The 72,089-nt window shown below is 39.1% G+C and overlaps 1 protein-coding gene across 1 annotated transcript; it reads right to left on the bottom strand.

The window, feature by feature from the left end:
* Positions 1–37,687: 37,687 nt before the first annotated feature.
* Positions 37,688–67,872, bottom strand: LOC104460501 (ELAV-like protein 2; the record flags this gene model as incomplete). The annotated part of the gene is made up of 5 exons (XM_010084523.1): positions 37,688–40,391; positions 40,863–40,901; positions 44,448–44,673; positions 47,070–47,223; positions 67,726–67,872. Coding segments are annotated over 5 exons (894 nt in total), but the record flags the coding sequence as incomplete, so codon positions are not given.
* Positions 67,873–72,089: the final 4,217 nt, after the last annotated feature.

Genomic DNA, 72,089 nt, shown 5'->3' with positions numbered 1-72,089 from the left:
TTTGTTTTGGGTGGGTTTTTTTGTGAGAGTCTATTCTCATTAGTGTAAGGAATAGAAAAATTCAGTACTGCTCATTCACCAGTCTGAAGGCAAAACCAAGGCTTTTTGCACATCCATTTGATAAATACTCAGTTGGCCAACTTCCAATTTACTACTAAAGCACAGTTTTGCTCCTGTTCCAAACAAATCTTTTTTAAGGAGAGATAGAAAATAGTACAGGTCAGGTTTACAGACAAGAAAAATCTACAGAACAATTAATTAGTATAACAATTTATTTTTAGTGTTGGGGTTTTTTTTAATACTCTGAACTTCAGAAAGCAGCTCAGAACCACTGGACTGAAACATGCAGATAAACCCCACAGAATCAGATATATCTAAATTTTCATATTTTAATTGCCTGATCAAGGAAATTTGGGTGCTAATGTGAGGGCTTCTTTGTAGTATGTTGGTGTTTTGTATATTAGCTTATAAAGACTACACACCTGGACACTAAAGCCAAATATTAAAATTTTAAAACCATGCAGAAGAGTTTACTTAAAATCAGGAAAAAACATTTATCTAACACTCTTTATGATCCCATGTGCCTGTGAGTACTGTGGGACTGTGTACTTATCAGGTTAAGCATAAAGTGACAATGGAACTAAAGGGCATGTAAAGGATCTAGCAAAGCTACAAGGGTGTGTTTCCCCATCATTATGACCTAAATTTTGCAACCTTAAATTTATTTTTCAAATATGTGCTGTACCCTCCACGCTTTTCATGGAAAGGAAAAATAATTTATTGTAGCACTACATACTGAACCTGGCAATAAAACAGTTGCAGCTCCAGACTTACACAATGGAGCATGTAAGGAAACAAACAGAGAGATCACTACCAGTTGCCTCTGTGTTTATTCCTGTCTCAGTGTACTCACTACTGGAATGCAGCAACCTACATAACATTACTCAATAAAAGTAAATCTTCACACTGAGAAAGTGTGAAGATTGCAAACTGAAGCACCTGAATGACAGCTTCCTCTTTATTCTGTAATCACACACAGTTGCCTCCAATGCCCTATTTTGATGTTGTTGTTATTAACAATATGGCTCAATCTGCCTTTCCCTCACAAAAAATTGAGGGGTGCCAGGCTGATAGCAACCTTGAAAATTTAATACCAGTTTTGAAATGCAGATTGGCTGAACTGATAAGATCTTTTTGCAGTTTGAGGAGCTGTGAAAACCTTATGAACCTATACTCAAGCTAAGAATCTTAACTTGACTTGAGAAATTGCATATCCCTATGTCTTACAACTACTTTTTTCTGCCCTCTGCCTCATATGCCTGTCAAGGGCATAAGAAGCAGATGTCTTTATCCATGACTACACTGTAATTTGAAAGCTAACCAAGCCACAGAGAGTGAAATAACTGGAAGCTGAAGAGGTGTCCCCTCTGTTTCTGCAGAGCTGTGAAGGGATGGGATTACTTCCTCCAAGCTCAGGACAGAAGTTACTGAAGAACTGAGAAGCACTCACAGAACAAGCAGGTCCTGGTGAAAAGAGAAACAAATGAGCTTATTGTCCTAGCAAAAATTACCTTAATTTGGCTACAGCATCAGTCAAGATAAAAGAAATCCAACAGACTAAAACACACACAAATGTGTTATGATTCAGTAACAGCCCACAAAGAGGACACAGACACTCCTAAAGTCTCATCCCAAAGATCCTGCAGAAGTGTGAGGAAATCAGCCATGGAAAGTCAGTTTCATCTGTCTCTCACTTCCAGTCACCAATTTTACGCAACTGTAATCAGAAAAAATTTGTATGAAGCCATTATAAACCTGATATATGTTGCCTTATTTCAACTTGCATGTGTTCCTGAACATCAAAATGTCCTCAAGGCTAATGTTGTAAGAAATGTGGAATTGAAGCAATGGGTTTATCTTCAACATTAACCCAGGAGGCTTAATGGAGCCAGGTAGGAGACAGTAACAGACAGACATCTGCCAAAGGGGCTAAAATCTAGTCACAGTTGACTCAATCTCAGTCCATGGAACATTTAGGGTATAGATATGTACTTCAGGTATCAACTGGAGAGTACTCCACAGGGTTGTTACCAGAGTTACTCAGAATAAAATGCTAGGCTATTTGCAATCACAGTCATGGCCTGTGTTTCATACGTAAGGGCAGAGCATATTTTTTCCAAAGAGATGGGAAAGGAAAACTAATTAAAAAATCTAGGATAATTTACTGGAGATGAAATGGTAACATCTGAATTTGGCATGGATGTGGGAATTAAATTCCTGCTCTTAAACAAACAACTTTACAATCACAAATGCAATATGCAACCCTTAAAGAAACCCCGCAGACATTCTGAGAGCCACCAGCCACTCCTGAGAGTGCACTCCCACGTTGTTCTCCTCTTCGCTCACAGGTTTTACCCCAAGGAAATCCTTAGTACCAGTTAGCTGCTGAAATTACTACCTGAGACTACACAGCTGCTGAGCTCCCCTGATCGTCACACCCTTCTACTTTTTTGTTCTTTCAGCTCCTTCACATTACACATCAGCAACAGGAAGACAAAAAGGTAGCTGTGCAGTTGAAAGTTGGCAGTGTCTAATGCATACAAAACCAGAAAAGTTTAACTCTTAATACCTAGGCTGCTGTCAAATGCATACTTCAACTAAATGAAATGAAGATATACATACTCAAGTGTTAATAAAATGCTGCTTCTCTCACACAGTCATCTAATAAAGGTCGTTTGATCTGTTTACAAAACAAATCATATTATTTTACACCCGTGGGTAGCATTTTATTTGTAGGAGGCAATTTCATTCTAATTTAAAGGTAAAGAGGCATGCCTAACTTAAATACCCATTATACCCACTCTTTGGCTTCAAGGAAATTACATATTGTGCAGTTAGGTGGACACGTGCTTGTTAAACTGTCAAAATTAATGTGTTTAAATTTTATTTAGTGTACACAATTTTATCCACTCTCCCAGAACCCCTTAACTTATGCTAGATTTTAATGAACATTTTTAATATCTGTTGCAGAGGAAGTGGAACATGTAGCAGCCTTGATCAAAAACACAAATCCAGCCATTCCCATGGAAGTAATTCCCAACTCCCATTTATCACTAAAGAATCCTACACCAACTCATAGTGTTTCTACCTTTAAATTCAGCTACTGTACTCCATTATTAATTATCTATTCAAGCCTACATTTGATAATAGATTTCCTTGTAACTCTAACTGGCATTTCATTCTTAATTGCTTGTTTCAAAGCAGAAGGTACAGAGACATACTGAGATAATGGCCTGCTTATACTAAATGCTATATATACACTACTAAAGATATATGAACCTAAAGAATTTATAGACCCGATCACAGGCTTCTCAAAGGAGACAGTCAAGGCAGCGTATAGAAGCTACTGTGACAGACAGTGTGACACTAGAGAACAGCATGCCCTTGTATTTGTGAATACATTTCATTATCTATATACTCTTAATATTTTCAGATAAGTAGCATCTTTCATTGCTCTACTATTACATACTAAGCAGAACATCCAAAAGCAGTCTGTAAATGTCCTGATTCCCCTGTAAATAGTCTGATGCATAAAACTGCCAAAAGCTACATAACAACAGAGTCCATCAAAACCAGTCAAACTTGCATCAATAAAGCTCTCCATCTCCACAGTCAAATACCACTGTCTCAAACTAGAAAATACCTCATGGAGAATATACTGCATTTGTACTAAGTGAAGTGTGGAACAACCCAACATTGCGCTGTAAAGTTTTTGCAATCCTCTTATCTCTATCCTTTAATTTATCATGTATGCTCTTATAGTATAGCTTGAATATTTGTTATTCACTTCAGAATGCCATATGCAGATTGGTTTTGTTTGAAAGAAGACTCACTTCCTGCTTTTTAACAACAAAATTTGCTCTTGCATGTTAGTAGGTCCTCTTTCAAGCCCTCTCACTAGTGTGTAATTAACATCTCAGTGTTAGTAAATAAACATCACAATATTATTAAGTAAATGTGCTTTTTAAACCTACAAAATTAACCCCTGGGAAGTGACAGAACTCCAACTAATTGTCCAAAAAAAAAAAAAAGTGATTAAGATTCAGCTTCCTTTTTGCTGAGGTTGGTAGAATGAGTTCTCATTTAGAAAGAAAACGTTATCTTTCCAGTTAAGGCAGTTTATGTCAGTCTTCTGTCAGAGTCTTTATCCCTCCCAACTTATTTTAGATCATTAGATATCAGATTTTGGTTCCTTTTTTTTTTTTTTTTCCCAGTGGGGACCTAGAAGACTATCTTTAGGGACTTGAGTAATTTTTTCTTATACTTCTAATGACTGTCTTCACGTTGCTAGGCTACATTCATAAAATTCTGTAAAGTTTACAACCATTTAGCAAGAAGAAAATGATTTCTTGCTGGCTTGATCAAGTGGGACCATCACAGCCTCCAGAGAGATCAAAAGCAACAGCTTGATGCTGCAGATCAAATACAAGTTATGCTTTTCATATTCTTCCCGATTTGTAAATTCCCACTGCACTTTTCACTCAACTTGAAACCTATGTAAACAAAAAGGTCTTCAGACTTCCCAGGCACAGGTGGGGGACCGTGCACAGGAGGTTAACCCCACCTGCCACCTCCCAGCTCTGCAGCCCTTTCCAGAGAGCTTTGGCCCCAAATTCCCTCTTCACATGCAGCTGGAAGGTCACTCATGTAAGAGGTTAGGAACCACTGCTACATACCAATATGACTCCTAATATTATTCACTGAGCATCTGTTGAAAGCGGCATTGATTTCACTCCAGCAAGTCTTCCAAAAAATTATGGTAGGAAGGCACCCAAATAGCATCAGGTGCTTTCTCACTACTCAGGGAGAAGAAAAGACGTCAGTTTTCCTGGTGTTTCAAATGGCACGTGGAGTCCATGAAAACCAGTACTTGAACCGCGATTCCTGTCTCCTTTCAAAGCATTTCATCTGGGAGGAAAGGTGGTCTCAGGAGAGCCAAAGCCACGCTCCTGCTTAGCGCAGAGCCTGTGCTGTGGCCAGTTGAGGCTGGCTCACACTGCTGAGCACATGCAAGCGTGCAATCCCACTGACTTTCAGACAATTTCATAAAAGAATGGAAAATGGCATTAGTCACTTGCTTCAAACCTTCATTTGTGCTTATTCTCCTGTGCCACACATCTTTTATGAAAACACAAATTGGAACAACATTAAGCACTTCTCTCTAAAGAAGGTCCTGTGTTGATTAAAAAACACTTCTAAAGAAAATTCAGAATCCATCAGATCTGTGACTTATTTTTGCTGTTCACAGTGCATTGGAAACTTCCTGAGTTTTTTTGGTATTCAACAGTCTAAGAATTTCTTCTCAGGTTGTTTTTCTGGGAGCCCATAAAGGGCCACGATGACTACTGTATTAGCAAGTTGCTATTCTTTTATATTTAGAAAAAAATAATGCCAGCAGAAGAACCGCTATATTCTGTGTTGCATGCAAATTTTACCAGCACACTGAGAAAGATCAAGAGGGAACTTTTAGTTTTTAATCTTAAATTTAATTCACATTATACAGGCAAAATAAAGTAACAACAGATCCCCTAGTTTTTTAAAAAAATGCCCTACTTATGATGTATAATTGAAACTACGCTTACAACTGTAGTCCTACGAATAAATTTTCCAAGTTTGGCTGCCTGGTAATCCCCCTACTCCACAAATTGAGATTATAGCAAATGCTTAAAAAGCATTTCTCCATTGTGGATTGGAAAAGTAATTAAAAGTTGGGAAGTTCTGTGCTGGATGCTGAAAGTCCAAAAAGTACAGAGGGTTAAAGCTATCAACTTTGATTACTAAAAGCAAAATAATTATAAAAAGTGTAATTACCTGCTATATTTCCTCATTTAAGTGAAACAATAGAGTCCGTCTGGTCCCGGCATTTCATACTTATTCTCTGGGAATGACAGATATTGCAGATTATTTTAAATCATCCCTTCTCTTTGAAATTTAGAAAAAATGGATCTCCATCACTATTTGGCTTCCTAAACTCTTTGCTTCTGTTAAAGGAAGTCTAGATAGAGTTAAATTAATTTTCTTGCTCCTGTATGCTCTGTCTATTCTCTAACTTGAAAACGGTTCATATAAAACTTCTCACCCTGTGCAAGGCCAGAAATGCCAGTCTCCAGGTGTGGTAGAGGAAGAAGACAATCATCTCCAAAAGACACTGCCCTGACAACTGCAACACCACTTGACAAAATGCAGGATGGTTCATAATGTAGCCAGATGGCTGTGCTGAATACCTGTTGACAAATAGCAAAAATATCTATGCCCTCTAGAATCGGTTAGTGATAAAGTCTTTGAAACTTCAGAAAAGAAAAAAATTATTAATCCAAATATTTGACTAATATGATCGTGGTTTTAGTTTGTGGTCTTCAGAGTCTGGGAGATTCCATAATACAGTTTTAAGGGTGTCAAATGAGAGATGATTTAGAAAAATGAGTTTGAGTATGTTATGCAGCAATCCACAAGGATGCACTTTCTGAAATATTCACACCTTCCTTTGTAAATTATCAAAAAGTAGAAACGCACTGGCTAGATAAATCCACTGCTTTGCGTATTTCATATTACAATATATTTAGCTAGCAACATTTCTGTCACAGAGCAACTATGGAAAACCTCCAATAAATTCTGACAATTTCATATCAATTAAAATGCATCATTGACCCTGCAAGGATGAAGAATTACCAGGTCATGGAGCTAACATATTGTTAAATTTTATAGTTAATCATATTATTGCAGACAATAAATATTCTTGGTAAAAGTGAGCCAGTTTTCATGCACAGTCACAGGTACAAAGTGACTAAATTTGTGAATCTGTATGGACATTGTTAGCATCAACACTGTTGGCAGTTCTTTGAAAAGTAGGATTTGTAAAATCATCTTTACAAATTTGGTCAAAAAAGTTATATAAGGTCTCTTTATTGAAACCATTCCTGCCTTTACCATAACCTTCAGCCTCTATATACCCCTACACACAAGTATTCTAAAAACATATCATTTGCAAAACAAGAAATTTGTTAAGCTATACTATTACCCTCCTCTGAGGTCTCCCAGAATTACAAAAACAACTTCTACTGTGAGTCTAAAAGACTAAGTTACAGGCTAGCTACTTCAGAATTAACAGAATATTCTGTTATCTCCCTTTGCAAGACGGAAGAGCTATGGATGTCACCTATCTGGACCTCTGTAAGGTCTTTCACATGGTCCCCCACAACAACCTTCTCTCTAAATTTGAGAGGTATGGATTTGATGGATGGACTATTTGGTGGATGAGGAATTGGTTGGATGGTCACATCCAGAGAATAGCAGTCAATGGCTCAATCTCTAGATGGAAACTGGTGACCACTGGTGTTCCTCAGGGATCTATACTTGGACTAGTACTGTTTAATATCTTCATCAGTGACACAGACAGTGGGATTCAGTGCACCCTCAGCAAGTTTGCAGATGACACCAAGCTGTGTGGTGTGGTTGACATGCCTGAGGGACGGGATGCCATTCTGAGGGACCTGGACAAGCTCAAGAAGTGGGCCCATGTGAACCTCATGAAGTTCAACAAGGCCAAGTGCAAGGTCCTTCACTTGGCAGGTTGTGGCAACCCCCAGTATCAACACAGGCTGGGGGGTGAAGGGATTGAGAGCAGCCCTGAAGAGAGAGAAGTGGGGGTACTGGTGGATGAAAAGCTGTACATGATTTGGTAATGTGCACTTGCAGCTAAGAAAGCCAGCAGTGTCCTCAGCTTCATTAAAAGAAGTGTGACCAGCAGGTCGAGGGAGGTGATTCTCCCCCTCCACTCTGCTCTCGTGAGACCTCACCTACAGTACTGCATCCAGCTCTGGGGCTTCCAACATAAGAAGGACATGGTCCTGTTGGATTTGGTCCAGAGCCACAGAGATGGTCAGAGGCCTGGAGCACCTCTCCTACGAAAACAGGCTGAGAGAGTTGGGGTTGTTCAGCCTGCCTTTCAGTACTTAAAGGGGACTTCGAAGAAAGATGAAGACTGACTTTTTAGTAAGGCTTGTAGCAATAGGAAAAGTGATAATAGTTTCAAACTAAAAGGGTAGAGTCAGATTAGATATAAGAAAGAATATTTTTATGATAAGGGTGACGAAGCACTGGCACAGGTTGCCCAGAGAGGCAGTAGATGCCCCACCCCTGGAGATGTTCAAGGTCAGGTTGAACAGGGCTTTGAGCAACCTGGTCTTATTGAAGAAGTCCCTGCCCATGACAGGGGGTTTGGACTACATGACCTTTAAAGGTCCTTTCCAACCTAAACCATTATATGATTTCGTGATTCCATGACAGTTACAGCTTTGAGGACGAATCTGACTTGAACATCTTTGTTAAACAAGGCAGCTTCAGAAGAGGAACAAAAAACTAGTGGCAGACAAGAACAGGAAAATCCCAGCCTAGATGTGGTTTAAAGTTTAAAGGTTTAATCTCCTGTAAAAGCTTCAGTATTAACTATCATTCTCAGATGTGTTTTACACACCACATACAAGCAAGCCTCCCCTTTACAAACTGCTTGGTAATCTGCATGAGGCAGAAAATTTTTCACCATTAACATGCAGCTACATCAGATCAGTTAAAAAAAAAATCACAGTATAAACACTGTAAACCATAAACACTTATGAATAATTCTGAAGGTTGAAAAGTTTATATGCAAGTAAGAGTAAATGCTAATTGCTCCCTTTTTAAAAGAAGTTATTTCCTACTGATACTGATCTCCAGGTTTTAATGCTTCCTTTAATTCTACTCTTCCTATTTTACAGGCTGCAGAAACAGCACCTAATTTAATCTGAGGTACACATAACTCAGATTGAGGCCAGACTATATCTGATGTGGGAACACGGGAACTTTAAAGGGTAGAAATGTCAATCCATGGAGAAATAACACAGGAAGACTGCAGCACACAATGTTTTACTTCACATTCCAGACAGGTTCTTCTTCCTCAAATTTTGAAAACGTTGTCGCTGAAAAAGTACACTATTAAAAGATGCCCCCAACACCAAACACATAATTTACCCACAATGTAATTTAATCAGAGATAGGTCTAGGGATCTAACATCAAGAACCATAGCTTTTGAGCATCACACCCCTCTGCTAGTTTGGGAGGCTGTCTTATGCCTATATTTAACATGTGTCATAAATAGTTGCATTATGTAATTCTGCTTTCAGGTGGCTGTGGGAAGCTCACTGCTTTTCTTTTTTAGGATACAAATCCATAGCAGGTCACAGAGCCCTTATCTGTCTTAGAGAGAGAAGTTTTAAGTTTGTAAATCCAGCCAACCCTTTGAACCAAGCCTAGATCTTCCAGGTTGCTCCCGTTAGATTGGGACACGAATCGGGGCAATGCCTTTTGACAGAGCTCTGTTTTGCCACAAAGACGACACTACATCCTATTTTTCTGGAACAAAGCAGGAGGAAGAATTTAGCTAAAGATCCCTGCTTAAGTAAGACTTTGTAGCAAATAAACCTAGCTCTTTTTCAGGGCTAAGGTGTCTTTTGTGTCTGCTGGTAACTTTTTTTCAGTTGAGCTAATCCTTTCTACCCTCTATTCATAAATGAAGCATTTGAAAAATAGTAAAGGCTAGCCAAGCTTCTTTTCCAACTATACCTTGGGTATTTCTGGAGGATGGCAGTGAAATGTTGGAGCTGATAGCTTCCATAACCAGAACTGACCTAATTTCTACAACTATTTTAGGATAAAAAGTAGCTGTCACAGTCTCCTAACAATACCCTACCAATCTGACAACAGTGCAAGCATCCTCTATTCTACGGCAGAAGCAGACCTAAGGAAATCAGACTGGTTACAGAATATTGAACTCACTCAGTATAAGAACAAGCCACCTGAACTATGAAGAAATCTAGTAATTCAGTGGCACCTGATTTTATTTTTTTTTTTAATATCCAGCTCCATAGACAATGCAGAACTTAAATGTAATGTTTTCTGTCGCTTTTAAAACAGGAATGTCTATCTCATACAGCTCTTTTCAGTTGCTTGAAATATTCTACCCTCTGCAAACAGAGTGCTTTGGCACTAGGGAAGCTTCACAACTTGAGCTAGAGGAAATAAAGTTTTCTTAATGAAACAAAACCCAGTTTTCAATTAGCAAAGATACAGTGCTGTAAAGTACTTGGTGTTTTCAAAAGGAACTACGGGCACTTGGTTTCCTAGCAAAACACAGATGCAACACTCAAAGGAACTGAACATTTTTTATGAATTTTAAGGTGGCTATTAACCTGTATGTTCAAGAAGAGGTTGAATATTTTATCTCCTTTAACATGAATTTAAACAAAGATATCAAGCAAGCAGCTGAAACAAGGAAAACTATAACTCTTTAAAGAAATACAATTCAAAGTGATTGCCACCTGTTTAAGCCAACAAAGAGGGGGCAGAATTCCCTGTATTACTTGGCAGTCCATCATCTGCCAGACTAACTCAGTCCCCCTCTCTTCTGTTGCACACATACAAAATGTCCTCTTGTCACTCAAACTTACAGTACAACTAGTTTCCTCAGATTCTAGTCATTAAACAAATTACCTGAAAACAGATAAACTCAGCACATTAGGTGTCACATATGGAACAGTTATAAAAGCCTCCTACTAAGAGAAGCGAGTTGTCCGGCATCTCTGCCATTTTCTCTTCAAAGGGTTAGTAACAGAGTAAAGAAAAAACACACATACACATAAGAAATTGTTCAACCTGTCAGGAAAACAGAGAACAAGCCATTTCACCTACTGTTGTAACCGATTCAAATCTGAGACGAGTAAAGGCACCCACAGTGGAAAACACCAGCAGCTGAAAAAGAATTGTTGTCCATGTAAATAAAATTAATTCCATCCAAAAGCTCCATTGCCTACTGGTTCTACAAAACTCAGAAATAAAGGTTATTTCTTTTAACAGTTTCCTCTGAATCCAGACCTTTCAAGAGCCTGTGCAACGGTTTATAACACAGGTGGAATCCAAAAACCAGTAAGTTCCCACACCCTTTCCTAATAAAATACCTGTTCTTCCTTCTCCATCTCCCTTCACCCCAGCCCTGAAGAAGCAAGAAACATGCTACTACTTTCCCTTAGAGTAAGATATCTGCTGCAACCCTAGCGTAAGATGATTCTTCCACTGTAGAACGTGCACCAATCCTTCCTATAAGAGCTTAATGGAGGTATGTGAGACTGATGACAACAGGGAAAGGATTAGCTGTGCGGAGATCTGTAGGCGTGCCACAAGGGCTGCAGAGGGGAGTTCTGGAACACAGGTGTTTTCCATGGCAAAACCTTCTCTGGGGCTCGTTCCTAACACAAGCACACTGATATGGACAGTGTGTTGAAACCTAGATTAGCATTAGCAAAATAACTAGGGTAAAATGGATTTAAATAATTAAATTAAATTGTTGAAAGAGGCTTTTTAGTTACTTGTGGAAGAAGAATTAAGTTATTTAAATTACAATTCTGTAATTGACACACGCATATTTTTTAAAAAGGTATAATCATCTTAATGTCAGACATGCAGAATTGTGCCAAAAAATAAGAATAGCTTACAATTGGCACTTTCCACACAATATTTTAATAGCAAGATTAGATATCTATGTTAAATTATCAGCAGTTTTCTGCAAGACAAAAGCCATTTCCACACAATTATCACACTTTCTTCTGTGACACATGGTGTAGAGCAACACAGTCCCCTTTCTGGCAATTAAAATAACTTTCCTGTACCAGAATTAGCAGTTCAGCACACCACAGACCCTTTCTGAGCACCAAAGAGATGAGATGGCACACACACTAGGCTCACAGCTAACTGATTCATTGCAGATATGCTGCCTTTGAGCACAATACACATGCAAATCAGATGCTTGTAAGCAATATCAATATTATTACAACAATGCAAAGACAGTATGCATGCAGTAACGTACAAGCACACACCTGAAAAAGGTACAGCAGGGTAAGAGGAAAAGCTGCTGGAAGCAGACTACAAGGGCAGTTTTGTTGGCCAAATATAGTCCCTGTTAAAAAGTATGCAAAAGCAAATGACGCAGTGGTCTGCAAAAGCAAATGACGCAGTGTTCTGCAAAAGCCTTTCAAGCAGTACTACTGCTCTGATTTTTCCAGCTACAATTCATTTCTGTGGAAGCTACCATGAATCTAGAAGCGGTAGCTTCTGGCATCAGAAACTACAATGACATACTATCCGTGGCTGTGTGTATATGGCGGCTGTGAAGTGCTCAGCTTATCTTGGCAGATAAAAATGAGTCTTGGATGGTTACAAATGCCTCTGACTTTGAGGGAAAGGTAAAAAAGAGACAATTCTACTGGTACTTCATGGAATCATAGGAACATACATGTTAGAAGGCACCTCTGGAAATCATCTGGTCAAACCAGGTTCATCTGGATCAGGTTCCTCAGGAGCTCATCCAGTTGACTTTTGAATATCTCCAAGTAGAGACATCCCAGAAAAATTTCACTCATTGCCTCTCTCTAAGCCCATCAGTCCCACCCAGCTTTCCACCTACATTCACATTCACTTATCTCACCAATTGGGTGAGAAGAAAACTATGGAAGACTGTGACATGGGCCTTGCTAAAGCAAAACTATACAGCACCCACTGCTTCCACAGTGCTGGTCACCTCATCACAGAAGCTGGGTAGACTGCGCAGGATTTGCTGTTGGTAAACCTGTGCTGGCAGCTCCCCATCACTTTCTCCTCCGTCCTGTGGCTGGAAGCGGTTTACAGGAGGACTTGCTCCATGGCCTTCCCAGGGGTGCAGAGGGAACATGTTACCACACAGGATCCTCTCCTTGGTCTTCTTGAAGATGGGTGCAACATTTGCCTTTCTCCCTTTCATCAGGAACCTGGCCCAGGTAACATGGCCTTTCAAAGATGGTACAGAGCCATCCCCAGTGACATGAGTCAGCTCCCACAGCACCCCTGGGTGAACCCCAGGTACCACATTCTTGTCTGTGTCCCAGTGGGTGACATGCTCCTTAACTCCATCCTCCTTTCCTGTGGGCAGTGTCATTCCCCCAGACTCTGCTAGGAGGCTCAGGGACCCAAAGGCAGGCCTTATCAGTGAAAACAAACAAAAAACACCACCACAACCACAGTGGAGCACTTTGACCTTTTCCACCTTCTTTGTAATGAGGTCTCTTGCCCCCACTGAGCAGAAGGGACACATTTTACTTAGTCTTTCCTTTTACTGTTGATGTACAACGTGAAAGCTCTGTGCCCTTCGTTGCTTCACCAGTTTCAGCTGCAGCTGAGTGTTGACTTTCCTCACCCAGGCAACAGGTAGCCTCCTGGTGGCTCTTCCTTGTTTCCAGTTTGTCTTCCATTTCCTTTACGCATTTGCCACTCCCCAGAGTCTTGCCTTCCTCTGGACACCTCTGTTCTGCCCATGGAGCCTACACTTTCCTCAGGTTATGGGAAACCTCCCCTAGTTTGAAGGTCTCCTCAAAAAATTAGCAAGCCTCTTTCTGAAGAGGGTCTTGCCCCACATTGTCAGATACATCACAACTCTGTCAAGCAGACTTCATCCTTTGAGGAGGGTCCCCAAGAAACTGTGCTGATTGACACAGTTATGCATGACCATATTTCAATCACCACAAGAACTTCAAGGTAAAAGCACAGGATCTCTATTTCAAACTGATGTGCAATCATCTGGATTCTTAAAAACCTCCCATCAGGCTTACTACTCAGACAGGAAGAAACTCCAATTCCATTCAAGCTCAAAATTAAGAGTGAAAGATATAGAAAGATACAAATATAGCACATATGAACACATACAGCCACTCAACTTGCATATTATCTTCCTGACTGATTATAAACTGACACTGCAACTAATTTTAGCACCAGAAGTATAAACCATGCAAGCTGATTCAGCACATTTCTACAATTATAGGAAAACTGAGTAATTGCATAAGAAGCTATTGAGTTTTGAACAGCTAGAAGGCATATATAAGGGAAATCTCTTGTAGACTTCAGATTTGAGACTGGGCTGCCATTACCTATTTCTTGCACACTCCTCTCTAGTGCTTCACAAAGTTGCATGCAGTCCACCCAAACACAACATCCAGAATATTTTATAAAGTCCTTGCAATGAGAGAGATTTTAGGACACTGGCAATACTCTTGATGTCTCCTGTTATTTTCTTGTGTTGTGTTTTACACAACACTGTTTGCCCACCCTTCCACCCCCCCCCCTCACCGTGGGGATGAGGGAGAGAATTAAAGGGTAAAGGGATAAGAGACTCGTGGGTTGAGATAAGAGCAATTCAATAACTAATTACAATAATATTTGAAATAATAATAATTATGATAATAATAGTAACATAAGCAAATGAGTGACACAGTGATACTGCTCATCACACGATGACCAAGGCTCAGCCCATTCCCAGCTAATGATCCCAGAGCAGGGAGAGTGGAGAACAGAGATAAGAGCCTGACTGTGTGAGAGACTGAGATGACCCTGAAAGAGGGGTGACCCAGAAGGAGACAACCCAGAGCAAAAGAGAAGAACTTCCAAACAGAGCCTCATCATCCATATCATGTACTGGGCATGACATACATGATATGGAATAGACCATTGGCTAATCTGGGTCTCAATCCTAAACCTAAAATCAAATCCTAGGCTAGGAATTGGGGCTGTGCTCTCTCCCAGCTTCTCCTGTACCTGCAGATGCTGCCACAGAAGAGGCACTGAAAAGTCTCTGACTGCCCTGGCAGTGACTATAAACATCAGTACGTTATCAGCTGCCTTCTCAGCACAAATCCAAAACATAGCCTCACATTAGCTACTGTGAAGAAATTTAACTCTGTCTCAGCTGAAACCAGGACATCTTGTGACAGGTTTTGTAGTATTTCACAATTGGGATGCAACAAGAAGCACTTTTTGTCTCTGCTGCACAAACAGAAATTTTGTAAATCTTTCTGGTTTACAGATGGTTTTTGATTGCAGAGGACAAGATGCAATGACCAAAATGTTACTGTTTTTTTCAAACTGCTGCTAGACAGATTTTACTATTTACAGCTTTATACCACATCTGCTGCCTCTTCCATATCCTACTGTACCAACGTAAGTTGGAAAAAGATGATTCAAACATCTCACACAATGCAAAATGCCATCTCATATTTTCCTCAAGAACATGGTTCAAATAATCTCAAGAGCACTGAGAGGACAAGACTGATTGAACGAACATCGGCAATGGGAAATGACACAATGACTAAATGTTAAACTACTAAAAGACCTGCAATGTCCCTCCTGTTAATCAAGAGAAAATCCACATCACCTACACTTGAATCCTCATGGTCTTTTAAGCAACACTGAGCTGAAGTCTCCTCTTAGTATATGCATTCCGAATAAAGAATACGTATGTCTTAGGTGCAGAAACTAAGTCTGTCTTCAACATCCAGGTATTCCTTCCAAGCGGGATAAAAACAACCACAAAGAATTTTACACAGTTCAAGAAACTGGAATGTTATTTACCTCCTGTGGAGTAAAGTGCATCCATATAAATTCCCTCTTTTTACGATTTATGAATAAAAACCCATAAAAGTTTCAAGTCCTTTTGGAAAAAAAAACAGGAATGAAGCCTTAAAGATTTCTTGCATCTGATCTTACACTACTGTAAATGAAAATCATTACTCATTCCCTGATCTGTATTTCTGGTATGGCCTCTTCATCAGCCTATGAATGCAGTCCATCATCTGTACATAAGTGTTGTGCAACAGCTTCTTTCACCCAAAAAAACCCAACAAACAAACCTCAAAGCAGCAGCTGCAACTTCGTAAGCATTTAAGGAAACACCTTGCAGCAAAAGCACGAACATGACCACTTTCCTGGAAATTAAAAGCAAAACCACCACGCACTGCTAATTTATCAGTTTACCTCACATATTTTCAGGGAACATTTACTGATTAAATTATAAGGATCAACAGCTTTACAACAACAAGGCAATTGAAATGTTTCTATGAAGAAATTTTCATCTGCAAACTTCCTCCCAGTTTACATTCTTACAGTAAAGAAATTGGTCTGTAAATCAGAGCAATGGAGTAGACAGAAATGGTTTTAAATTGCCACTGTAAGCATAATTTGTCTTCTTGGAGGGTTTTCAGCCCTTCCAATGGCTCAAGTACTGGAAGACAAATATTTTCAGATGGGTTGTTTTGCCTCATGTCCTTGAACAACTGTTTTCACCTCATCTGTTGCCCTCCCTACCACACAGATAAGACAGGATGAACAAAAAGTTAAACAAGCTGAGCTGAGACACTGAACAGAAAGTACTTCTTGAACACAAGTGACAGCAGTCATATATTCTAGTCTATGCCTTTTCTTAGTGTAGTCCCTGCCAACTGTAATGCTTAACAAAATAAGTGGCCTACTTGGCTGATTTTGTTAATAAAATGAGGTGCCTTGCAAACACTGTTAGGCAAATACACTTTGTATCTGCATTCTAAGCCTGTTGCACTAGTAATGCTGACATCCTCCTCGGAAAGCCCAAGCTTAAAGTCAGATCTAAGAGCAAAAGAGAGCATACAAGTTAGTTCCTTCCTACAGCTCCGATACCACCTTTTGCTGGTGATTTACTGCCAATTAACAACTGCATATGCAGTCTTTTCTGAAAAAGCTTCTCCAGTCACCCAAATATATACTATTCAGAGAATCATAGAATGGTTTGGGTTGGAAGGGGCCTTAAAGATCATCTAGTTCCAACCCCCCTGCCATGGTCAGGGACACCTTCCATTAGACCAGCCTGGCCTTAAACACCTTCAGGGATGGGGCATCCACAACTTCTCTGGGCAACCTCTTCCAATGCTTCACCATCCTCATAGTAAAAAAATTTATTCCTTATATTGAATCTAAATCTACCCTCTTTCAGTTTAAAGCCATTACTCCTTGTCCTGTCACTACATGCACTTGTAAAAAGTCCCTCTCCAGTTTTCTTGTTGGCCCTCTTCAGGTACTGGAAAGTTGCTAGAAGATCGCCCCAGAGCCTCATTTTCTCCAGGCTGAAGAATCCCAACTCTCTCAGTAACTCCTCTTGTTTCTTCCCCATGCTCTGTGCATTTGCATAGAGACACTTAAGTTGACATACTGGCTGGACTTCTTATGTGGTGCTCCTCAGGTGCTCTCCTACTAGCCTGTGATCCTTCTCCAGGCTCTGGGTATCTGTTACTGGCTCTGGCATCAAACTGGTAGCTAGCATGAGGTTGGTTTTGGATTTCTGCTGAGAACAATGTTGACAACACACTGATGCTTTAGTTGTTGCCAAGCAATGATTACACTGAGCCAAGGACTTCTTCAGCTTCTCATACTGCCTCCGCCCTCCCAGCTTCTCTGCAAGAAGCTGGAAGGAGACACGTCCAGGACAGCTGACCCTAACTTACCAAAAGGATATTCCATACCATAAAATGTCATGTTCAGTATATAAGCTACGGGAGTTGGCCAGGGGAGTGATCACAGCTCAGGGACTGTCTGGACATCAGTCAGCAGGTGGTGAGCATTGTATCACTTGTTTTTTCTTGGGTTTTGTGTTGTTTTCCTTTTCATGAAAATTCATTATGATCATTATTGTTAGTATCAACAGTATTATTATTATTTGGTTTCAATCTTATGTTCTTATCTCAGCTCACAAGTTTTTTTTACCTTTTTCCTCTGATTCTCTCCAGCATTCCCCTGGGGGCAGGGGGGGAAAGTGAGCAAGTGGCTGTGTGGTGCTCAGGTGCCAGCTGGGATAAACCATGACAGCTATATTGTTTTTTTTGTTCTTAAAAAAGAGGCTTCAAGTCAATGCAAAATAAGCACTCACACGACTTATTACACCATACATGACTGACTACAATGCTTTAAAACATTAACTTGGGCTAGTAAGTTAGAAGTTTGCCCTCTTGGCCCTCAAGGGTAGCTTCCACAAATAGGGGGAAGGGGGGAAAAAATAAAAATAAAATCAGCAAAAGCTGATCACACAGGTTGTTTTGATTGTGTACTTAGGCTGAACTGACACTTTTAATTTCTAAATACCATTAAGGGTCCCAACACTGCTCAAGCTTTGCTTTATATATATACACCACATACACATCATTTCAGTGAATTTTAATACAAATTTTAGTTTCAAGAACTTTAAACTCTATAAACAATTTCAGCTCATCTTTAACTACTTTCTACTATATATAAAGACACCAAAATTTTCTAACACAGTTTGCATATATACTATTTAAGGAACCTTAGGTGTTTGTCCATAAAATTAGACCCTATTGACAACAGGAAAAAACCCACACATTATAACCTAATTGTTTCATTTTCTGTAAAGGCTGCATTTCTTGTAACACAGGAGCACACATCCAAACAAATCAGTAAGTTACATTTCAGATAAAACCAAAGCATTTCTGTAGTCCTGTGCCCTAAATTCAGTGCCTTGGCTAGTCAAGAGGGCCAAAACCTTGAAAAAAGAGCTGATGCCAATTCCTGTTCTCTTCCCTTTCCTATCTAAACATAAATACAATTTATCTTTGGTCCGCACATACTCTTCACCATACGCAGCAAACTGGCTTCCATTGCAATTCATACTTGAGAGTCACCAGAAAAGCAAGGGTTCAGAGACATCGGTAAATTACATCTCAAACTGTACAGAGACCAACATGGGATGCAGGAAGACAAAATGGCTCAAGTTTCTCGACTCTGTTGCAAATTATTTATAACATTTCAAAAGGCTTCTTTCACTAATATGTGAAATAAATTGCAGTTGTGGTTTAATTTAGCAAAGTCAGCAACAGTTACCAGTCAAAAGCACTTTTCTTCTTTTTTTTTTTTCCTCCCCTATGGGAATATATTGGAGACTGAAGTAAATGCTAAGAATAGGTGTGTGAAGCTGCTGTGCTGCCAGTAGCTCTCCATGGATGAATCTGCTCCCCACAAGGCCCTCATGGGTCCTACCATGGCCATCCCAGACCCTCAAAACATGTCTTCAGATGCCAATTATGAAATAACATGAAAACTCAACTTTTCTAGTGAACAGCTGAGAAGACAATTGTTCCAGTAACACTGGCATGTTTTCTTGGTTCCCAAAATGCCCGTCCAGGAAATATCACAATTTCTAGAGCAGAGCAATTCCTGAAACAAGCCAATGATTCCCACCCTCAACATTACAAGTATTATTTGTACAGAACAACCAGAGGAACAGCAGAAAGCCACTGCAGATGGATGTTTTAAGAGCCACAGATCATAAACAGGGTTACAAGCCTCTAAATTGGTCATAGGCTGTGTATCTGGGGTTCCAGCACCCAAGGTGCAAAGTATAACACCTAAAAGAGTCAGATTCAGGATTTGGTGGGGTTTTCTTTCCTCGTTATCTTTTAAAGTCACTGTTTTCCAGAGATATTCCTGCAGTAAAATGGACTTTCTCCAAAGAAAGACAGTAGGAGTATGACCCTTGCCAAGACATTCATTTATACTTCCCTATGTTACTTTTTGTAGGTGAACATTTAACAAATGCTAGCAAGGTTTCTTGTTTTGACTGCATAAGGGAAAAGAAAGCCCCCAGCAACAGAATTGCAATTGCTTCCTAAATGTTGTGGTAAGAAAACCAGAAAGTAGCCCATATCTCATGTCTTTCTAAAAACTTGCATCTGGAGGGCACTGATCTTCAAGAAGTAGTTCACTGAAATAGATTAATGTATTTCCTGCATGAAAACATCAATGTATATTCTATTTCAAGCCACTTAATGTCTGAAACAAACCAAAGCTTCAAAAGAAGGTAGCATATACTACAGTACGACATTCACCAAAACATCTTTTTTCTTTGCAAGTGCAACAACTGTTTTGCTGCTAGATAAACGTCATATTTTTAGCTGAATTATTTTAGATACTAAATTGCTCTTTTAAGTAAAGATTTTTTTTTATTTTGAGACAAAAGGATCAGATTTGCTCTTTTACTAAAATACCCACAGTTGTTTATTGAACAAAAATAAGCTTTTATTTCTTCATCATTTTAAGTATATTTTCTTCAAATATTGAAATAAAACAAAATTTCATGTTGGAAAATGTATTTCAATAAATCTAAGTTTTTAGAAGCTGGCCTAGACACTCTAATCTGCACAGACAACCATGGAAAATACAGGAAGTGCTCAAATAATGACTGTTTTCTGACTTAAACATATGTAAACCAGAGGATGCACAATATTACAGTCCTCTGATTTATGAAAAGATGGCTAAGTTTTCTCAAACTGGTCAGGGTATGAAATTCTAGGGCTGGGCAACATGTACCAGTCCACTGAGTAATTTTGCCTGAAAACTAAACTTTTGCTTAAAGGCTGTTATTTGTGGGAATCCTGCTTGGTCCCTTGGACGAGGCTTTGAGCAACCTGGTCTATTGGGAGGTGTCTCTGCCCGTGTCAGGGGGGTTGGAACTCGATGTTCTTTAAGGTCCTTTCCAACCCAAACCATTCTATGATTCTATGATTTTTACTGTTAAGATTTTATAATTAACAGAAAAGCCAAATCAGAAGTTTTCTCTACTAAACACTGAAACCCATCAGGACCTGCTTTTGGACAGCTGGATTCTCTTGACAAAAGGACTGACAGGCCAAGAGTAGTACTGCCCTCTTCTATTAGCACAACATCAGGCATAGGATAACGCTTACTAAAGTCAAGCCTTTTGTCTCCAGAAATACCAACACTGGCTACACTTAATATTGCTAATAAAAATTGTAAAAAAAAAAAAAAAAAAAGTGGTGGCTTTTTTGGTCATTCTTATTCTTGAAGCAGCTTCACTGAGATTATCTGAACTGTGTCAATAGATTCAAATGATACTTTACCCACCAAATACACAAAACTTCCATATTATTCCAATAGAAAGCAATACAATGTAAGAACTTACAACAGGATACGTAAGTACATAATACACAGGTACACAGGATTCCCTTCAGCCTTAGTTCTATATAACAAAACCTCTTCTCCGTAAATTTATGGACTTCAGTTTACGGGAGTGTTTCAGGCTTGATTTATTGGTCTCCCATACATACTCTTACTCCCATACAACTATATGAGTATTCCTTCTCCCATTTCTCCACCCTCAACCAAACACAGACATTAACCAATTATGTGAGAAACGGAGGCCCCAGGTTTAAAGAATCTTCTTAGGTACCAGCATGCAAAAGGAAGCATTGGCATTTCAGAACAGAAGAAAACTGTATTGGTAGATGATACCATCCTCTTGCATTACAGCAGTCAGATATGATCCCAAGGCAATCAAATTTCTCATCATGTGCCGCTAAAGCTTTGCACAATAAATTATTCAGTTGTTTCTAAATAAAACCTTTGGTGTCACGGATTTAAAGATGCATTCACTACAATTACAAAAATTGCCTTCAAATGATTGTGCAAAGGCAAACTTCCACAGGATATACAATCAGCATAGACATGTTGAAGGAGAACATACAGGACTGAGTTTGATTGCTGTTTAGAATAATGTATGCTTCTGAAATGCCAGAAGTGCTCCCAGTTTTCAGGTATCAGTTGGTTACTTAGCTTTAACACAACAAGGTCAAAACATGTGGTGACACTAAACTTCACGTGCAGACACGTTCATACACCAGCTGTAAAAAATATTTTGGCTAGCATGATTTCTGCAACAGCATGTGTGTGATATATTGGCTGTATTATGAAACAGGCTTCCTTTTCCTTCTCCAGGAGGGAGTTTGAATAATTTATGTACTTTGCTCAGCTGGGCAAGTGTGTGAAAAACAGCACTTTCTACAGCCTACATGCACGCCGATCAGCACACAGTCTGCTAGGGAGACAAGTGGTTACATCCTCTGGGATAGCTGTTAAACAGAGAACAACACTTTACCAGATTACCTCCTTCCATCAGGACTTCTTCCACTATACAGTACCAGCTGGAAAAATCTTAACCATCCACACCAGAATAACTTTGAATTATATAGAAGTTCAGAGATTCCTTTTAAGAAACAAAATGAAAACCTGCTTCCTCAAACTGAGTCACTGATGAAGCAGGTCTGTTCTGCTTCAACTCACAGCCTGACCAGGGACACCCAGATGCCATAAAAGAACCACCTCCCTGCCCCGGTCAGTCACCCACATGGTAGCCACAAAAACCAGGGGAACTGCCCCAGCTTGAGTCCAGCTGGAAAGCCAGGTACAATGTCTGGTTTGGATGTTTGTAAAGTATTTAAGTGCTGAAGCACCCAGACTGTTAGGCACTCTTATAATGCCTACCACTAAAGAGCACTGTCAGACAGAACAACCCTCTCTGCATCTGCTCCATAGTAGCAGAATAAAGCAATCTGGGGCCACAGATTTATCCCTCAATATAGCCACAGCTTGTTTTCCTTGCTTAAACCGTGATTGTCTTATGTGAGCGAAATTGACAGTTATGATGATGAATAATGATAATGCCATTAATAGGCTCCTGCTTCAATCTCTCTACTAAACACAGGTCCTCATAGAGGCAGAGGCTATGGTGTCAGTTTAACAAAAGCTGATTGATGTATTAATGAGAGAGACTCGTTAGCAAAATTGGATCTTCTGTTCAGCAAGGGCTGACGGTATCACCATATTTGTGTCAGAAGTGAGCATGTTGGCACCCAGGATTTCTGGCAGAAGACTGTCGAGGATAAATGCTAACCCCTCCCTCCATCACACAGCAGCTCTGATTTACAAGTGCTACAGCAAACAAAACAACTCAGCGTTTGGCTGACAATTAGCAATTCTGCTTATAGTGGGCCCCCTGCAATGCATATGCTTAAGAGGACAGCTTTAAGCACGAATGATAGATTTGGTGTCTGTGTGTCACTGCTACATCTGTTAACCGTGCTTTTGGTTAGTGTCCCCTTGTCACTTTCCTGAAATACCAACAAAGAAAACACAGATTCTTTGGGCAAATGAAGCAGAGGTGCAAATGCAGTCATACCTCTCTGTCTTGTTGCAGCATCACTTCTTATCTCCGTAAACAACACAGACTTGCTTGCCTGCTCATGCTTGCAGGAAGGATCAGTCACAACACATTACCACCAAGTTTCATGCTGTGCTGCAAGAGATAAACTTCTGCGTAGGAGGAAAAAAGGAAGCTTGTTATGGGTCTGGATTTGGTGCTATTCTCTGAAAAGGTCGCTTCCCTCACCCATGTCATGACCAACAGTGGTCCGTGTGCATGGAGGGAGAAGAGACTGCAGTGCTTCAAGTGGTGGTCAGGTATCTCTGGCAGCTTATTGTAGGTTTTGCTAGAAAACAAGGAAAGAAGCTACCTTTTACAGAAGGGGTAGATGCAGCTTCTGATAAATTAAACCTCCTGAGGGGAGAAAAAAAAAGAAAACCACAGGAAAAAGAGCACTTGGACAAGTCAAGGTGATTTTGAAGTGCACACTGAAGGGTTCACAAAACATCCACAATCTCCCTTCCTACTTTTCCCCAAGCCCCTAAAATCCCTGCAATGACAATTTTGGCTGGCACAAGACCCATTTTTACAAACTACGAAAGTTAATGATGCAGGGCTACATAGATGCAAGGAATCTTTGGGCCTGAACACTTGACTTCAACACTTAACTGAGATTGTATTGCAGTTGTAAAAGCCTGAAAATGTAAAATTATGTGTGTAGGTCACATTTGAGTTTGGTTCTGAAATAAGCATATTTACCCCAGTGTTAAAGACAGTATTTACTTTTAAAGGGGACAACACTCTACTACTGATTATATTTCATTTACATCTAGATTATAATGAGTGCTTAGCAACTAAAAACCTTCAATTGTGCTTTGATGAATAGATTTTCAAACATACTATGTACAATCCTGATACTGACAAAATTTATATTTTTTATTTATTTCTCACACAGTGAGAAAAATGTTTCACATCACTAACTGTCTCTAGTCTAGAAATGTCTAATACAGAATATATGAAGACAGATTAGCACGATGCTGAGTGAATACGGCTTATTCTTCAGGAAAATATCAGATGTAGGGAACTTCAATTAACCACACAATACTGGTGGACATGAAATTACTTTGGCCTCAGAATCCTCAAAAAGGAAAATTGAGATAAATTAAATTCTCTTTTTTCATTCTTCATAAAATTAACAACACCTCCTCATGGATTTTCATTAGAAGATTTAACATTAGAAATAAAAATCAGAAGCATTTAAGAGTTACATTTAAGGAGACAAAGTGCAGAACAGAGATGCAAAATAATGAAAAAATATCAGTCCCCCAACAGAAGTCCATATGGAATTCTGCATGAGCAAAACAGAGGAACAGGCATCCTGGAAGTCCAGGGACAATTCCTGGAAAGCACCAGTGGGATCCAAGATATGCACCTTTAAGTGGTAATTCACTTGCCAGCAGCAAAGACAACTACTAAACCAAATATTTAGCTTGGACCAGTGTCTTGTCCAAAGTATGCTTAGTGAACAAAAGGAAAAAGAAATTTCTTGTATTTTGATTCTCAAAAGCAGATCTTTCTGCAATCTTCGACAAGTCAGATGCTTACTTGCTAGTAACTAGTGAATGTGCCCATAGAGGAGATGTCCTGAGTAAGTAGCTGTACATGAAATGGGAAGTACAGGACATACCTGTGGCTCTTTAGGAGAGGACTGTACTCATTAGTACCTACACACTCTCTGGTTAAATGATTGGGAATGCAAACTGCTGTAATCAGAAGGGAAACGCAAGCTCTAGAATCATGATCCCTTTCAGTGTTACCAATCATCAGTTTGTCTGATCAGTATGTATCCTGAAAGAAAAGGTCATAGCAGTCAAAGTGAAAATGCAATAAATTTTGAAGTAATTAGCTGTAATATCTTTTTCTTGGATATTCTGTAGTGCTTGTACAGACCTCAAACAAGGGACATTTTTTTTTCCTTATGTTGATTAGAAAAAGTGTCTCCTTCCAAAAACTGGAACCTATATAAAATGCTCTATTTTACAGCACAATAAAGTTTGCTTCGTATTTTACAGAATAACCCAATATACTCATGTATGGTAATAACACTTGCAAGGATAATCGACACCTTCATTTACATAGTATTCTCTGTAGATATTGTTGTGTACAGCAAGCAGATATGTACAAACAATTATAGACTGAGTGAGCAGATAGTTTCTGCTCTTTATGTGTCATCTTCCAAATGTTTCTTTAATGAAGACAAACCACCTTGCTGAGATTGAAGACCTTTTTAAAGTATACATTAATATTTTCAGAGCTTATTAAAACTACACCTTCTAAATTTTTAAACACTTTGCTATTACAACTGTCACAATTTCAAGGCAGAAAGGAGAGATGAATTACAACACTGTGCATGCAATGATTGAGCAGAGCCACAGTTTTGTAACCAAGAGACTCAAAAAGCCAGAAGAAAATCACCCACGAGGTTCCCATTACTATATAAATTTTTATGCATTTTAATCCAGGACATTAGAAGTTAACCATTTTGTGAACTCCTCTGTATTCTTCTGTCTCAAACCCCAAAAGATTAATATTTTCTCCAGGATCATCCCACATACATTGTCTCTCTTTCCTTTTGTATTTAAGTATTATGTCAACAGAAATACAAATGAGAGCTTCTCTGAGAAAACCCATCTGTCACAAAATTTTAAATATTATGCTTTAAAGATCTTTCATACTCATAAAACTTAACACATCATCTCCATCAAGACAAATAGTTTAGATTTTGAAGTTCTTTAACCAGATGTCAGGATAGGAAACCTACTGCAACTGCTCTATTTAAAAAAAAAAAAACAAAAAACAAAAAAACAAATGAAACCAGCCATGTTTCAACCAAATGTTTAAATTCCGATGGTTTGCTAGTGAGTTAATGAGGTTCATTTCCCAGACAGGGGTAAAAATGAAAGTACTATAAAGAATCAAAGGTTCAACACCAGCAGTTCTTCTCAAATACCTGAAGATCATGAAGACTTCTCAACTTTGGTGTTCTTCCACTTTTTGAAAGGAGCTGGTAGTTACATTAAATCAAAACACCTGAAGAAGTTATTATGGATTCATACAATATGCTACTTCTTCTAAGATAACTCAACAGAGTTAATAATCTATAGAATTATACAACTTCAAGGTAGAACTTGCGTGTTGGTTGTGTGAATAATCTGCAGGGAAAACTCACTCTCCTACAAGGCATCTTGTTGCAGCTAGCTGCTGCAAAGCATAGGGTCATCAACAGTATATAAGTTTGCCTGCTTTCTCAATCAGATGTATGCACACTGATCCCAGAGGTCAGGAGACTAAAACTAAACTATGGCTTTCTATTAGATTTTTTTTTTTCCAACCCTACAGGACAGAAAAAAAACCTACCACCTGACAGTCATGTTCATCTCATTCCAGGAGAGAAATAGCCACACCTATCACTCCAGAAAAGTTTTATATACCAATGTCTTTCTATATACACAAGGGAAAAAGGAGATGCTGCGATACAACCGTTCACCTACTCTTTTTTTTTTATTCTTTTTTTTTTACACAGCAAATTGGATTGCGCAGTAAGACCCCAGCTGCTCAAATGAAAATTAAAAGCATAAGTTTATCTCATTTCTTTCAGTGGACCCAGCAATTGCCAAAAGCACTCCCTGATGTAAACTACTCTGGAGACTGACTGGTTTCCAAACAGAACCTAAAGGCACACAAAGACTTGATGATCTCTACTGGAGCTCAGAGTATCTAACAGCTGCAAGTGACTGCTCTAGCTAATTACTCCCAGTAACAAAAAGAATAAACAATCACTACAGGAAGAAGGCTCTCTGCCAGTGAAATATTAATGCATTTTTTTTAGCAAGCTGCTGTTTGCCCTGAATCTTGATTCAAGTTTTCTCAAGGTAAATTGGTGTTCCTCTACCTGTTTTTACAGGTTAGCAAAAAGGGTAGCATGGTCTAAAAAAGATTTCAGGAAATGTTCAGCACTTACTTTTTCAGACAAAGTTCATTACCGAAAACAGCCTTATGTTTTTCCTGTTTCAGGGAGTACTGCTTATCTAAGACTATTTAATCTTGTAAAACACCAGCTGTTCATAGAAAAATTTTACAGCAAACCCTAAACATGGTTAAACTTGGCATTCTCTTGTTTCCTATAGAAGTCTGTCCATAACCGTAACTTCTTAGGAATTGCTCTTCACTGAGCTCATGAGCACATTTTCCACAACATCACGGTTTGCTTCATCCCAGATGAATGCAGCTGCTTTAGCGATTCTTCAGCACAGATCTGCTCTTCAGCAGTCACTGATTAGGCATTTCAAAACAGAGGCATCTAGCATCACGCAAACTGGTACAGCAATCTGAAGGCACTGGGCAAAGATGCTCCCTGCAGCTTTAGCTGCATAAGCCATGAAGAATAGCACACAATTATGCACAAAATCACACATTATTGTATGTCTCCAGCTAAGTGAACACAGGGGCGTAAGCCCATCAGTGAAGCAAATATGAAATCACTGTAGCCAGGCCCTTACTTGTAGACTCGAAAAAGTATCTGAAGCAAGTTTAAGGTATTTTTAGATTTTTCATGCCATTTCAATTAATCAAGTTCTAATACCAAGAGCAGGGATTATTCCCACCAACAGAAGCAAATTCTTCAGAAGCATTTTTCTTTTGACCAACGTTTACTATAGCACTGCTTGAGTTAAAATTGAACCAAATACTCTTTACTTACGAACTGTTTCAAAGCAGCCTTTCAAAGCAGCAGCACTTCCAGCTGAATCAATGATAAAATGTGATGGACCTAGCTACAATCGTTGTATGGCAAATGTAGTAAAAATAATGGTGGTAATAAAATCATCCAGCTATTAATACACATGAAGGTCAGGGGAAAACAGCTCTTCTGCTGGAGAGGAGCCAGTACGAGGCTCAGCATTTCAGGGGCTCACTCCAGTTCTGCACATATGCAAGGGCTTCATGACCCAGTGTCATCCCTGCCCCCCATTCCCTCCTCAAAAAAACCCAAAAACCTAAAACTCAACAGTAATCCACTCTCATATGCACAGAGACTATGTTTGTGACTATGTCCATCGGATTGCCACTGGTGTCAGTGCTGTGCTGTGCTATTATCTGAACTATCACATGGCTAATCAGTGCTACACTTTGAAGCCCGGAGGTCTTCTTGATCAGGAAAAGGAGACAGATAGCTTTCCAAGTACAAAATTTCTAAAAAAAATTGTGAAATCAATTTTGTTTTCAAGCATCATTTCCTCTAACGGGTAAGCCTCTAGTTGTTTTAACCAGTCCTCTTCTGTTTCATGCAATAGATCCATTTTCCAGGGAATGTTGGAAAGAACAAATCTGTTTGGAATAACATCTACTTGGATAAAAATTTCACTTTCTTAACCTCTCTCTCTTCTTCTCCCTTGTGTTGGTTTTACACAGAATATTTTCTGCAGTGTTCCAAGACTACCGAATTTAGCCTCAAACTTAACTGATTGTCTCAGTTGATTACATAATTCATCATAACCTCTCTTGCTATGGACAAAACTACTGTTTTGACAGCATGGGACTGGAAGGCCCATTTTGCCTTTGATCTTGCAATTCCAACGAAACTGCATATTGATTCACCTGCTAGTGGTACAGCGGAAATCAGTGTGAAGTCTGGTTTTCTTCTCCACAGTGACAATGTGCAATAAAGACATCATTAGCAGTGGAATTTACATAACAGCTCAAACTAAATAGTGGTTTGTTTTCTCACAGTTTATTTTCTCGCAGTAGACAGGGTCAAAATATTTTTTACCTTGACTATGCTGGGAAAAAGGGAATCCTCTTACCTCTACCAAACAGAACAACTGACAACCATTCTTACTGAAGTTCAATGAATTATTGGAATTTCCAAACACCTAATACTAAACAAATGCAGGTCCACTTGATTCAGGGTCTTGGTGAAAGAGAAAGCGTTTTCACAGATACAGGCCTTTAAAGTCTAGTTTAACATTGAGCATATTTCTATATACATTTTTTAATGAAAATCAGCTTCTTGATTTCACAATGGGTTCTATGCTTCGTTAACCTCTTAGAAAAATCTTGAACACCAAGAGAACACACCACCACACAGGTTAGCAGTTTCATTAATCATAAATTTGACCTTATCCCTTCAGATGCAATTTCTGACATCTTCACTGAAACACAGTAAGCAGCCTACTTTCAGGAAAAATAAACACCTAGCAGCTTCCAAAAAATTCTAGTATATTTACAAACACAATTTGAAACATAGAGACAAGTACGTATAGCTACAGAAAAAAGGGTTAACAAGATCACAGTGAAAAAAATGATCATTATTAGAACTATTACTGTTCTAGAAATAAAGCAAGTCTATATCAGTGCCATTTTTCTCTTTGGAACTCATCATTACTGTATAATTTTCTACTTTTCACAGCTAATTTATGAAATTTTGTAGGACAAAGGCTCCGAAAAAAAAAAATACTACTCCAGTATGTTGCATTAACATTGATAGTCTATTTAAACATCAGTTTCCCAAAAAGCCTTTAAGAGATTTCTAAAGAAATAGCTGTCCACAAACATTAAAGGCTAGCCCTGCTTTATTGCCAATATACACACTCAATAGCGAACTACCACAATGCAACAGCCCTGTGGCCAGAGAGAAGCCATACTAGGACACACTGTGTCCTCCAAAACCAGTCCTTTCACTAAACAGACCAAGCAAACTCCGGACCATCAACGAGAGATGTCCACACTCCATCTGAAGTCAGGTTTGTGTTCTGCCTCCACTTTGGCTCTGAGGAAGGGTGGGGACAAAAGGTGACAGGTTCCTTAAGCAAACCTGTCAGACCTGGCACAGGAGATATCCAACTCTCACATGTAAAGAACAAGAGCCCACTCCTCCCGCGTAGCTATTCTTACATATCTTTAGCACTGTACAACAGTTTATTATTTCCTGTTGTGTGCTTTTAAGGAGCTGTTATAGCTGTAAACAATTTAGCACGTTTGGAACCTATCCTTGTTAAAAATTCACTATGTCATTTACAAGAGCACACATACCAGAAACACATTGTGGAGGAACAGCAGCATGAAAAATGCCACCCTTACAGGGGAACATACGTGCTGTTCACCCATGCCAAAGCACATGGTGGATTTACCTACTTTATGAGGGATGTCTGCAAGCTAAACATCCAGAAGCATCTGTGCTACATTTGGTATCTAAAACTACTTGGGTTTTTGGTCCTACACTGCTCCCAAATCTTTCTTTCAACTCTGGAATAGTGAAAAGATTGTGCTTAAATGTACAGAAAGAAAAAGATTACACTGAATTAGTGAAGAATACAATCTTTTCTTACTTGTAAAGGCCTCTGCTGGCAGGGAAATCCAGATACTTCCAATTGCTTAAGTGTCTTTCCACCCTCCCCTGTCAATGAGGTGGTGGGGACCTTCTTTCTCTGGGTCTTCTCCCTGCCAGCACGTTGAACAGATGCATCATGTTAACCGCACCCATACATTTTGCACCAACAGAAAAAGCACGTGCAATCTAAAGTAAATCAAAAGAAAGTTAGTATTTACACATTAAGGTAACATACATTCCCTCCTAAACCCTCCTCCCACAAATTGCTTCCTAGTGTTTGGGGAGATTTATTTTTGCTTTGTGTATCTACCAAAGCTGCAGTAGTTCTGGAGCATCCCATTCATTTCGTAACTTAATTTGTAATAGTGGGAGTTTATGATCTTCTGACTGCATCAATAATACAGTACTGCAGTAGGGCACTACTGTGATGGTTAGGACAGAAAGAAATTAAGAATACAGAGTTGTCTGAGCTGAATGCTGCACTTCAGTCCACACAGCAGGAAGGAGCACAGCCTCACTGAAAAATGCTTAGCTTGCAAGCTCATGTTAGTAGCCAAAAGGAGAGAAAAACATACCAGTGTTCAAAGTGAAATGACAATCTCATATCCTTCTGCTCCCCTCTTCTCTTCAGAGTCTCCAAGCATCATGCTACCAATACTGATACGATAATATTAATAAATCTGAATGTGAAGCAAAGCTCCTTCCATAAAGCATTATGCATAAAACCAGTCCAAAGCTGGAAGTGACAACATATGGGCAGCTAAGGCTGAGAGAGGAAAAAAAAAAACCCTCCCCTAAACCAGTTTTGCTTCATTTTCTAGGAAAATCAGATTAAGTGGGTTGATAGAGCTCAGCTGGTGAGCAGCTGTCTGGATTTAGAACAGTTCAGAATCTGTAAGATTTGCCAATCTCCAAAGGCATTTAAGGAGAGCTAACGAGAAACAAAAACTCCATGGCCTTAATGGAAGAAAGTACCTGCTAGTTCTCAGGGACAAGAACCAAAAGAAAGACTTTGTGGCAGTATTTCCAGGAACTTTACATACTTGGAGAAGTATCAACTTTTTCCAAGAAAACTGAGTTTGCCTTTAAGTAGCTGGTATGGACCAATTCCTTCATTGTCCTGTAGAAATCCTCATCTAGAGCTGCTGCTACGGAAAAATGTCTGTGTGGAACAGAGAACAAGTTAAGTTATTTTGATACATCTAATAATTACTTCAAATTCTATCACAAGGAAGGAAATTTGGTCCACTCTTAATTTCCTTTTCTAGGTAATAGCTACAGAATTTTATTGTGAAGAGACACTTAAAGCAGGGGCCCTAAAATATCTACAAAGATTTACCATGACCAGGTGAAATCCTCAATATACAACACTTCACAGGTGGCAATTCTGTCAGCTGAAGAGGAAGTTCACTTCTAATTTATTTTAGTAAATTTTATTTTATTAGAATTTTTTTTTTTTTAGTTTACTTTTATTTTCTCTGCTCTCCATGCTTTGCATAGATTTCAAAGAAGCCCACTATCAACTGACAGAACTGCTGAAATCTAGTAACATAATTTGAAAGCTCCTTTTCAGGCTTCTGTTGCCTTTGCTTTTAATTTTTTCACATCCTTTTTTGCTTTGTTTCTGCTTTTCTGAAGAGGCTTGTCTTGGTAGCAGGAAATTAAACAGCCATTGTCCCTGAGAAAGCAAGAACAAGCCAAAGGACTAAAGAAGGTAATCTTCGAAACAAGAGAAGTCTTGATGCGCTTCAGACATAACCTGAATTTTCAATGTTTTTAAGTTTCCTTTTTCATCCAGACTTGACCGTTCTGCCGTTCTCTCCTCTCTTCCCCCAGTTCTTCTCAGGGATGGCCATACAAATTCCTAAGGAGTCAGCTTGAGGGCTATGGCAAATATTGTTAAGCTATTTAGAATGTGGAAGACCCCATTTTCAATCAGGAAAGTAACCCATAGCACCCAGGAATGAGCTCTCACTGGAAGGTAAGTTATCAGCTGTGGATCAGTTTGTCAAGTCCTGTATAGACAACCTAATGGAACTACTTTGAAGATTAATTTCACCCTTTCTGGTCTTCCCTGAAGTCTGTAAAACACGGACTATGTTCTTGTTCTTAAGCTTTTCCTCTGTTATTTGCAGGAGTCTATTTGCAAGGCTTGGATGCACAATGAATGGGTTGGTTAATAACAGAGCAGAGAGGTGGGATGGAGCACAACACACATCACACATCACGTGTGGCTGTTGAACGTTAGCACAACAGGAATCTGAGGAAGCCTAAACTCACTTTAATAAATATTTCGCCTACACAAAAAAAGCCCACCATCAGTGGGCATCATTTACATCAAGCATTGCAGTTACTTTCAAAACTGAGATTTATAACATATCTTAGTTTTGTGTCAATGAAAATGGATACTGCAGCTGTTTGTAATGAATATGCAACACACCACTCCAAGAAAGAAGTAATTCAACCATAAAGTCTCTGGAGTCATAACTTCTCAAAAGATATGAACTGTTGAACAGAGAAGACAGGCAGCTTAAAGTGAAGGGTACAACTGAACTGTTCTGAAACCATGAGAACAGTGACAATGCTAATCAAGGACATGAAAAATAAAGTCTGCCAGCACGCTTTTGCTTGTTGCACTTTGTGTGATAGTACAAAGCACAGACAGTCATAGGAATGCAGTGTTTCACTTTGACTATTTCCATATTCTGATAGAACAGGTTGCTACAGAATACCTTGCATTCCTAGAAGTTAATACCAAGCTTTTCAGATAGCTAGACAACAAGAAGTGGTGTACTATATTTCAGGGCTATTTAATTTTTTATTAAAGAATATTGTCTTTCGTAAGTGTTGGCACATAGCACTGTTGTATCAGCAGCTGGGTGACCTGCAAAAGCTTTTATCAGCAGAACATTCATGTAATCACTTCAAACTAAGAACATCCTTGCACTAAAAGCAAAGGAAATACATATGCTGTACTAAGCAAGAGTCCTACTCCATAAATTAGAATAAATAAGAGTTGTTTCAAATTAAAATTAATCTCTTCTGTTTTTGTGAAGTATGCAGTATTTGTAATCAATACTGTGCCAGCAGTCATAGCAACTTTTCTTACAGTATTACAGAATCACTAAAAATGTCATGTTGACTTAAACTCACTTATGTGTAGGAGCTACATGATACAGTACATAAAATAAGAAATTAGATGTTCTATTAACTTTCTGCAGTTATGCTTGGTTTTCAGAGTGGCCTTACAAGTATAAAAAAATAAGTTTTCCTTGTTCCCACTTATGTCTCAGAGCAGAATACTGTTCAAAAACAGAAAATGTAAGAGTACTAACAAGGTAAGATAGTAGTGCATCAGACTTGATAGCATGAAGTTAGGCAACCTCTTAACCCACTGAAGTAACTCACGTTGCTTTGAAACTACCTGAAAGTTTACATTGCTTCCTCAATTTTTGTCATAGTTACTAAAAGCATGAGCAACAAGTCAAGCTTATCAGATTAAAACTGCACTTCACACCAACAGCAGACTTCCCACATGTTATCACAGAGTACCTGTTCCATCTTGTCCCACTAAAAGACCCAACCACTCTCCAGCATTGTTTTAAGCTGCTTCGCCTTGACGGGCTAGCACATCTGCTGGCCCAAACCAATAGTCATCACAGCAGTAGTTTTTATAGACAGGTGCCTCTACAGAAAAGTTTAACTTGGAAAATGTATGTGTAAAAATAGGTGCATTCTTCTGGGTTTTGAGATGCATACATTGAAATGTTGAAGTCCAAATGCCACAAATGGGCAGAAAAAGCCCAATGTAAAAGACGGTGCAGGTACAGTTGGATCAACAGTGCTGACAGGGATGAAATAGCACAATACCAGGCTATTATTTAATCCATGACAGAGCATAACTCAAATTGTGCTAATTTCTCAAACTGTTACAGTAAAAAAACTGAGATACTAGATACTCTCTGCTAGTCATAAAATAAAGCTATGAATTTTTTGAGAGTGTCACAGAATTGTAGAATGGTTTGGGTTGGAAGGGACCTTAAAGACCATCTAGTTCCCCTTGCCACTAGACCAGGTTGCTCAAAGCCTCATCCAACCTGGTCTTGAACACCTCCAAGGATGGGGCACCCACAACTTCCCTGGGTAACCTGTTCCAGTGCCTCAACCATCCTCACAGTAAAAATTTGTTCCCAATATCTAATCGAAATCTATCCTCTCTCAGCTTAAAATCATTACACCTTGTCCTATCACTACACTCCCTGATCAAGAGTGCCTCCCCATCTCTCCTGCAGCCCCCTTTAAGCACTGGAAGGCTGATAAAAGGTCTCGCCAGAGCCTTCTCTTCTCTAGGCTAAACAACCCCAAGTCTCTCAGCCTGTCTTCACAGGAGAGGTGCTCCAGCCGTCTGACCATCTTCGTGGCCCTCCTCTGGACCCACTCAAACAGGCCCAGCTTCTCATTAACCAACACACCCCCAAGTCCTTCTCCTCAGGGATGCTCTCAACCCATTCTCTGCCCAGCCTGTATTTTTGCTTGGGATTGCAGAACCTTGCACTTGGCCTTCTTGAAATTTATGAGGTTTGCACAGGCCCACCTCTCAAGCCTGTCTGGATAGCATCCCTTCCCTCCAGCACGTTGACTGCACCACACAGCTTGGTGTCATTGGTAGACTTGCAGAGGGTGCACTCAATTCCACTGTCCGTGTCAACAACAGAGACGTTAAACAGCACCGGTCCCAATACTGACCGCTGAGGAACACCACTTATCACTAGTCTCCACTTGGACATTGAGCCATTGACCACAACTCTCTGAATGAGACAAGCCAGTTCCCTATCCACCAAGTGGTCTATCTGTCAAATCCATACACCTCCAACTTAAGAGACAAGGATGTCATGTGGGATAGTTTGGGATAGTCATGTTGGCTTTGCACAGGTCCAGGCAGATGACGTCAGTTGCTCTTCCCTTATCCACCAATGCTGTGACCCCAGTGTAGAAAGTCACCAAATTCGTCAGGCATGATTTGCACTCAGTGAATCCATGCTGGCTGTCACCAATCACCTCCTTATTTTCCATGTGCCTTAGGAGAATCTATAGGAGGATCTGCTCCATGATCTTTGCAGGTGCAGAGGTGAGACTCACCAGCCTGTAGTTCCCTGGGGTTTAGTTTTTAAAAATGGGGATTATGTTTCCCCTTTTCCAGTCACTGGAAACCTCATGAGTCTGGCACTTCTCAAATATGATTGACAGTGGCTTAGTAACTTCATCCACCAGTTCCCTCAGGACCCACGGATGCATCTCACCAGGTCCCATGGACTTGGGCACCTTCAGGTTCCTTAGATGGTCTCGAACCTGATCTTCTCCTACAGCGGGCGCTTCTCCATTCTCCCATCAGAAAGTCCTAACTAGCTGCTGTTTTTCAATATTTAACTTAAGTCACCATTCCTATATATTTAGTGACCTTCATGCAGTTTGAAGTGACACTATAAAGGGAAATAGATTTTAACCATCAGTCAGGCCTGCTCAGCTGTACAAGTCAGAGTATCCCAGACCTACTAGTACCTGATGACCCCGGGGTGTTATGCAATGAATACATACTGTGTACAACCCCAGCAGACATTCAGTTTAAAAAAATGAACCTTTTTCACTTACACTGGCAAAATGCTCTCCTGCCAAACGAAGGTTTTTTTGAGACACAGGTGGGAAGTTCACCTGTCACAGTTCATTTAATTGCATACATCTTTTGCAGAAGAGGCCACACAAGCCTTAAGCATGTTTCTGCAGTAACAAAGCCCTTCCACAGATGCCCCTGCCAACACTCATGTGTCCCAATTACAGGTCACTCTCTGCCAGGGTCATGCTTCCAGCTTGTCTCACCTACCACTGTTAGTCTTACACAGACATTTACAGACGTCCATGAAACTCTTATTGTTTAGGTACAAAAGGACCTAGTCCTCCTCGACAAAAATCACATGAAGCAGTTGCACATTTTCTTCCTTAACTTTATCATAAAAACTTTAATATAGTAAGAAAAGAACTATCTCTGTATAAATTTGCATCAGGTTCCCTTACTCATGAGCTCCAACTACCCAGATGTACTCAGGTACATACAATAAAATTTGTACTTTTCAGTACTGACCTCTCCTCTGGGCAACTGCACTTATATCCAATAATTTTTTAGTGTTGCTCCTTAACTGCCTACTCATCTGCAGCTAACCCTCAAAATATAAGCAGTTTTGATTTTAAACTGAAGGCAACTACATAAACACATTTTGTCCTCATTTCCATATAACAAAATAACTCTACCGTGGCTAGTTACACTCTACTCAACCTGGTATAAGGTGAGAATTAAAACTATCCTTCCGTAAAAGACTGCAAGTTGAACACACAGATGTCCCTGCTAGAATATGAACTCCAAATATAGCTGCCTGTTTGCTGACAAGCACTGTGTCTTGCGTCCTTTCATTAGTCCAGCCACCAAAGAACATAATTGCATAAAAAGTCATCAGCACACACTATTTGTATAAGTAAATGTAAAGAACCAGTTTGTTAATGCTGGTTGACTGATATTTTAGGTACTGCTATCTATGTATGTTGTTCACATACTTATAACCCCATCATCCAAATAAACTCTACTTTATCACACTGCACTGATGGAAAATGCTCCACACAACACTGGCTGTAAGGTTTTGCATCAAAAAAATCTCACAGTAAAGATGTAAACGAGACAGTGAGAGAAAATAGCTAAAAATAAAACTTACACTGCATAAGCCACTTTTGGAATTGTATTCTCACTTGTGGAAATTCACGCTCATCCACTGAGTAGAGCAAATGAAGTTAAGAGTGTATATATTTTAAAAGGGCAAGAGACAGTTGACTAATTTTTAAAGAATTTCTTCAAGAGCTGGGGAAGGAAAAGAACAGCAAACTGAGGTTGACTGAATATCCACTCACCTAATGGAGCCCAGAAATTAATGCATAATTAAACAGCAAACAAACACTGCAATGAAGAGTATATCCTTCCCTCCCCTCTGCATTTATCCTAACACACTAGAGCACTAACTTAGCTACACTGAGTAGCAGTCTGCTAGACAGACAGCAAATTAATTTTCACTGAATGTGCCCAATGACCCTCATTTATTGTATCAGCCTAAGTATTGAGTGGTTCATATAAAAACAAAGCAAAAAGATTTTATACTAATTCTAACATAACAGAACTGGTACACACAGCTCCACTGTCTTATGTCCTTGTTGGTAACTAGGACCCTCAGTTAAGTTAAAGGAGGAGCTCAAGAGCTCTACAGAAACCTTTCACTCATATTGCTTACCCATTAAAGCAGAGGACAATATTGCAAAAGACCTGCTCATGACACTGTTCTCCCTTCAACTTTGTTTATTGATGTACTGAACATGAAAAAGTACAAAGGATCCAAACACAAAAGAAAACATGTACAACCTCTTAAATACTCAACGGAATATATTTTCTATTCCAACAGAGGTGAATTAAGTCATACTATACAACTTCAAATAAATACCAACCTTATATTTTAATAAGTGCTCTGATAAACACTGTAAAGTGAAGCCCAATTTACATGCCTTCTCATCAATGCTGTTAGTTGCTACAGTAGTATAGGAAAGAAGCACGTAGCTACTGTTTTCCCCACATTGGAAAGTTTGTGATTTCTATAATATATACAATTTTTAATGCAGAGGATTAGCTTTAACAATCTAAATGCACCTAAGAATGAGGAAGTGCTCAGGAAGCCAATTGGTTTTTGAATAGCATTGAGTGGGTCAGCATGAAAACTCGCTTATTCACTTTAGCACGCGCTTCACAGTATATGTACTGTATTATACTGAAAAACTTATAACTACAGTTTTAAAGAATAAGAACCAAAAGCAACTGCAAAGATAGTGTACAACTATGTTATGCATAGAACATTGCTTTTTCTAAGGGGAAGCATATGAGCATCTCAGTTTATACAAAAAGCAGGACGTAACTACATAGTTGTCAGTGCATCCTGGCGAAGGCATCAAACCCTCAGCATTTTTTTAAAAATTTAATTATAAGCTAGATGCTAATCAGAAAATATTCTGCATTTTTTTCTTAAATTTCTTCAATACATGGTAAAGACTTTTTCTATTTCCCCAAATAGTGATTTAAGCATCATACAAAGTTAAATTTCAATAGCATACAGGTATTTATGGTTTTTGTATGAAAAATGTAAGGAAATTTATTCAAAACCTATGATTATACTTGTTTTTTACCACAAACATGTTTATAAACCAAAGTGTAGCATCACCATAAACAGCTGAAGCTAGACTATCTACAGACAAAAATAGCAACAGATCTGATGCATTGTAAATTCAAGTCCTCAGGACAACAAAAATGAATAAGCAGACCTCAAGTAACAATGTTAATGCCATTTACAAAGAAAAAAATACAAAAACATTCAAAATTGAACATCACTTGGCATGTAACTTAAAAAATAAACTGAAATAAAAATTAGCTGAAAGGTTTATAACTCAAGGTCTTATTTACATTACACAAAGCTCAGGTGTTAGCCTTAAACATAACTTTCAAAATACCTCCAAATATACCCAACTCAGGCCACTTCTGCTGATTTGTTACTGCACAAACCATGCTCAATGTCTTTTCTTAAGACAAAACAATTCTTCAAACAATAGCAAGTACATCACTAAACACCATGAGCTCTATCTGAAGGGAATTCTTTAGGAAGAACAGATTTATTTTTTCCCCCATCTCTCAGTATTTTAAGTTTCCTGCTTGCTCTTATATTCTAAGTTTTCATTTGTTTCAAAATCACAAATTAATGTGAGCCACCTATCACTTAATAACCAGGATGATCAAAGACCCCACTGATGATTACAAAAATGAAACCAACAGTGCATCCCATTGACGTTACTTCTTAATACAAAGGTCTCAAAAGTATTTCTACATCATAAATCCTTCTAAATTTTCCACAACAATTGCAAATTTCCTGGTAAGTTTTAAAAGCTCACTAGGTGTCATATGAAGAGATTTCTCAAAGTATTCAAGTCAAAATATTTGTTCCAGGACCAGTAAAAAGTTTCTCCATTTTTTTTTTTTTTTTATAAAAATAGATGCTTTTTAAACCCACATCAAAGAGGTTCTTATCTCTTTGGCAAGGTACTGCTTTACGAAAAGTTCTCCAGTATTCTTACAATAAGCTTCTATAATGTGTTCCCATTCCCCAACCCAAATGATAATTAGAAAATAAATACTGCTTATAACTTTATAAATAAAATGTAAACTTCAAATACTTTTCTTGAAGAACAAAACAGCAATGCGTTACAAAGTAAATTAAACACAAAACAAATGAAGAAATAACAAAAAACAACTTAAAAAGTGTAACACAAAGCCTCAATATTTACTCGTAGGTTAAAGGCAATCACGTAAAAAGAAAAAACTACTTCCCTTAGCTCAAACATTTTACAAGGTCCACCTTCTTCAAAGAAGGCAATAGAATATGCATTGTGACAGGTAAAAACCCTGTTATCTCTTCTCAATATTCAAACACAAAAGATATTTAAGAAGTTTTAATTCAAATATCAGCAATAAAAAATCTCACATATTCTTAGGATGCTAAGTAGTCATTTTATCCCCATTTCCACACTGGCATACAACAAAGGCATTTACTAACGCATAAAGCTTCTTGTAAATTGCCTTTGTTGTATAGTTTTAGTGTATTAATGCACTGAGAATAAGTTGTTAGGCTTTGTGCGTTTTGTTTGTTTTGAAGGACACCTGCAATACTCTGTCCCCAAGGCGGTATCCATTCAGGCTGGCTATGGCCATAGCTGCCTCGTCATAGTTTGTCATAGTCACAAATCCAAAACCTTTGCACTTGTTGGTGTTAAAGTCACGGATTACTTTCACATTGGTTACTGCTCCAAAAGGTCCAAACATTTGCCAGAGGATACTCTCATCAGCATCAGGGGCCAAATTGTACACAAAAATACACCATCCAGTTCCTGCATGTCCAGGGATATTAATTCCGGCCAAACTGGTCATTCCATCAATGGTCATTGGAGGAAACCTACTAAAGAATGGGGGAAAGCAAAATGGAATCATGAAGTAGCTGTTCACAGAAAATCCCATCAAAGAAATTTCAAAATCCAAAAATGATACAGGACTTTTCACAGCATGAACATGTTGGCCAGACAAATAAGGTAACATTGCAAATTTTTTTTTTCCCCCAACTGCACAAATACTATATACAATACTATACAAGTAGGGGGAACAGTGCTAGTGTCTGAAATGAAGTAACATATTAAAACAAAAGAAAAGCATGCTATAAAACCAGTGAGGATTAGTAAGTCATTAGAAACAGGAATTCCATGGAACTGATACAAAAGGTTGTCTCTTTCACACACAATGCACCAAGATGAACAATTTCAGCTGAAGTCTCAACATGCAAAAGTCCAACATAATTCTTACTGAAAAAGTAAGAATATACAAAATACTTGACAACAATTTGGTTCTTAGGAACCTAACAATCCTTTATTACCTCTTTACTCCATAAGCCATGTTGAGCAGATTGTCTAACCTGTAAAACATTTAGCAAAGTGTTCAGTCTTCAGACTTTTCCAAACTTTAAAGAAACTAGGTATATTACTGCCATGTCTCTTGCACTGTACAGAGTGCAAAGTTAAAGTATCACTACTGAAAGATCTGTGTTACCTTATTACACCTGATACAGTTAGTGAATAAAAAAATAGATGTTCTTGTGTAGTAGCCACAACCAAAAATAGTTCAGTTCTACAAGTTTAGCCTAAATTCAATACTGTTAGCATAAAGTTACAGTCAGTGACTACCTCAGTGAAATTTTCCAGATTACTAACTGTTTCAGATGAAGAGTTTATTGAGGCTTCCGAGTTTGCTGACATGAATACCCAGACAGATGCAGGGTTTTGGAGCAGTAACAAGCGTTAGAACATGAATTCCAAAAAAGATTTTCATTTTCCTGCCCTTTTCCAAGATGAAGTGTTTTTAGAATAGATGCACAAACACATATTAGACTGTAAGCTTTCTGCATGTATTTCTTCCCTTACCTTCCTCCAAGCTGCTCAAGTGCAGTATGAAACCACAACTCTAAACCCTTTGGAAAAGTATCCAGAACATGCAGTGCCTAGCAATCCTATTAAATCTTATTCCTGAAGTCCCTTAAAGTGACTTGTCTCTAAGAAAATTTCTGCCCTAAAGAAGCCCTGGTTTCTTCCTGGCAAAGCCTAGACGTATAAAGAGAAAGCCTTGTTAAAAGGTTCTCTTCAGTACTCCACAAAATAAGCTTAGGTAAAAAAGTTACACTTGATTTAGTTTTTAGCTTACAGATACCTTACCAATCAGCAACTTACTGTGATTTCTCACCAGTAATGAGCTATAGGATTTAAGAACCATTACTGGTATACAGAATTCAAACTCAGGCGCTGCAGTAGCATAACTACACTTCTGCACAAAAAGCTTGAAGAAAAATATTTGGTCTTGTCTGCAGCTAAGTAACAGTTTCAAACTACAGAGCATTATGATTCTGCAGGAGCAGGGCTTCCAGGATGCACTGACAAGAAAGCAAGCCACTGAACTCCCAAATGAGGAGAAAAGAGGAAGTTTAAAAATGCCTGACTACTATCAGTAGTGTGGACGACAGACATATATTGTCACTAGCATTTGGGGGTGGAGAGGAAGGCGAAGAGTCCAGAAACACCACCACTTACAGGGCCTTGCTGTAGAGCAGTTGGCTGAGGACTTCATACAGCAGCAATATCACTGTAACAGTTTTCATCAGTTACCTTGATGACTTAAAAATATTCTGGAAAATTCCCAGGTGCATTCACTGGACAGTTTTAAAAGATTATTTACGTTATACATCCTATCTGAGGAACAACTACATATAGCTGCTCTTGAAAGTCCAGCTCCAGATTTTTCTTTATGAGGAAAAAAAAGCGTTGTTGTAATTCTTCTGTTCTTCATTACCAAAGTTTATGCTGACTCTGTTTTCAGGCCTCTGTCAACTGTTAACAGAGACAGGGCAACTGCATCAGGTAATCCTGTCTGAAACATCAACAGCCAAGACTTCTTGCATGTGAAAGACGTGAAAGATCTGAACCATTGGTTCATTCTGAACTACAGTCAGCAACAGAGCTGGAATGCTGCAACAACAGCAAAGCAAAGACCTAAAAAACCAGAAGAGACTATTTCCCTTTATAACAATTTAAAATTTGTCAAGGTTGCCTCTCATAGAGAAGAAATAGAAGGCTTCCCTCAAAAAATAATTAAAAAAATCTTCTAATTTTGTCTGCAACACCAGTTTATCTTTTGACCACTCAGTTCAACCTTCATTCCACATTGATAAAAATGAAAATGATTGTACTTTTCCTCCTATTCACTACAGATTTGGTACCTACTCAGTGCTTTTTATTATGACTATACTTTTAAGTGAACCAAATCACAGTGTCTCTTACAGTTGTTTCAGGCATCATTTTAAACTTAGTATTTCAGGAAAAAACAAACTTTTCAGTGAAATTTAAGTGGGCGCTCAAAAATAAACTTCTGTTTTAAACAAAAATAAGTTACAAACAATCAAAATTTTTAAGGTTCAAGCCTAACGTTGCAGGACAAGTGCAGTTTACTGAAATGACTTAACTGCAAAGAACTTTAGGTCCAATCAAAAGAAAAACCTCCAAAGCTGGAAAATTTTTACAAATCATTATAGATCTACCTGGACAATCAGTTAAATACAGATGTTATCCCAGCCAGTATCAGAGTAATACTGAACACAGCTGAGTAGCTGGGAACAAGTGCAGAAGTGCAGCCAGAAGAACTCAAGAGTCAGAAGGGCAGACTTGCCAGAATATGTTGAATACTGTAACATACAGGCTGTACAATAGCTCCCTCATTATCTTATTTTATATAATACACTTGGGTCCATCCTTTATGTGCAACTTCTGCCCCTATGCTCTGCCTATGGAACAACGGCAAGACTAATTTTATTCAATATTCAGCACTCTGTTTAAATTCTTTTTATTCCCTAAGAAATGGCAAGAAATCCACCAAATAATGAATAAAATTGGTTATCCCCTCCCTCAGGGCAGAAAGCCTTCTCTAGTGTTGACCTTCACACCTGTGAAACCCTTGCAGAACGTAAGGATGAAAAAAAACGAAGAAAAGAAGAATTCAGAAATTCTGCCAGAACTGCAGTCCATGAACTCTCAATGTTCAGCCTCAAGGTGAGGGTAGCCGATGCAGAGCTTTTGAAGTTTGGAATATTCTCTCTGAAGCAAACTACAGGTGATTTTATTTCTTGAAAAATAAAATAGAAGCTGTTTGTGTATATTACTGTTTAACACATGCCAGTCACAGAGCCCAGGGGCAGAGGGCGGGAAGATATGATCAAAATCACTAAAAAAAAAACCCAAGGTATAGATAATCTATCCAATGTAGATAATACAGTATTTGTTTCACTTTGTTCTCACCATCTGTACTTTTCAATACACTAAATTTCACAGGGTACTGTATGTCTGTAGTTTCAACAGGATGGGAATGTATATACGCAAAAAACACATGTAGAAAATATTTGAAAAATCTTCAATACAAAAGTTTGCAATACGAGAAGACAAAGTCTGGCATGCAGGATTTAGACAACTGATTACGAAAAAACTGTAAGTCAGAACATAAAGACAGGGGGTGGGGAAGAGGAGGCTGGTGGTGGCATGCCATATGGCTAAGAAGAAAATTGAATTGCCTAGGTCAATGTTAACTGAATCAACTTGCACATTAATCAACAATAATCTAGGAAATTAAAAATAACCTTTAAAAAGTGATTTTTTTAGTGACTGTGTAGAAGAAAAAGATGTCATCTCAGTTTAACTCTCAGGAGGTTTGTTAGATCCTGAACTGCTATCAACAAGATGGAATGTATTTTTGCTTTTGGCTGTATTCTAGGAGCATAGCTGAAGTTCAACATTTTCATGCATTTAATTTCCTTCAAGCATAGACATTAGACAAGAAGGGAAGAGAAAGAGTGGAGGGAAACAAAGAGTCCCTTGGGAACATGTGGCTTCCGTCACAGTGACACACAAGTATGTATCTGACTTACCTAAAACGTTGAGCCTGCTGAGCTAGAGGTGCTGGATACCTTCTGTTTGGAGAATGGTACAGCTGGGAAAGGATGGCCTGATTGTTTTTTTGGCTTGGATTGTTAGCAAACTTTACAGTGATGGGCTCTGTGGCACCTGGAGGTTTCTGGCCATTCAAGCCCTTGATAGCTTCTTCTGCTTCAATTCGCTTGTCAAATCGGATAAAACCCACACCTCTTGATACTCCTGGATAGGGTGAAGGAAGCACATACAGTTAATTCAGAGATGCTGGAATATTATATGTTAACATTTGATTTTCATAGCCAATTGCTATGTTAATGGCCAACTGCTGTGAACCCATGATAATTTTGAGCCTATCAGAACCGAGCTTTTGCTCAAAGTAGTAACACTTTTCCACTCTGTGGACACACCTTAACCATAGTCAGCCAAAGGGTAAATCTGAAACAAAACAATTTGGGGAGGCATGGAGGTGAACCCAGAACCTGCTGCACTGTAGCCTCTGTTCAATTCAAATTCACAGGCATTCTGTAAATAGCTTAGTCATCCACTCCCCAGCAGCAAGAAATGGCTTATGCTCTCCTGCAGCACCCCTTGGAAGTTCCCTTTGCAGCAAATATGCTGAGAGGACAAAGAATGGAGTGGAGATTCTAGACTGCAGTAATGGGAATAACGTCCCTGTTTCAACAGTCCATGGTTACCGCTAAGTAAAAGATTCAATTTCAGTATACCACCATACTTTTGCAGGCATTGTTTTAGAAGGGAACTATTTTATTGGGCCACAGATTCTTCCTTGGTATAGAACAAAGACAACATGCAAGGGGATCATCAAGTGTTTATGGAAGGCTTTAGGAACATTACACCATAAAAATTTATACTGTGGCTTGAATATAACCACACTGAGGTGTCAATACTTGAACCAATTAACATTAAAGCTACTACAACCAACACTAGTTAGTTGCATGCTTTATTGTAATATTCTTAAATCCATTTAGAAGCCTCTTATATTTTGGTTCATGAATAAACAAGTAAGTTTAACGCTTGCCCTCATTTAAGACATTAATGACAAGAAATGTATTCTGTTAATAAACAATGATGACTTAAATAACGAAAGTGACAATGAGCAGGCATAAGAAAGCTTTAAAGAGGCAAATGTCGCTGCTTCAACTTTGCATTTTTCATCTGTTGGTTTGTGTCACAACCTTATTATTCATTTTGAGTCCACCTCTTCCAAATTACTAAGGAGGAGGGAAGAAAGCTTAAAACTGAACAACAGTCTATACCAGAGAACTACTGTGCACATACTAGGATTTATGAGTATTTAGAATTACAGTACGCATTAAAGAAATTAATTACATTTACTTATTTAGCCCACTTGTAAAATCCCACCATTTCTATGCATGAATATACAGCAACATACTGTAAACAGCTATTTACTGCACAAAGACTGGAAATCTGACCTGCAAATCTGCTGTTCGGTCTTTAGTTTTCCTTTCCCTGCCTCTCTACACTCTCACCAACTCACACTATTAAAACACTCCGTAAATATTATGTGTCAGTATTGAGACTTCTGTTAATATAATGGAATTGCAAAGGAGTACATACAAGATCCTCTAACAGGTCAGCAAAGTGTCAAACACTGGCATGCACAATCCTTTCAAAGTAAGACCATTTTAAAACTTTATGACCAGCTCCAGCTGAAAGCTGTTTGTCACCCACAATGACATGAGGATTTGAAAAGGTACAACTATAAAAAAATCCAAGCTAGTTTATTATTCAGGGAATAATTAGGTGAGAAAATGAATTCTTCTACCCCACAGCCCGAGCTTTTTGGAAAGACGAGAATTTGGAGAGTGCTGCTCCTTTGTGTTTTGCTTTGCACACTCAATACTTATGACATGTACTTGGCATTTCATTTGATTGCTTATTTTTGGAACTGACTGAGGCAGCAAATTATAAACCTCCTCAAGATCAGCCATTTGAGCCAGCAAAAACACACGTGTTACTGTCCAATTCTGGAGAATAACCACAGAGTGTCACTGAGACCCACTCACTGGTTAAGACATGTACTGTAACAATGCAACTAAACTGCTAGAGCTTCGTTCTTTAAGGCACCGCCTAAGCACAGAACTTACCTGCTCCCTATGAACTCGAAGTTCATGTTCTTCAGTGTTTCCAAAGTTAATGAGGTAACCTTGAAAACAGTCTTAACAGTAATTACCATTCTGGGTCTTTTGTAATCTTAGCCTCAGAGAATCGGCTGTCTATTTCTGCACAGAATTTTATTTTTATAAAAAAGTGTTTAATAGCATTTCATAAGGCACATAGGGACTATTTTCACGCAGCAGCTTGGAAAGGAAGATTATAGCAGCTGTAAATCTATTACAAGCTATGAAACAGGCTTCAAACCCACACCTTCAGGGTGGAAATGACTTAAGCTGGCTCACTACACTCCACAATCTATTTTTGTCCATGCATATTTATGAACAATTCCAGCAGAAAATTGCATTTTCTGGCCTACATACACCTTTCACACATTCTAGAGACAAGACTACTGTACTGAAAGGTGAAACATTTCTTGAACTGCCAGTCCAAAAATGAGAAGTACAAAACTGCCTACTTACCAGTGACTTGGTCAACCAGAATACGAGAAGTAATAATGCGTCCATATTGGGAAAAGAGCTGTTCTAGCTCTTTCTGGGTCATTGTTTTTGGAAGTCCACTAACATACAAATTTGCATCTCTGATAGAAGCTGAACTTGGTCGCGCATAGGAAACCTTAAGAAAAAGCAAAAAAACCCCTAGAAATCAAACACTTTAAAACAGTTGAAATAGGAGAGTGTCATTTGCTCTGCTGAAATGTTTTTAAGGGCAGCCAGAAAAGTTACCTTGCAAAGCCAGTTAAGTGTGGTTTTTTTCGGTGCTGGCTGCTGTGGAAACACTGAAGGAATGCAACACAGACCATGCAGGAGAAGCTGACTACATGAACTTTATATACAGATTATAACTGAAGAAGTACTTTAAAATAAAGGGAAAAAGCTAGGCACACACTCCAGCAAGCCTTGGTGGAGAAAAAGTGTTCTCGGTTAGCTTACTGTAAGACTAAAAAGACCAATGTAAGAAGATCCAAGAATGCTTTCCTTTTAATTATCATTAAAAAACATATAAAATACATGGGAGAAAGATTTCACTTTGGTATCAAGGTCAAAAACACAGAAAGAACGTTCAAAGCACTCAAAGGTTTGCAAGTGTTTTTCAAGTGCTGTGCCCTTTGAACATGTGTTGAGCTTGCTATCAAATGACACATGATCATTCACAAAGTCAAAATAAACTCTGCTACATCACTTCTACAGGCCTAAGAATGAATAGCAGAAGTAGGAATGCAACTTGCATTTCGGCTGTTCAGCAGCTTGCCAATCTCTGCACCGCAGAGGTCTTACAACTAAGTACCAAGTAACAGTGAGCTTCTCAAGTCCTTTTGTACAGAAGGCTTTATCTGCTGTCTCTAAGTGTCAGTCAGGAATATTTTACTAACATGGTCAATTAGATTCTTCAACCTTTACAAACATTCTACAAAAACAGTATGTTGGAGAGCTTGGTACCTCCCACTGAAGTCTGTCCAAGTGGTTCATCCTTATTACAGGAAAGATTATAACAGAACATCCACACTTGTGGAAGAGGACAAAATACTTCATTTGGGTTTTTCACTGTACAAAACGTAAAGGTAAAAAAGATCCTCAAGAAGTGGTCAGCTTTATCTCCTTTCCTTCCCTCCCTGCAATGCAGGATCAGCCAACTCTGGGCAGCTGGAATTTAACTCTGTAAAGGTATCTTTTGCCTAATCCTTTAACATTTATTTTCAAATCCCCCCACCCCCATCTCATTTCCATGCAGACTCCCCTGGAAGCAAAACAAAACAGGTAATTGAGAAAGAGCACCCCAGAGACTAAACAAACTGTACCCTGAACACTGCTGTGACCATTCGCTGTTCTATCCAGAGGCTTTGCGCAAGGTATCTTCCAAAACTGGGCAAACAGGGCTGACCTACAAAACTTGCTGCTGTCTAAGATAACGAACCATCCAACACAGCCCTGCAAGCCATGGCGCCTTGCTGTTTTAATGTGAGAGCCACACAAGAGCTATACACGTGTGTGCAAAGTGCTTCTGTTCTCCCACACAGGCAGCTGGGAATAAACTCAGCCTTTTCGCCTAATTTACTTTTTTTATTTTTTTTGGTGAAGATGTGCAAATTTAATCATAGTAGAAAAGCTACCAGTCTCCCAAGTTTTACAGTAGCAATAACAGAATTTCCCAGTTTCCATACAGTTTGTTTCAACTCCAGTAAAGCTGAAGCTGCACTAAAGAACAGTTTATTTTCCACTGAAGCTGAGCCCACTGAACTAAAGATTACTTAGTTCTGTTTCTTCTACATCCCCCCTCACTTTTTTACATTATTAGAAACATGCACTAGGGAACTGTCAACAGAAGAGTTAATGAAAATTATCACCATCAAGGTGCTAGGTAGAAAGCCAGAAGTATCTATGATGCATAGTAGAACAACCAACCAAAAAAGACACCACCAAATACAGAAAAATATTCCTGACATCTGGTCATGGCAGGAATCTGCTATGTGACTCTGGACAGATCTTTTGACCTCAGCTTCCCTTGTCATAGGAACCTCTTCCACAATCCAGTCACATACACTGAACAAGGGGTATTTTCCAATAAGTTTTTTTTTTTCTTCTTTAAAAGTGTATTTGATCTCTCTTGTGATTTTTTTCAAAATACAGTGTGGACAGAAAGTAGCAGTTCATTTTGTAGACTAACTGTGAATTGATAGATTAGATTTTCTATTTTGACTTGTTTCTTGCCTTTTAAGAAAGTCAACATCGGATTATTCCTAGAAGACAATATAATCTACTGGCTAGAGTCAGATTCACACAGCAGGGGTATTCAGAACTTAAGTGCCTATAACCTGCCATAGGAAGGTTATGCTTCCTGCTCCGGCAGGGGGATTGGACTAGATGATCTTTCGAGGTCCCTTCCAATCTCTAACATTCTGTGATTCTGTGATTCTGTGAAGCCTCTCTAATTTTCAGGACTGTAGTAGTAAAAAGTTATTATGGCCATTTTGCAGCATCATAAGTAATTTATCTATCTACTATGCAGCACCATTTTAAATTACAGCAATGATGGAATCCTATAAACTGCTGGAAACAAGACACCAGATAACAGATGTTACAAGAACAGCAGTTGTGTTCCCACACGTGACAGAATACTTGATTTCCAAGAGCCTTTCACAAGGTAGATGAGCAATTTAACAGGTCCTTCAGGAAAGGCAAATATATAATTCTGATTTCTTAAAACTTGCTACAGTATACTCAAGTCCAAATTTCATCAGCAACATCAACTCTTTAAGAAGAAAGGAAAGGAGAGACCCTACAGCTGTTATCATTTTGCAGTTTTTTTGCTTAACTAAGCATGTCCTTTCTTTAGAAGAGCATTTGCCAAGTTAAGGACAATGAGTACTGGTGGAAATACAGAAATGAAGATGAGAAGAGAGCAGAGTCTTGCAAGTCAGTCAAAGAGAAGAAGAATTAGACTTCAGCTACCAGTTGTATGGCAGATTGACACAGCCGGGTCAAGTGTCTGATTCTGCCAGTTCTGTGCTTAAGGGTTTAACACAGAAGTTTTGCAAAAAGTTTTTTGTCTTGAAGTGGTAAATCTGCTACCATTACATGGCTGTGCAGTCAAAGCCCAGTACTTCCAAGTTGTGTTTGAAACCAAATTCTTTTTTTTTTTTATTGTGTATATTCAACCCTCACAGGACCTCCACCCATATTTGGAAGAACAGTTTCTAGATCTTGAATTGTCTTCCTACTCTTCTACAGCAAAAGTACACACCTATGATATTCCCAGGTGCACAGAGAGTCTGAGAGATAAGCTGCACCAGGGACAGGCAAACAGAGTAAAGCTTGCCTGCATTCAGCCAAAGCAGCAGCAGGGCCAGCGATGGCTACCCAAGAGGTAGAAAAATACAACAGCTAAGGAATGAAAAACTTGCTCAACTTGCTCACTTGACTATGAGCTTCTTTAAGAAATAGAGCTCCATACCACAATTGGCAGGATGACCTTAAGGAGACCCGAGGTCAGAGAAAGGAGACAGACTGCCTGGGGACAGCACTAGACACATTAAAAACATGTATTATCAAAAACAAGCAGTTCTGAACAGCTAAGGATATGTCTGTTTTCAAAAAGAACACTTCACCACCACCACCCCCAACACCAAATTTAACTCTACGTGGTAGGGGGGCACAGCAACAAAGTCCATATTGTAACTGAACACAATGAACTGTTATTAATGTAAAGTTTGACACCAATGGAAGCAGGGGAGGACAGGCACTACGTATAGACAAAACTAGATGAAGACGCATGTGTAGCTGCACACATCTCTGGTACATCTCAATTTTATCTGTTGGTTTTTAATTCTCTCTGGAATTAAGATGCAATGAAAACTGTTCTATCCAGTCCTATTTAAGCTGTCAGACGTCTAAGTTTTTCTTTCCATACGCATTTGGTCAGGTCCTCTGGAGAGAAGTCAGAATTCCTGGGAGTGACCATCAGCTAATAAAGAAAGAAAAACACTGACTTATCTTTATATTTAAGAAAGCTATGCAACTGCTGGTGAAACAACATTTCGCTGACAAACTCAAAAAACCCCATAGTTTGCTGAAGATTAAAGACATATTGCAGACTTCACGTTAGCTTTGAACTCAGATAAATACCTGTTACTAAGCTGTTTTCTAACCATGTATGCTTGCAAGCACACCGAACAGAGTTTGCGGAATGTAAACCCAACAAACTTTCAAACAGGATAAATGAAGTCTGTACAAATGAAAGATAACAAAGGGCTGCCTAAACCCATAAGCTGTACTTTATGGTGCTACTGTTTTCCTAGTCTCCAAACTATCTAGATTTTGCTCTAGAAGGAGCTTTATAGATGTTGATAGATGAAATAGCCCAATTTTCTAAGCAATCTAATGCAGTATTTGAACTTGCCATCCAGCTGCCCAATGCTAACTGTCAAAGCCATTCTGATTTGACCTATTAGATAGAGTAAAACTGAGGAAGTACAATGGAAGAAGAAATAAGAGTTGTAGTCTTTATGAAGAGAGAAGGACAAAAACAAAAACCAAAGGAAAACCTTAAGACAAATAAGTGACCTGTGAAGCAGTGTTTAATACCTAAAACTTCTTTCCCTCCTGGTCAGCAACACTATGGTAGGTTAGACGAAAATAACTAATTCACAAGGTCTGCCTGACCCGCAGTTTAAGTTCAGTAGTGCTGAGAATTAAATTAAAATTCTCCTTTCTAATCCACACATCACCCTGATGGACCTCCCTAAGTGATAACCACAGCCCAGCAGCACAGGCATGGATAGCACAGCTCTTACAAAGCAAACTGCTGGAACAGCTTTCTAGATCTGTAAACCATGTTGATGTCCCTGCTCACCATCTCCATCAATAGAAGGATCATGCCCAAGCCAAAGGTCCACCCTAGCAAGCAGGAAATGAAGCAGAGGTGTCTGGGGACCTGCCTGGATGAAAAAGGGATTAAACTCCAGCATAAAAACAGTGTACAGGATGTGAAAGCAGTAATATATAAACAGTGTCCAGTCACACACAGATGAGGTTAGGAAAGGAACAGCCAAACCTGGTTTTGAATTTGGTGAGAGATTTAAAGGGCAGCAAAAAGATCTATAGAGATATATTGGCAGCAAAAGGAACACTGGTGAAAACATGGACAGGGCAGCAAAACTGCTGACCAAGGACACAGAAAAGGACAGGATACCTGGTACCTTCCTTGCCTCAGTCTGTACCAGTAAAATTGACCCTCAGGGATTCCAGGCCCATTAGACAGTAGAAAGTCTGGAACAAGGAATACTTACCCTCAGTGGAGAAGGATCACACTGATGAATACTTAAACTGGCTAGACAATGTCTGTGGGGACTGAAAGGTTGCATGCACAAGTGCTGAGGGGAGCTTGCAAGCAAACTCCTGGTTGTCTTTGAAAAGTCATGGGGAAGAGGAGGTTTCTGAGGAGTGGGAGAGAACAAGTATCACCCATCTTCAAGAGCTGCAAGAAACTCTTGGGAACTGCAAGCCAGTTAATCTCAACTCAATCCTTGGGAAGGTAATTGAGCAGAACATTATTAAAATCTCCTCCAGTCACATGAATGACAAGAAGATGACTGGAAGTAGTCAGCATGGATTTATAAAGGCAAAAGCACATCTGAACAACCTACTAGTCTTGTATGACATGACTGCCTTGGTGGACACGGGGAGAACAACACATGTTGTTTATCTCAGCTTTTTTAAGACTTGACCCTCTCTCCCCATAATACCCTCAGAGCTCACATTAAATACACCTGTGTGTACTTAAGTACATACTAGATTAGTATTAAGTGCATACCAGTTAAGTGGGACAGTAATGTTGACTGAAAACTGGCTGAACTGCCAGGCTTAGTGGCATAAAGTCCAGCTGGCAGCTAGCCACTGGCCTCCATTGAAACTGGATCCAATATTGGTCATCTTCACTAACGACCTGGATGATGGAGCAGAGCATACCCTCAGAAACTTCAGAGATGATACAAAGCAGAGTGGCTGATAGGCCAGAGTGTTGTGCAGCCATCCAGAGGGACCTCAACAGACTGGAAAACTGGGCAAACAGAAATCTCAAATAAATTCAACAACATGAAAAGCAGAGTTTCCCCCTGGGGAGGAATAATCCCATATACCGGTACATGCTGGGAACCAACTGTCTGAAAAGCAGCTTATCAGAGAATCTTGGAGTCCTGGCAGACAGCAAGAATGCACCCTCATGACAAAGATAGACAACACCCACCTGGCCTACATTAGTAGAAGCATTGCCAGCAGGTCAAGGGAGGTAATCATTCCTCTCTACTCAGCACTGGCGAGACACTTCTGGGATGTTGTCTCCAGCTCCAGGCTCCCCAGTACAAGACAGATATTTACAACTAGAGTGAGTCCAGTAAAAGGCTAAAAAAGTGATTAAGGGACTGCAGCATCTCTGATGCAAAGAAAGGCTGAGAGAGCAGGGATTGCTCAGTCTGGAGAAAAGGCAGCTAAGAAGGATCTTAGCCATAAAAATCTGATGAAGGGAGTATAGTATAGTGTGTATATATATATATATATAGTACCAAGTGACAGGACAAGAGGCAATAGGCACAAACTGAAACACAGGAAAGTTCATTTGGAAATTCCATATAGATTTCATTACATAAGAAAACACCTTTTCATGGTAAGGCGTGGTCAAGCATTGGAAGAATTGTAGAGTCTAACCCTGGAGACATTCAAAGCACAACTGGACATAGGCCTGAGTAACCTGCTTATGGTGAACCTGCTCTGAGCAGGGGTTTGGACTAGAGTCCTCCAGAGGTGCCCCTGACCTCAACCATTCTGTGCTTCTGCAACAACACATGACAAATCTTAAGGAAACTATTTGAAATGGACTCCCAGAGTCTAGGAGTGACTTCAAGCAAGTGAAGGTAATACAGCCAAGACAGGATTCCCATTCGGTTTTTTGTATAAAATCAGTGATACAGTCATTTTCCCTCTATCGCTTCCAAGAGGAATTCAAAGTAGAGGCACTGTCTTCCAAAGGGGAATTTACACTGCTGGACTCATGGCTGTCACATGTCAAGGATATAAAATCACTCTGAGCCCCTCAGAAGAGGGGAAATCCACAAAAAATGTTTGCTAACTCATTGCAAGTTTACCTTATATTACAGAACTTGTATCTGCCAAGATATAAAATGGTATCTGTAAAACTCTGCTCCCTTTTCCTCTGTCAAATATCTATGAATTCTTTCACACTGACAGTGGATCCAGGAATGTCTATCACCCATGGCCTAACTGGTAAATGCTATTTGGAACAGAGTTTGACATAGCAGTCAAGGCCTATACTCAATAAAATTCAAAGAAAGTAGATAAAAGCAATAAGTGCTAACCAGTAAATACTACAAGTTCAGTTTCAGTGTCATTCCCTTTAAATTCTTCAAGTATGTTGTCAAGATATTTTTCAAAGCCAAGAGCATATGCCAATCACAGATTACCCTACATGGCAAGTTCCCCAGTGACTACTCGTGTATCCTGACTGATGCATACTGGAATCTGGGCAGGTTAGTCACAGGAATAACACACAAACTGAAATCAGTACCAAAATCTAAACACTATCTATAAACTATAAGTTCTGGACAGGCAAGAAACCTGAAGGAAACAGAACTTCAGAAACCAAATGTAACCAAAGTTTGTGTTTCTTTGGCAAAACACTACTAGTGATCTGTTATTACTGCAAGTCAGCATCACTAGAGAAAAACAAGGACACCACAAAATGTTACTGGCATAAGGGAACTAATTCCCATGCAAAAGCAGCTTGCCTGGAGTATAGGATATACAGTTTCTATTCATCCTTGATGTCAAAAAGTCCACCTATTTCACTTGTGATACAGTTTTAAAGCAGAGATTCATCTCCGATTCATCTCCCTACCTGTATCCTGTCAGTTTGCTTGTTCAGTAGTTACCAGCTGGTAGTTCTAGATTCAGCCTCTTAAAATAATACACATATACACTGAATTAATAGCTATAGTAAAATATTACTTCTACAGCTACCTCAACAAGTAAATATTTAATAGATAAACATTAAGGTTATGCAATGTCAAAACCACTGAACACAATGCAAATCATGAAGTAGCCAGGAAGCCTACAGTTTTAAATATTTAACGATGACATACACCGTACAACACTGAACACAGCTACTCTTGAAACACAATTTAAAAACTGTTTTACTGGAATTTTCCACTGCAGTTAATAGGAAAGACACTTGTTTCTAGAAATGCAAACACTAAAACATAAAAACCAAGTATTTTCACTGCTTTAGTATTTAATTTCTTAACATCAAGAGGAACTGATTTACAACTTTCAAGTCAAAACTGTGAAAGTTAACAGGTTAAACAAAGAAGTTGATAGAAAGAATGAAGAAGCTCAGTCCCTACAAATGAATGTTTCAGTTTCTTACTATCTACTACTACCTTTAGACACCTCAGCAGCATACTTCCATGTTTTTTATCTTATAGCTTATCGGTAGCATAGAGGGCAAACAGAATGTTTTTATTTCCTGCAAGAACTGTAACAAAAAGTTTTATTAATTTCTAAACACATCTACGTAAGGTATTCTTGTAGCTCTTTAAATCTGAAATATTTAAATGTTAAATCAGGATTTCAATACATGTTTATACTCAATAAGTTCCAGTGTAAACTTCCAGCCTAGAACACTGTTTGCCTTATGGATAGTATCTGGTTCTTTTAAAATTCATGTTTCAGTGGGGGAAAACAATCAAAAACAAACAACAAAAAAATACCACACAGTCCGTGCACATGAAAATGGTTTAAACCTTCCTGCAACCAGACAGATTTTTATTAGGAAGAGGAATAGATTAGGAATATAGAGGCCCCCTTGGCAAGAACAATAAAAACACAGGCACATTTCTTTTTTATGTTGCAGCAATGTTCTCAGAAACCATTATGCCAATCAAGTGTTCTTAACTTGCACTTAAATTAGTATATGAGACACCATGACTCAAGAACTCTCCTTCTTAATTTGATTTCCAGTAACAAGATGCTGCAGCACACAGCAGAGAACGGGTCTCAGCTGTCACTAGCCAATGATAGGTTGTTGTCTGGAACAGGAGAGTACATTGCTGTATATTAATCAAGTTTACTTTCTGTCTCTCCTCAAATGAAAGGTAGTTCCGTTCTAAACAGAGCTTAAGGCCACTTTTCCCAGTATACGAAGACTGCCTCGTTAAACATGTACATGCTGTGCTGAGTTTAAGTTTGTGGTGCAAGCTTGCAGCATTTATTTCTATAGGCAAAGCAAATTGGAAACACAAGAGACCTCCCTCTGTAAAGGCAATTTACACTCAACTTTGAGGAACTGCAAAAACATACTACTCAACACAGCCTTCACTTACATGTATAGATTAAGCTAATAAATATAACCATACCCCACATAGGCTTTGCTTTTACAGCCTGCCCTGCAACAGGTAACATTCAAAAAACAGACACAGAAGCAACAGCCTTTCAGCACTACCATCAGATGAGGTTTTGCTATTTTAGTCCATTTCTCATGAAGAGTGCCAGCTCTGACAGCTACAACCAGTGCTAGAGTTGCAGGCCTGAGGTCAGCCGTGGGATACATGGCTGTTCTGTGCCTGGGCAGTCGAGGCCATGAACAGACCAACCTGATAGATTTTTTTCCTCCACAAAACAGACTTGATTAGAACCAGTTCTGGCCGTGAAGTAGTAACTGCTGCGGGATCATGATGAGCTACACACTTCAGAGACAAAAGCTCATCAATACACTGCCCTGACACCAGAGCCTCTTCTTCAAAGACTGCACAGAACAGGATAGACTTCTATGGGACCTGTAAAGTCAGTAATTGCCTCAGGACATTGCAGTGCAGAGTAATTACGTCAGTTGCTACATACATTCTTAATACAGGATCAATTACAACCCTGGCATATGAGGAGAGCTACAATGACCAGCCATTTCTATGTCCAGATCAACAGCCCAGCTACAACAGTGCTGAAGCTCCAGTTCCTTTACAAGCTTCTTATACAAGCAGGCCTAAAACATGATGCTCAAAGTGATTACTGGTGGGAACAGCAGTTCACATCAGCATGACTAGCCAACGTTGGAGTACCTGTATTTTATACAGCTCTTCCTTTGAACCAGAAAAATTTTATCTAGATAATATGATATTGCCAAAGAGCTGCAGGCTAAGCAAGCACACCACACCACACCTATTAAGATTCACAAATAGAAACTCAACATGGTTTTTGAGTTGGGGGGGAAAGTAACACAGGGATGTGTTTTGAAAAACTAAGGAATCTTCTCTCTGCAGGTAACTTCCACTAAAATAAAAGTGAAGTCTCCTTACAGATATGGTCTGTTTCAGCTTTTGATAAATAACAGCTCGCAGGAAAGTCTTCCAGCTTTCAATAATTATCACCTTCACTCTTAAGCAGGTTAGTGCACAGCATGTACACTCTATATATGGTCTCGAGCATCTGAGGCTTCCACCAATTTTCAGATTACTCACAGGGCAGGGACAACCATCACGGATACAACTGCTTGAGCTCAAAGATTTTTCACTTTCATTCCCCTTTGACCACGTTTCAGCCCTTTACTCCTGTCAGTGAGGAAGCAACCACTTGTGCTACTCACCTGCAGCACAGCCCCCACTCACCCCACTTTCCAGCGGAGAGCAGGTCAAAAGCCCTAGCTCCACAACCAAGCTCAGAAACTGAGCTAGCTGCTCAAGTTACATGGATCAGCATCAAATCTAAGGAGAAATATGGCTTCAGCTCTGGCTCTAAGTCCCAGCTCAGCATTTTAATCCACTCCTTCCTCTCACCTTTGTGATTTACTCAGAATGGGTCGTGATTTACTCAGATTATTAAAGCATAGGCAGCAACAAGTTCTGAACAGCAAAGCAAGTTTTAAGAGGAACCCAGATGATTAGCAGGTCTCCTCTGGATTAGAAGACTAACGAAAGCCAAAGACAGCAGTGAGACCTCAAAGACAACCAGACTAAGAAGCTGAGAAAGCCCATAATTCTTCTTGAGATGAAACATTTTGTAAGAAAGCATGCAATTTTCCAGTCTGGGAAGCACTGTTTTTCCCCTGTACTATTCCCAATGTTATCTTGAAATGAAGCACTGACATACCTTCTTGTGAAACCAAGATCTTTTCCCATATGCTGAAGACTCGGTACATAAAGCACCAGAGCACTCATGCTGACATAAGTAAGACAAACCTTTGTTCCTTTATCAGTAAGTCATCTACCCGTCTTCCTTGTCATCACCAAGCCAGCCCTTAGACTGAATTTTCTAATATGGCCAGTTATCAGCACTGGGCAGGAGCAATACTTATATGCTATCATATTCAATACACATATAAATAACAGACATGATTAGAGCTACAGGTTCAATAAAACTTTTTTTAATGGGCCCTTCCCCTCCTCCACCCTATGCTGAGAGCACCGGGCTAGATGGATGCCCTTTGCTTTGCATTCAAGAAGCTTTCATTCCAGCTCAGTCTCACACCCTTAGATAACACTGCATTATCCAAGAGAATTATCTTTCACTTAGAAAAGCAGCAGCAGTCATGATGCTAGAAATCTACATCCTTAACAGGACTTCGCGCATCACTCTGTGTAGCAGTTCCCAGCAGCTAAACCTGCTCCAGAAAGATTTATACCCTCATAGTTCTCTTACAAGCCAGGAAAACTAGCAACTAGATTTCACTGTGTGTCTGACAAGGCTGTCTACAAGCACCTCCGCTACCCAAAGAAACCTTTTTTGCTTGCAATTAAATCAGCAGCCCTGTTCTGACTTTTATTAGCTACCAGAAAATGATCCCTTGTTCCACAATTCTCAGGAGGAACACAGCTTCCAAAAAAAGTTTCTTCCAATTTCTAAGAGAATTTGCTGCAGGGAAGTATTTCAAAGATAACTGAATTTACTTCATGTAAGAGTGACAAATTTGTGACTCAGAAAGCAAGGACAGAGTAAGTTGATCTTGCACTTAGAAATGCATTATTCTGATATGTTCTATGTTTGTATGGTTCTACCAGCTCTCTGAAAATATTCCTTGGAAACATCAGTGACATGGATTAATAATATGCCTTAAGGGGCTTAAAACACAAGAACCATAAAGTCTTTACAATTCTTCACGGCTAGACTTCAAAAAAAGTCAAAGTCATGACCAAAGTCAGCAAAAGGATCTTTACAGTGCATGTCACAGTACCAGGTGAAGACTTTCCAACATTACAGGAAAAAAAGCAGCCCTCCTAAATTTGTTTCTGGCCTTGCTTAGGCTAGGAGACAAATGTAAAATGGTAGTACAGTATATTTTTTTAATACAGTCAGCTTATTCAAAAACTGCATTTGTGTTCTCAGAGAGACAGAAAGAACACAGAACCCAGAGTACACCTCTGAGAAACAGTTACTGCCATGTTTTTGCAAGGATGGTTCAGTGAATTTTCGACTGTGTCCACAGAGATTGACCTTGCAAAGGGTGAACTGGCTTTCCTTGTCTTTTTTCCTGCTATAAGCACTGATAAAGGCAAAAGGGGCTGTATGCTGCAAAGGTCAGGATCAGTAAGGTGATGACTAGGGTTGGATGGGCTCTAAACTGCATTGTTTTTATTTGAATGGGCTCTAAACGGCATTGTTTCTATTAGAATTTAATTCTTTAATCTTCAGTTAATTCTAAACACACATATTGTACTGTAAGAGAAGAGCAGATGAGGAGAATAACTAAAATACAGAATTCACCACGTTTGTTGTTTAACTCTTCTCCAACTTTGACACTGCACTTCATCTCCTGTTGTCAGCTTCAGTTTCTAGCTCTTGATTACGTTCGTTTCTTTCTGTGCTTTGCCTCTGTTTTTTGTGCTGTTTCTTTTCCTCTTCTGTTTATCTTTACTGGATTCAAGGTCTACACATTTCCATTATGCCAGCATTCTCATTTGACAGCCTTCTTCCAGGATGAATTTAGACCTAAGACGAGTATATTTGACTGAGAGGAAGAGGACCGGGAGTTTTACTTAGGATTTAATTGATTAAGGACAGTACACTGCCCGAAGAGGAAGACCTTGTAAAAGTGCTGCTGTACATACCACAAAGGAACACCAGTAATAGGCTTTCACAAGACTTGGTCTGAAGTGGATACATGAGACCCAAAATGCCATTTGGTGAGCAGAAGGAAATATAGTAGTACATACAGGTTAACAACAGAAACCAAGAGGAAATCCTGCTACAGACAAAAACAGAACCAGAGGTTTTCCTAGAAGTGCTTGAGATAGTGCAACAGTTTATCTATATTATCATATTACTTTAAGAGAAAGACAGGAACTAAGTTCACTGACCTCTTTCTACACTAGAACAGGAAATAAGAATTACACACTACAATCACAGAATAGCAATTCTACTGTTTTGCCTTTAAAAGGACTAAAATAGAAGAACATTTTAAAATCCACAGTCATAACTATCACTCTCTCTTTAAAAATAAGGAATACTTAACTTAGAAGTTATGCACAATTATAAGAAAAAAAACGAGATCCAGTGTCCAAATATTTTCAGTTTTCTACTTCTCACTTTCTGATAGTCTCAGAGCCTTTCCTCCATACTTGCATTCCTGATTCTGATCTGATTAACACACCTAACCAGTGAGTAAGAGCACTACGTATTTCAGACACTTCCAGTAAGAAACTCACACCATTTCATACTTCAGAGGACAAGAGTACAGAGGACAATATCCAGCCCTCCACAGGAATAATACGAACAAGAACAAAATCTCTTAACAGCAGACCTCAATTCTACTTCCTGTTTTTGCAGTTGAGATTCAACTGTTCACAAGTTTTCCCTTCTTCTGAAGGAAAAAAATATACTTCAGCTTATGTTTGTGCCTAGGGAGCTGCTGCTGCTGACAGAGACACAAGCAAGCACATCCCTTGGGTCTCTCTTGCATTATTCATTCCACAGGCACACCTTATGGAATGCACAAAACACGTATCCATTGCCACTTAATAGTTATTGCTTCACTGGAATATCTTACAGCCTTTCACGAAAAACTATTACTGCATGGATGAAAGCCACTCAGAATCAATACTTAATAAATATGTCACAAAACTTGAAAGGCAGTAGCTTAATAGAGGTCAATTTGTCTCAAGACTTCTATAATATCAAAAAATGTGCATTCGTATTTTATAATAGTAAGAGCATTCTTTATGAAAAAAACTATTATATTTTTAAGAAAACCCACACAGATCGCCATGCCTGGTATTTGCAGTATTTTCAACCCAGGCAGAAAGCCATATCCTACTTAAAGGACTTTGCATAGCATGGGGATGGCAGAGGACAGGAAGATGCATCATGCATCTCAGTAGTAACAAGCTGGTTTTTGCTGGTTTTGTTGGTTTTTTCTGCTTGGTTAGAGCCTGGCTTTTGACCAATGCTTGCAGTCTTCCCTCAGCCTCCTACAGTACTCTTGGCCCATTCTAACATCTGCATTTCTGTTTCAGAAACCTCCTATGCAGGCTCAAAAAGGACCCTACTGTACCACGGAGGTTTTTGGTTGCAAGCCTGCTCAGAAGCCTTAGGGTGATCTGCATTGGTCTAAGGATCCTTGGCCCCAGGGAAAATGGGGACAGACTCCTGCAAGAAACTCTGTGATCAGCTCCAACACAGCACATTTGGGGTCCAAGCAGAAAACAAGCTATATAGTTGCCAAAGGTGAGATCAGAACATTTTGTAATTCAGTCTGTGTAATTTTCCTCAGAATGGTTAGGCATTAATGAACAACCATGTGGCCGTAATGCAGTTTACAGGAAGTGACAGCAATATGTATTCAGAAGTGAAACCTCCTCTCAATATTACTCAGCAACATGAAAAACAAGCAGCCAGCTTAACCTGGTTAAATAGCATTCAAAGTCTTAAAGGGATCTGAATTTCAGTAAAGAACAAATTTTACCTAGGGGTAAAAAGGCATGTGTGGGGTGGAGAAGGGGTTTAAAATGGAAATGCTGTGAAGCTTTAACTGTAGTACAGCTAAAAGATTGTATAATTGCCATTTATATAACTCCTGCAGAAATTTAAGGGGAAAAAAACCCACCTTTACCTTGTTCCTAGACAAATTGCTCTTCTGCTTCAGATCTGCTAGAGCATTTCCATTTTACCTTAAGAATACAGTCCTGAAGTATTTAATTACCTTGTCAAGACCAGTAAATTGTCTGGCACCATGCCCCCTCTCTCAGTCTTTGCTGATTGATAACATGAGTAAAACTCACTAGCTTTAATTAAACCTCCAAATACAATCCCCTTTTGCTACTCACTAGATCAATGTTCTTTACTGCTGGGAGAAAAAAAAAGTTTCTTTCACCTTCACAGCTCACTTGCCTCTCATATCTTTGCAGACTTTTGACACAACTTACATATTCCCCAGGGACATTAGCTAATAAAAAAATTACTACAAGAAGTGACACTACCAAAATTTTCCTCCATTTTTTTACCTGCTGCACTAACCCAGAAATTAAATTAGCATGTTTCTTTTTTCAGGATTTTGCTATTCTCCATTAAGTTTACACAGCATTTTCAAGAGTACTATCATAGGTAGAAGTTCATAAGGGTGGAGATCGTGAGCAGTTAAGTTAAAGGATAATTCCTTTAAAATGAATCTTACTGTAAGCCTAAGCAATGGTTCAAGGCACCAGGTGAAACTGCATTGCATAATACCAAGTTTTAGGGAATTCTGCCTCAGAGGACACTAACAAAGTTGTGGCACATCCCTCACTTCAAGTCTTCCCTTGATGTACTGCACTTCTTTGGGTATTTGTAAAGCTGATAGCTCAGTATTCACTTTTCTACTAAAGTCATAACTAGCTCGTTCTCATTACACAGCTTTCTACAGTACAGTAGTTAAGTGATGATGGCAAAGTAGGACATCCATGCTTGTAATCAAAGAATTTGTCAAACTTCATTCCAACAGGAAGTTGGCAGAATGCTACATGTTAAGCCTGATTGATTTTTTTAATATATGCAATCCTATAAATGAGTGGGAAGAAAACCTGCAGATTTAATGCTTTAAATTAAATATTTCTTAAATCTCTATTCCCCTGACAGGTGATAATTACTCATGTAAACACCCTAATAGTCCAAAGAACTTAAACGAGGAGGAAACCTTACCAAATCTGGTTTTTAAGAAGCACTAGGCTAGATAAAATACAGCTACATTATCAATACCATCTTATAAAAAGATAGCCTGTAGCCTGGACAAATTATTTTCTTTCCCCTCTCCAATGCATATTTTCATATATGCCTATACATGGATCAGAAGCATTAGTAAGAAAAACATCTGTCAGCTCCCACACGCAGAGGCTGCCACTGTAGGCCCTTCTCACACTGGAGAGCTGGAGACAGGACAGCAGGAAGCTCCTCAGCCCCAGTTCACCTTGCAAGGGTGGAACAAGCACTGCATTACTGCCATCTGCAGTGTCCCCTTGGAATCTACGATCCACAAAAGACCATGCCCATCACTCAACAAGTCTAGCATCCACAGAAAAAAGCCAGTGAGATTCTCCTGTGTCCTCTTCTTGCCTCTAATAAACTAGGTAAAAAGCTGCCTCTTATTCAGCATCTTACACAGCTCTATGCCAGTTCAAGCATAGGCTATTTGTTTGCTCACTCCTCTTTACACAAAGGAGCTTACTACAATTTCTTGTTAATGTAGACATCTTTTACATTGCACTAAAAGATATTCCTATTCAGATAAACTCACAATAAATGCACCTGTATTTTTTTTTTTTTCAGGAGTTTTCCCAGGAGCAAGGGGAAGGGAAGCCATTGAAGATTTCCCCTCTCCCAAGCAGAACCCAAGCCAACAAAACATGCAATGAATTTTCTTATCACTGTGTGCAAGTCAGTGACTTTTATATGCTGTTTACTCCTCTGAGTTTTCCACATTTAGGAAGAACTGGTCTTTCCAGGACAACCCAAACCCACCCCCCCCAAAAAAAAAAAAAAACAAAAACTCAGGGAGAAGCAAGTGGGTAAGCAGAAAAAAACTCCAGGCACAGAAATCTGCATTTTCACTGGCTCTTAAGTAGAAGAGAGCCAGTGCTTCCCAGCAGCAGTTTCTTCCAAAAGAGAAGCCACTGAAAATGTTTTACCTCTTTTAAGATACAACTGGTTTTCACACTGAAGTTGCATAATTAAATGAAGCCCAAACTTCACAGGCAATAGAAGTAAGTCTGTTTGCATTGCAAATAAACCATAAATTATGCCACAGAGGTCACCATCTAATGTATGAAGGCATACTGCCTAGCAGAGTGGGGCTCAGGTATCTAACACACCTAAACATGCCTTCAATATAAATGCATGCCCACCCCACAGTTTTAATATTCAGGTCAAATCAGAAGGCAACACCAACTGGCACCAGGTTAGACAATACTACTGCCCAGGTTAGACAATACTACTGCTATGACTTTCTTTGGAGGTATGGATGTGAAGTCTGGTTAACATACTTTGCAAACAGTTCAACAAAGTGTTCCATAAAGCATTCCACAGGATGTTCTTAAGTTTTAAAAAGGTATCAGGTAATCATTTCAATACTGCTACCCATACAGAAAAACTTCAGACAGCATTTTGCAAGTTCACCTTTTCAATATATTTTATTTCAAGAAAACAGTAGGTGACATTCCCTTCCAGGTATCAGAGAAAAATATCCAATGATTAACAGGCTAGTGCAGAAGCACTGGATCAGAGATATGTGTCATGGCCTCAAACTAGAACATCATACATCAGAATCAGGACAGTTCCCTCCGAGTGGGAATGCTCTCAGGTCAGCCACCATCTGAGGATCCATCACCTAACCCATGATGTTCCTTCCAGTTTTGTAGAGTAATGGAAAACAAACACCTTCAGTCAGTAGTAAAATACTAAACATTTCCACAGAAGTTCCAAAAATGTACAAACATTTAAGATTTTTCTTTTGAAATCCAAATATCCACTAACACTATACTGTCGTACAGTACTTTCATGTGAAAGTACACAAAAATCTCAATGACATTCATTTTTCTAAACCTGAAAGTAAATCTAAGGGTTGGATTCTGAGTTTGACAAACAGGTGTTTTGGGTTTTTTTGTGGGTTTTTTGTTTGGGGTTTGTTTTGTGGGTTTTTCTTGAAGTACCTACTCTAAATAAATAGGAACACTGGTCTATAAACTGTAAGTAGACTCTGCAAAGGTCCTGGCACTGAGATTGCAAAAGTGACCCCCTCCGCCCTAGATGTTGTCCCCCAGAGGCAGCAAAAGGCTCAGACATCAATTTTATCTCTGCTCAGTATTGCCTCCAGGCTGATCTGAGGAACAGGTAAATTACAAAGTGCTTCACAGTAGGCTAGGCATTTCCACTGGTTCACAGGGAGACATTCTTGATTAGTGTCCTTTCAACTCACTGTCACACAGCCATGTTAGTTCTTTTAACAGGAGAAGCAACTGCCCAGTGTACAAATGCCTCAGTCTTAGAACGTATTTGGGATCCCCCTAGCCTCTGCCCCTTCTACAGTTAGGGAGGAGGTAAAACCAGACTTTTTAAACAGCAGTTTGGGATAATTCAGTGATGAAAACCTGCCTTAAACTCAGCTTTCTTCCAAGAAGGAATAAGAGGAAAGTAGAAGGGAGTAAAGCAGTCTTTCCCATCAAATCACGCACAACAACACTAAAAGATGCTGCTTAAGTCAAAAAGGGCTGGAGGTGGGTAGCTAGAGTCAGAATTTTACCTGTAACACGGACATGCAACATTTAGAGATACTTTTTTCTTAACTAAACAGATTTTCTTTATTTTGGTGAGGAAGGCATCATTTTGGCTTGTGACAACTGGAATGTTTCAGGTTTTCTTTATCTAAGGACATTTAAGGCACAAATCTCTGAAAAGTTACACTTAAGCTTTAGTCTCATGGCAACAGTCACTCTCTGGTATTGCTTATAATCTACAACTCTACATTTGTGTCCTGGGAAGGTAGGAAAGGAAAAGCACCAGCATCATCGCCCACATCTGTCTACTCCATTTTCAGTTTTTTCCCCAGCCTTTTTTTTTTTTTTCCTTAATCAATTCACTTTTTTCCACAGCCTTTTTTTACAATCAATTTTTACGTGCATAAATACAGTGACTGTTTGCATTAATCACTTAGCAAGGTGAAAGAGGACTAAGAATTCATATACTAGCAGCATAAAGTAAGTAACTGGAAACCCCCTTAAGGGATCACTTTGATTTGGGAGACTTGACTTGATTCGCTGTAACATCATCCTTTTTTGCTCTGCTATATAGTCACCAGACTTCCAGTTTATCACCCTGGACACAGGTATTTTTTATTTGTCTAATCCAAGGCATTAAATGCAAAGATACAGAACCCATTCTGTTTCTCACCACCACCCAAAAGACAGCTTAAAAAAACCTGGAGCATGAAATGACTTTCCTCAATTTTCCCTCAAAGCAGAAAATGCGACAGACTGCCTGAAGTCTGCCAGAAGCACATAGGGAGCTTTCTGCAGCAAAGCATCTATCCATGTCTTTCGTCCATTGTTATTGTGAGCCATGATTCACTGTCTGTTAAACAGCAGTATTTAAGTTTCAAATAGTGTAATCGACTTTATTATCCAGAAAAGTTAGGGCATTCTAACCATAATTACTGCCACCTTATTTTTGTCTCAGTCATCTTTAAGTGGTTCTGCATTCTTTTTACATTCAAACCTTTTTAGAGGTGAGTTTTAACTTAGGGCTCAAACATGATGCTAGTTAGAGGGCAGTCACTACCCAAGTGAACAGCTAGCAAACACTGCTGTTTAACGAGGAAGAATGGGCTGGATAGAATGTGGATTGCCTTCAGGCACCAATACCTGTGAAATATGTTCAAAAGTCTGCATTCCCTGATAAATTTTATTTCATCTCCTCTCTGAAGATTTCAGAGCCCAAACACTTGCTCAAATGAGCACCCACACTCTTCTGGTAATAGAATAAGAAAGTAGATGAGCAAAAGTAACTCTTCAGATATCAGCTTTTAGAAATTCAAGAAACTGAATTTAGTAAGCAAGAAGTGCAGGAGTTACAACACAAACAAAAAACCAGGAATCTCAAACATTACAGACATAGAGATTAGAGCCCTAGGAGTCCAGTAATTCATAGATAACCAAAATAGTTATTTCAGCATTTTATTTTAAAGATTCGTAAGAGAAACAAGCCACTAGCAACCTAAAAAAGAGAGTATTAATAAGCAAGGTATACCATCATCTTTGAGAAAGTAAGGAGGAAGCACATAGTGCAGTGTTCAGACTATATGCAATATTGCATTTCCGCAACTAAAGCACACAACAAAACTTCTCAGTTAACACAATTCAAGCTCACATTTAAAATATTATCAGGTGCACACAAAAAAAATTCTAAGTTTTCTACACTTAATCATAATATACCTCTCTAGATCTGAACAGACTTCAAAGGACTAAATATCTCTATATGGTGATGTCCTAGTCTATTAGCAGAATACTTAAGTTACACTTGGAAAGGGAAAACAAATCAGACATCTGATCAACAAGAAGTCAAAACACTTCACTTTCTTTAAATCATAATTAACACTACCTACTTTTATGGTTTTAGTTTGAAGTCTCAATCCATTCAGAGTGTTGATAGCTTTTTCAGCATCCTTGGGGTCAACGTAGTTCACAAAACCATAACCCAAGCTCTGTCCTGATAAAAAAGAGGAAGGAGAGTGATCATTAGTACTGCAGTGCTACACAATGGATAACTAATGGTGTTTAAAACCTACATAGACACACTGAGCAAAAATTGCTTATATTAAAGAACAGTATGTGCCCCAGACAAAGATTCAAAGGCTCACAACACCTGATTTTTCCATTAGGGTTAGTGTTTTTTAACTAGCTTCCCCTGTTCCTATGGTCTGCCATAAGATCAACACAGAAATGGCTACAGTCAGTTTAAAGAAAGGCTTGAAAATTGCTATGCAAAAGAGGTTCACGAGTTTGTTATGATCTGTTAAGAGACCAGAGGAAGTGCAGGAGCTTCAAGGTTAAGATGACATAAAAAAAATCCACTATTCACTCACTTTTGAACTTTTAATTGAACACAGTACAGAGGCAAAATTCTGGACCAATACTTTCAAAAATATTTCGATACTGGAATTTGAGACAAATTTGAAGCCAAACATCTCTACAGATGTTATTCACACTCTAAATAAAGAGTCTCTCAGTAACCAGGAGGGAAAAGGTTCCTGTATTAAAAAAAACTGGTGTAAGTAACTGGTCATGAGCTAAATATCATCCAACAAAAATGCAACATTTTCAGGTTCTTTTAGCACTGGTAATTCAGTTGATAGATACACATAAAGCATGTTTTTAATTAGCTCTTAATCACTTAACCACAGTCCATTTCTGACAGTGTATTCTGTCTAAGCACTTCATATTGGGGACCTTGACGGCCACATGAACATCGCTTTTTGTCAGCTTTCTTCTGGGCGCAGGTCCAGGGCACAGCCTCTTGCTGGCTATTGTGGGTGAGGTTAACTCTGTCTCAGCTTAACCCAGGACATTTTGACTTTCCTGTTACCAGAGATGGAAGAGTTACTGTTTTTCCACATAGACAGTACTTTTTGAAGCACCTGGTGTTACTAAGTCTTTGTCAAAACTGAAAATGTTGAGTAGCTTCTGAAGCTTCTCCTGCACTGCATCCCTCCCTTCCCTCTCCCCTTTCTGACAGAGAAGATGGAAGAAGGTGAAGCAAAGTAAAAAAACGCTACAGGCCCAGGGGAGAGTGGCTGGAAAGCTGCCCAACAGAGAGGGAGCTGGGGGTGCTGGCCAACAGCTGGCTGAACATGAGCCAGCAGTGTTCCCAGGTGGCCAAGAAGGCCAACGGCATCCTGGCCTGTATCAGAAATAGTGTGGCCAGCAGGACTAGGGAAGTGATTGTGCCTCTGTACTTGGCACTGGTGAGGCTGCACCTTGAATCCTGTGTTCAGTTTTGGGCCCCTCACCACAAGAGGGACATTGAGGTGCTGGAGCAGGTCCAGAGGAGGGCAACAACGCTGGAGAAGGGTCTGGAGCACAGGTCTTATGAGGAGTGGCTGAGGGAGCTGGGGTTGTTTAGTCTAGAGAAGAGGAGGCTGAGAGGAGACCTTATCACTCTCTACAGCTACCTGAAAGGAGGTTGTAGTGAGGTGGGTGCTGGCCTCTTCTCTAAAGTAACAAGGGATAGGACAAGAGGATACGCCCTTGAGTTGCGCCAGGGGAGGTTTAGGCTAGGTATTAGAAAAAATTTCTTCACTGAAAGAGTCATCAGGCATTGGAACAGGCTGCCCAGGGTAGTGGTAGAGTCACCATCCCTGGAGGTGTTCAAGAAACGTGTAGATGTGGTGGTTAGGGACACGGTTTAGTGGGTTAGGTAGTGTGGGTTGATGGTTGGACTTGACGATCCTTGAGGTCTTTTCCAACCTTAATGATTCTATTCTATGATATTAAAGACTTGAGAGTTTAGCAGCAGTCACCCCCGACAACTTCAAAACCTAAAGGATACCATCCTTAAGTAGCTGTCTTCAGCATACCCCTTTAAAAATATTTTTAGTGCATAAGAATGCAATTAGGCAGAAATATTTAACTTAACAAAAGGATACCACTTAGTAAGAATACTATCTTTCATTAGCACAGACCTTTTCAGAAACACTCTCCCATACTCTTTGACCGTTTTTTTGTTTTTTTTTTTTGTGTTTTTTTTTTTTTTTAGAAACTGAAACAATGAGGTCCAAAAACCAGTCAGCAAGCCAAAGGGAAGCATCCAATATACCTAATTCGTTGAAAGATTAGCTCGGAGATACAACAAAATAAAAGGATAAACGATATTACATAAAGAACAAATGGCAAATTAATTTATTGTCAGCAAAGATATAAGGAAACCTATGAAGTATCGAGTTCTCATATGGTATCTATATAGCATGTATTAAATAGTAAATAAAGCAAAAAAACTGATGGGAAGTTTGTACTCAAATGAGACTAGAGGGTTTAGAAACAATCCCACCACTGCTGGCATTCATAATTTTGTACAACTAAGTCTACCATAGCACCTAAAATTAGAGGACACCATCACCTCACCACCCCTCCAAGCATCCTCATTCTTCCCAATCTCCTCCTCAAAACAACACACACAAACACAAATGGCTAGATGACACTGTGAACAGGTTAATATATGCAAAATTATTGACAAAAAACATCCAGAATCCAACTGGACAAAGTCATGAGCAATGCTCTAGACAACCCTGCTCTGAACAGGAAGTTGGACCACATGATCTCGGTAAGTGCCCCCAACCTCAGAAATTTGTGTTTCTATAACAAACGATATGGAAATATGCAGAAGCATTTCTGTATTTATTTACAGCTTTACATAGATAAACCTAAGTTCTTTATCCTAGAAATAACTTTTTCCTTATTAGTTTGATTACAGTAGAGCAATTTCTATACCTGTCACCTCCATCACTCCCACTGTCTGCAGAAACACTTCCAGCAGTGTCTTCAAGAAAAGCAACTTATAAGAATGTCTCTTTTTGTGCACAGTTTTTATTCTACTCTTATCTCCTAGTACAAAAATGCTGATTTTTGGTGTTATTATTCATCTCCTAGGAAGGAACCCATTTAAACCGCAACCTTAAAGGCATTAAAAATTTCTTCAAAATCTCTTCAGAGAAAGCTATTTTGTATAAATCATTCCAAATATACTACTTGCTAATTCCAGAGTGACCAGAAAAAGATGTGCAAATGATTTCTACTACCCCTCTGTTCACAGGATCTATTTTTCACATTACAAACACCCAGAACACTGCAGGCAAAGAGCATACCCAGCTGTTACAAAAGGTATCATTCATCTTCTTCTGTAGACATTCTATTAGTTAAGGTTGATGAATATTAGTAGACTAACGTAGGGAGCTGCACAAACGAAATCCAGCAATTAATTCAATACAAGCTTGAACTAATTTCAAGAGGAAATGGCCTCAGGTTGCACCAGGGGAGGTTTAGGCTAGATATTAGAAAAAATTTCTTCACTGAAAGAGTGATCAGGCATTGGAACAGGCTGCCCAGGGGAGTGGTGTAGGCACCATCCCTGAAGGTGTTCAAGAAACGTGTAGATGTGGTGCTTAGGGACGTGGTTTAGTGAGTTAGGTGGTGTTGGGTTGGACTTGATGATCCTTTAAGTCTTTTCCAACCTTAATGATTCATGATTATATGATTCTAATTTCTACATTTTTATTCTGCAATTTTGCAATTAAAAAAGCTTTTACTGTGTGGGTGGTGAAACAATGAAGCAGGCAACACAGAAGGGTTGTGAAGTTTCCATACCTGGAGATACTCAAAGACTGACTAGCCATGGTTCTGGGCAACCTGCTCAGTGAAAGCCTGCTTGAGGAAGGGTAGTTGACTAGGTTATCTTCAGAAGTCCCTTCTGCCCTCAATGATTCTGAAAATGATTTTAATTAATTTTTGTTTAATTTCGTCTATCATCTAAAACTCAAAGATGTTCAACTCTGACATTCCAAAGGCGTTATATAATTGAAAAGATTAAGAAAAGGTAAAACTTCTTGAAGAGATCAGAATTTTGCCTGAAGATTAGTGGTTCAGTTGCACTTTATCAATAATTCAGAGTCAAAAATCACTTTCTTCACAGAAGCACATAAGAAAGACAAATCTTGGTTCTCAACAAGCAACACAAATAATTGGAAACTGAACCTGATTTCTAGAATGAGATGCTTGAGGGACCACTCAAGTCCTCCTGCTTGTGTTAAGGGAAGATGCTTAAGAGGTTTGCTAGTTCATATACAGATGGCTGAGTTTTAGAACATCCAGACAAGCGTTTCACAAAATGCAGTAGGAGCAGCTATTTCAAACACCTGTCAGATATCCCAATTATTGCAAAGTATGTCTGACAGCTTGTCCTGGGTCCAGCTGGGAT

This window comes from Pterocles gutturalis, unplaced genomic scaffold, assembly GCF_000699245.1.
Source record: "Pterocles gutturalis isolate BGI_N339 unplaced genomic scaffold, ASM69924v1 scaffold235, whole genome shotgun sequence".
Classification (NCBI taxonomy): Eukaryota; Metazoa; Chordata; class Aves; order Pterocliformes; family Pteroclidae; genus Pterocles; species Pterocles gutturalis.
This window is presented reverse-complemented; position numbering and strand designations above follow the sequence as displayed.